The 72,089-nt window shown below is 34.0% G+C and overlaps 2 protein-coding genes across 3 annotated transcripts; one reads left to right on the forward strand and one right to left on the reverse strand.

Annotated features, from left to right (window-relative positions):
- Positions 1-6,624: 6,624 nt before the first annotated feature.
- On the forward strand, positions 6,625-12,001 carry LOC131165254 (uncharacterized protein At2g27730, mitochondrial). Of its 2 annotated transcripts, none has more exons than XM_058122876.1 (3): positions 6,625-7,017; positions 7,434-7,517; positions 11,769-12,001. In XM_058122876.1, exons 1-3 carry the CDS (start codon positions 6,877-6,879, stop codon positions 11,796-11,798), a joined length of 255 nt encoding a protein of 84 aa, XP_057978859.1. In that variant the 5' UTR covers positions 6,625-6,876; the 3' UTR covers positions 11,799-12,001. The 2 variants fall into 2 exon arrangements, with proteins under 2 accessions (XP_057978859.1, XP_057978860.1); XM_058122877.1 differs by lacking the exon at positions 11,769-12,001 and adding an exon at positions 11,260-11,538 and having other exon boundaries at positions 6,786-7,017.
- A 1,309-nt stretch (positions 12,002-13,310) lies between these two features.
- On the reverse strand, positions 13,311-15,020 carry LOC131165253 (transcription factor SRM1). The gene is made up of 2 exons (XM_058122875.1): positions 14,324-15,020; positions 13,311-13,925 (listed from the first exon to the last, which is right to left on the reverse strand). Exons 1-2 carry the CDS (start codon positions 14,692-14,694, stop codon positions 13,640-13,642), a joined length of 657 nt encoding a protein of 218 aa, XP_057978858.1. The 5' UTR covers positions 14,695-15,020; the 3' UTR covers positions 13,311-13,639.
- Between the last annotated feature and the right edge of the window lie 57,069 nt (positions 15,021-72,089).

The following is a 72,089-nucleotide window of genomic DNA, read 5'->3' on the forward strand; positions in this document are numbered from 1 at the left end:
TGATTGTCCTTGAGCATGCAGACAAAAAAAAGACCTGAACCAAGGTTCAGATCGTTCGAAGAAGGGCAGTCGCAAATTAGAAGAGGAGCTGAAGATTGAGACATTAGGGTTGCATATTTGACTTTAGGCAAGAAAACCCTGGGGTTTCATTTTCTTAACTTTCTACAACATCTTGAAGCATTTCAATTGGGGGTCGGATGAGAGAGTTATGCCCAGATTACGAAACTGTCCATAATCGCCCAATTAGCTTCGTTTTATACTCAACGCCTCCATTTGCATCATTTATTTCTTTATCCTCCATGAATCCCACATACGCAACTCTTTCAATGAAAAGCTACGACCCTCAAGTGCACAGTTCACTTTACATGCATGACTCGGTTTCTCTCACATATGACCCGCGTACATTTTAATTTCAACTTTAATGTCCAAATATCATCCTGCAATAATAAGATACCAAAAATCCATAAATTATCGAATAAAAACCCATTATAAATTGAGCTCACTGTTACAATATTGAACATAATTTGGTATTTAATTAAAATTATAATATTTAATGCATGAATTTAAACGCCTAATTACGTAACTTTGACGCGTAATCAATAAGCTAACTTCTATTTATAGGCAAGCTAGCCCGCATGAAACCGTCGACGGTTTGGTCCTGTGATCCCTTTATAAAAGCTCAGTTGTTGTAACCATTGACGATTTTCCTGGGATTTCTGAAATTGTCGACGGTTTGGCCTTACCAAACTGTACCTTACTGAAACCATCGACGGCTTTCCTGAGCTTCTTGAAACCATCGATGGTTTGACCTTTACCAAATCCATTTCCTTATTTTCTTTTCCTTTTTATTTATTTTCTTTTTATTTTATTTATTTATTTATTTATTTGGGTTTGAGTCCCTATAATATCACTGTTTATGAAAATATAATGATGAATTTTTGAATAATATTATGAGAAAACAAATAATTTTACGCTTCTTTATTCCATATTCAAAATAGAGTATGACTTGAATAATGGAGGAGTCAATGACTAGACCTAGCAAAACAAATTGAGTCAGAAAATCCGTGGCGGGATTAGGCGAATTATCAAATGATGATACCACAATTCATATCCGACTCAATTAAGTTGCGAATTTATAACGGTTCGGATCGAATAATTTGTGGCGGATGACACATAATCCATCATTTCTGTTGACTTAACTGGACTTTTCAATCCTGTTTTGATGATAAAAAAATGAAGAGCACTTTAACATATAATGTTAAGTGATGCGTTTTAGGTAAAAGAACTCTCAAGGTTGATAAATTGAAGCTCAATGTTAATCTAGTGAAAGCGCCTCAGAATATTGAAGGCAATGAATAACAAATGAAGAAGCTTAAGGGCAAACAAACTCAAAGTCAAAAGTGAACCTCAAAAGACTGAAGGAGGCTGAAGGATTTAAGAAGACCATAATTAGAAGAACTGTTGTAAGTACTTCAAAACCAAATGTCATTTAGATATGTGAAGCTCTTATAAAAACAAAAGAAATTAAGAAACACTTTGTTTTAAAGAGCTTAAGACATGTTTTTGAAATTAAAGTAACAAAGGTCTTAAAGGAAGGAAAGTGTTCAAAATAAAAATTGAATTTCTGATAAGCAGTGCACCTGACAGATGACTGTCTGTCTATGGACAGACGACTGGCAAGTTAAAGGGTTCAATAAAAGTATTTTGGGTTTAAATTTTAACTATGACAGATGACTGCCATGTCAATAAAAGTATTTTGGGTTTAAATTTTAACTATGACAGATGACTGCCATGTCATGGCAGACGACTGCCACGTGGAGCAAATTTTAAATCTCAAAGGAAAGCTTCTTTTAAAATTTTGAATTTCAAAATTTAATCAACAATTTAATGTTTTTTCAAAGTTTACCTAATTTGATATGGACAACATCTTTTAAAATTTTGAATTTCAAAATTTAATCAACAATTTAATGTTTTTTCAAAGTTTACCTAATTTGATATGGACAACATCTTTCAAAGTTTTGAATTTCAAAATTTAATCAATAATTTAATGTTTTTTCAAAGTTTACCTAATTTGATATGGACAACATCTTTCAAAATTTTGAAGTTCAAAATTTAGTCAACAATTTTAATGTTTTTTCAAAGTTTACCTAATTTGATGTGAATGTTAATCTTTCAAAATTTTGAAATTCAAAATTAAATGTTTTTTCAAAGTTTACCTAATTTGATATGGAAGTTGATCTTTTAAATTGCCTATAAATACCTCTTTGGGTAATGAAAAAATACAATACTAGAAAACACAAGAAAAGAGAGAAATCAGACAAAATTTGAAATTCATCTTGTGCTGAAATTCTTCTGAAGCTCTTCTTTGCTCACATCTTTTGCTGGAGAGGAATTCTACAACTTTGGTAGATTGAAAAAATCAAAGTTCGGTTCCGGGTTGCAATTCCATTTCTCTTTTAAACGAACCATTGGTGACTTCTAAAAACTTTAGAGCTTCATATATTCTATTTTGCTTTGGTTTTTTGAAGTACAATTTACATTTCAATTTGTACAGCCTACTCTAAATTTTGGAAGTATTTTTTGTACGCAGAATTTATATTATATTCTTGTAGATTGTGACGATTCTAGGTTTGCTGGATCGTTGGCTAGGCGAGGGATTATCGCTTAGAGAGGTGCTGCTCTAGCCTTCTGAAGGAGTGTATAAAGGTATTGTTCCACCCGGTAAAGGAACAGGTTTAGTGTATCCTTTGGTGGTTTTGCCAAAGGCGAGGACGTAGGCTGTGTTGAAGCCGAACCTCGTAAAATCCTGTGTCTCACTCTCTCTTTCCCTTACTCTTTATTTTCAGCATATTTATATTGCGTGGATGGTTTAAATTTGAAATCATATGCACTACGTTTATTTGGAAATCAAACAAACTTAAAGTTTAATTTTGATTTGGGTTGCGGAAACCGAAAGGGAGTACATTGGTTAAACCATACTTTGTGGAAACCATACGGGAGTACGTTACTTGGTTAAAACACCTAAAGAAAATTAACTAAGAGTTTATTTGAATTCTGAATTTTGGGAAGAGTGTGAATGTGTGGTTGTAAATCATATGAAAGAAGCAAATTTATTTTAACAAGCATATCATTCAACTACAAGGCTTGATTCATATTTAGAAGGCATACATAAACAAACAACCATCCTAATTTCTTACTACTGTATATCTTAATTTTGGTTTGATTGTTTGCCTTCAAATTGTGTTTGGTTAGTTTGGATAGTGTGATTAATTAAAAGGTTGATTGGTGATTTAGTTGTTTAAGTGCTTGTGTTGTTGAATGTATAAAAGAAACCAAGTTATTGTGTGTTTGACAAATTAAACAAACAAGTAAAAGAATTAGATAAATAATAAAAGAAGTTAAGTATTTTTAAAAGGGATTAAAAAGAAAGTTTTTAAATTCCCAATTCACCCCCCTCTTGGGAAGCTATCCTAATTTCAATTTCCATCTCCCAATCTGTTTTTTTTTTTTAATGATGCGATGAACAATTTATTTTGTAACATAATAACTAAAATTATTTTTAAAAACATATTTTGATAATGGTTAAACATTTAATAACCATTCACAAAATTATAAGTTTTTATTGGCTTTTGTTTTAATCACGGAAAAATTAAGAAATTTGGTTTAAGTTTGAATGTGAACATAAGACAGGTCCAAAGACTTATACAATAATGTAAAAGTTAGAAGTTGTAAAACTAGGCCTTGAAGTTTTTTACGAATGTATCATCACAAGAGATAACACGAACATATCCCTACTTATCAATAATAACTATGTAAATGGCTAAGAGGTCATTCCTCGTTATTTCTCAAAATATACTTTATAAAATTAATATTTTCAGCATTTTGTAAAGAAATTTTTTTTTTTTTCTAAAAATGTCTAACACCACTTTTTGTGCTTGATAAATGGTATAAGTGCTTCTACTTGATAAAAAAAAAAAAAAAAATAGTTAACATGCATGCAAGTACGTGTTGTTTTATAAATCATTTGTGTCATTTATATTTTCAACATAATATTTTTTTAAACTCAAATTGACTAATTGGTAATTTTTGGGTTTTTTTAGGTCAGTAAATTTTCAATGAATCAAAGATAAAAAAAGTATTAATAGTAATTAACACAAACTTTAGGAATATGAATTAGAATGGTTGATTCCCATTTATAATGTTTGTTTTACGATAATCTCATTCCGATTCTCATTCCATGCAGGATTAGAATTCCCCCATTTACCCATATTTTGATTCCTGACTTTTACTCTAAAATCAAATTTTAATTTTAAAAAACATAGTATTTATTATAATATGGCAAATTATAATAATATAATGCAGTATATATTACATAGATTTTAAAAATAATATTAGTATTATGATATCATTATTAATATTCAAAATATTATAACATATTTTAACATAAATATTAAATCATCATTATTCATATTATTTTATTATTTATAATAATGTTATAACATATAATAGAACAATATTAAATGTTAAATATTATGGTGTACTTGTAATATGATTATTGATTTATTATATTATTATTTTTAATCTCAAAGATAAATAAAATAAATTATTTATTATCATCGATTGTAATGAATATAATAATAAAATATAATAATGATATAGTATAGAAAAATATTTAATACTTTCACATATATATATATAATATGATATTATATATAATATAATCAGATTCATACTACATAAATATAAAAAATAATATTTATATAATACTATATATAATATAATAAAATATATTACATAAATCTTAAAAATAATATTAATGTTATAACATCATTGAATATAAAATACAAAATAATATTTTCAATATAAAATATTTTTATAATTATTCTTAGTATTTATATCATATATAATAATGTTATAGCGTGTAAAAAGTAATAGAATAGTATTAAATTATAGAATACTATGATAAAATTGCGGTTATCATTATGTATAACCTTAAAACAAAATAAAATATTATTTATTAATATCATTAATAAAAATATATAATAATAAATTTTAATAATGATATAATATATAAAAAATAAAATGCTACTATGTAATAAAATATAATGCTATGGTGGTTCATTTTATTATATTATTATTTTTTATTAAATAATAAATTATGTTATAGTGTTATTATACATGAGATTTTTATTTACATTTAATAAATTACATATTAAAAAAAACACTTATAAAATATAAGGTAAAATCTAATATTAATAATATAGTTAAAACAAAATAATAATAATAATAATAATAAAACATGCAAATTATAATCGAGTATATAATTATTAAAATAATTTTATTGCAAAAAAATATTTATTATATAGCTTAATAAAATAATAGTATGTAATAATTACATATTTACAATGTTATTATTTTTTATTAAAATAATTACATATATTTTTTATACTATAATAACATAATTGATAAATCAAACTCCACTTTGATTCCTATATTTATGTATACCAAACCCTACAATATAATTTCGATTCCAAATCCTTAACCAAATATGAGAGATGAATTTGATATTCCATTTTTTATTCTAGTAAATTTCGATTTCAATTCCACTTGTGAAGTAAACATTACCTAAAAGTTATCACATACCGTACAAGACTTTTGCAAAAGTAAATATTTTAAGAGCATGCTTTGTACATTTGTTTATTTATTCTTTATAATTGTAAAGTCAATACATGAAAAATTGAAAGAAGGTCGATAGGATGGACCTTTTCTTAACGAAAAATACAACTTTTTTATTTAGCATTTCTTCTAATGAAAATAATTTAATGAAATAAAAGTCAATGTTATGTGAAAATAAATTAATAAAAAAATATACTCCACCATATTAAAATGGTTGGGTACAAAAAAAGTATATCATATTTTATTATATCATCTAATCTAAATAATTTGTAAAAATAATTTATATGATCCACACGTAATCTAAAGAGACCTACTATTTAGAGTTATTTCATTAGCTATAAAGGACTAGTTGGAGGATGGGCCTTCAAAAAGATCATAATTTTTTTCTATTTTAAGTAATATATTTTTTATCTAAACTATTTGTGAGAGAGTAATCGCTTTTGCACTCGAACTCGAACCCAAATCACCCTTTATCATGTTTTTATAGTAAACTTTGGTCTTATATTTAATTTGTAAAATGTCTATTTTTTTTTGGATTACGTACCGAGTATCCACGTGTCCGTTTTACGGTTCACGTGACTAATTCTGCGCCCCTTGAAGTTGACCGCACAACTCCAAAGGGAGGGTAAATTCAGGAGTTCAGGGACAGAAATGAGCCAAAGAGGATTTGAATACCTGATCTGATCTCATGAGAGGTACTCCTGCAACCCATACTATCACCTGAACTACACCCTGGGGGTGTAAAATGTCTATTCTTAAAAGTAGGTGACTTAAACTTCATTGTCCAAGAAAATGTTATTGTATCGTGAATTGAATAAGAAAGTGAGCTTTTTATAATTTTATAAATAAATAATAAATAATTATTGGAAGAAATAATATGCGACAAAATAGCTGTTATCGGCATTATCAGAATTTTTATTATATTCTATATTTTCCAAAAAAATAGTTATGCCGGTTTCCTAAAGTGCCTAATATTTTTCCATTTTAAGCGACCTATTTCCGACCCGAGCCGTTTACGAGACTACCGCTTTTGCACCCGAACCCGAACCCGAACCCGACCCGGACCCACCCGTTGTCGCATTCTAAAAGGAAACTTCTAGGTTGATTACTGATTAGCATCGTCTCTATCCGAATTAGGATCATCATCGGCAGTGACCGAGTCTTGCTTGGATCTTGAAGCCTCAGTTTATCTGCGCGATCATGGCTACGAGATCGGTGGTGTGCAGAGCTTCTCTGAGCCGCTTCATGGACGGCACTCGCGGGTCTTCTCGCTACTTCAGCGACAGCAAGGGTCGTGTTCTCAGCGAGGAGGAGCGTGCCGCCGAGAACGTCTACATCCAGGTCCTTTTTTCCTCGTTTTCTGTTCTCTTCTTTTCGCTCGCTTGAAATGATCCGTTTGGTTGCCGAGAAAGTGCCAGGAATGCGACGGAAATGGTTTTATTTTATTGCATTTGTTCAAACATTTTCTGTATCTTTATGTTTGGCTTTATTTTCTTTGTGATCCTCTTGTTGTTGAGAGTGTGGAGAACGCTGGTTTTTTCTTACTCTGAGAGAGCTTCGTTCGGTTGTTTGTTTTATTTTTTCCATTTCGGAGCCAAGAATGAGTGGATTGGGAGGATCGTATTTTCCCTTTACGCGTTTCCTTCAGTTTCTTAACGACAAACAGGAAGTTTTGTTAAATTTAATTTTTTTTTTTTAAATTCAGTTAGAACTTGATTATTGAGCTTTGTATGGTTATGTTGCGTATTTGTGTGCAGAAAAAGGAAAGGGAGAAGATGGAGAAAATGAAACGGCAGCTGGAGAAAGAGAAAGCTGCTGCAGAAAAAGGGAAAGCTGAGAATGTAAGGATCCTTGGCAATTTCTTATTTTGATAACATCTGTCTTATTTATTTATTTATTTTTTTCAGAATGTGTTCGGTCACTGGGAAAATATTGGAAATGAAAAGATTTTGAAATTTTGATTCTCTGATATTGATTGTTTGAGAGCCTAGAAAACTAAAACTTAATACTTAATATAACCCGTCGAAATTACTTGGCTAAGTTTTCCGGAGCTTTCCTAATTATATTTGTGTTGCAAAAGATTACATCAAAAGAGCTTGAATTTCTTATATCTTTCTTCACTTTTGATACCAAAAATGGCGCCCGAATTTTGTGTCCATGTAACTTTCGCAATCACTTGCAGCTAAGGAAAAAGGGAAAGGGTTTGGGAGACCTTAGAAGTCTTCAGGGGCCTTTTCCGATGTTCAAATTTGGACTGAGTAATAGGTAATTGTAGTTATAGTGCTGCTGAGAGTCCCTTACGTCCCTTACCGTTACCTTGCTGCCTCTTAGCTTGAAGACCCCTCTTTAAGATTTTATTGCTGAACAAATTCATCAATTCCCTCTCTTAATATCCTTGGAGTTGCGCACACCCAATTTAATCCAAGGACCCCTTTGCTATGGATGGATATATTTTTGCCCCCATTACTTACTTTTCTCTGCAATCAAAAGCAAATTAGACATTATTTTACGCAATCATTTGTTTGGTCATCATTGATTTTTTATTATTTTTTAAAAAAATTTAAATCTGATATAAGGTGAGTCAGTCATGAATTCTGTGTGTGATTACTGATACTAAATCACTGAAGAAAAAGTTGGGTTGATGATGATTGGCTTGCTGTTTTCTTTTTCATTTTTTTATAAACAAAATATTTTATTAGAGTGAGAAGGGAAGAATACAACAAGAAAAATAAAAAGGAAAACAGGGAGGATAAAATATTCTCTCAATAAAACAGAAAAAATGACAAACTAGAGAACCAGAGAACAAATATTACTAAACAGCTCTACATGAGCAAAGAAACCCAGTCCCACTGTAGGTCTGATTAATATGACCTTGTAACTGATAAATTCTGTTTTTGGGGCTGCATGTGTTTCGATATCTCTGTCTATACGCATTTTGCCGTTTATACAGTCAGGGATGGTAGCTGTTGTTGTGGTTCTATAGTATAACCCGTTAAACTGGTCCAACCTATTGTTTCTTTGTATCTGATGACATGATTAGTTGCTCTTTTGATTTGGTTATGTTTGATTATATTCAGCCACAACATTTATGGGGGGGATTTCCTTAGTTCCGTGATCAAATCCAGCGTTATTGTTATTATCTTCCAATTATGTGATGACAATTGTTGGATTATACTATGACACCTCTACAGCCTCTGCTGCAACTTGTATGACACAGCTTTTTGAATTGCCTATTATATGTTTCAGTAGCTTTTTCATTATGATAACTTCTGTATTACAAAATCTATAATTCTTTACCTTGTTGCGATCCATGATGTCTTAAATTTATCAATTGTATGTGCTTCAAGTTGTATTGACGTGTGAATATCTATAGTACACATCGTAATGTTTTATATGTTAAATATCTATGTCATAATGTGTTTGGTCTCTCAACTTGTTATCTCCTGTTATATCTGTTTGCAAAAATATTACATTCAATATCACTCTCTAAATTAATTACTAGAAATAACAACTTTAAGGTAGTGTTTGGTTCATAGTTGAAATTGGAATCTATAGGAATCGGAAACTGAATATCAGATTCCTCTTTCATATTTGGTTCTACGCAGAATCGAAATTGAAATTATATTATAGTGTTTGGTATATATACATAGGAATCGGTATCAATTATGACATTATAATATAAAATATATTCAATTAATATAATATAGGATAATAATATTATAAAAGTATAATTATTATGCATATTATTTTATTAAATTATACAATAATTTTTTTTTTGCAATAAAATCATCTTGATAATCATATACTTGATTATACTTTGCATACTATATTTTATCATATATTTTTTGTTATTAGTATTTTGTTTAACTATATTATTAATATTAAATTTTATCTTATATTTTATAATTATCATATTTTAATATTTAGTTTATTATATGTAAATAAAAATGTCATATGTTATAACATTATAACATAATATATTATTTAATATAAAACAATAATATAATAAAACAAGAACCATAACATTATGTTTTATTACACAATAGTATTTTTACTATTATATATTTGCGTTCATGATATTGATTTGATCTTATTTTAAGATCATATCATAATTATATCATAGTATTTTATAATTTAATACAATTTTATTATTTTTTATGTGTTATAATTTTATTATATATAATATAAGAATTAATAATAATGGTTATAATATTTTATTGAAACTACTATTATATATTTATATTTAAATATGTCATAATATTAATATTATTTTTTAGATTTATGTAATATGTATTACATTATTTATTAAACTAATATTATTTTTAAATTTATGTGATATATATATAATACGTTATTATATTATAATAAGTATGCACTCATGTATATTTATTATGTAATAGTATTATATTCTTTTGTATACTACATCATTATTAAATTTATTATTATATATTTATAATTGATGATAATAATAAATATTTTATTTTATATTTTTTAAGGTTATAAATAATAATATAGTAAATCAATAATCATACCACATTTATATCATAATATTTTAATATTTACTACTATATGTTATAATATTATTATATAATAAAATATTAATAATGATGGTTTGGTATTTTTTATGTTGAAATATATTTAATGATATCATAATATTAATATTATATTTAAATTTTATCTAATATATATATAATGTTATACTATATTATATAAAACATCATAATATCATATTATGATACGTAGGGGGAAGCGCATGTATGTGTTTATGTATTTATGTATATATATACATTATACACATTATAGTGAGTAGGATAAAAAATATTGTATTTTCAAAAATTAGGATTTGATTTAGGAGTAAGAGATAGGAATCAAAAAGTAGGCAAAAGGAGGAACCTCTATCTTGCATAGATAGAAATCAGAATGAGATTATCGCAGAACAAACGCTACGAATGGGAATCAACCATTGCAGTTCTGATTCCTAGAGTTGATTTCCATTTACCAAACACCATCTTAACTACTTTATAGGGTTAAACAGTTAATACATCTCTTAACAGCTTAAAACAACCACAGCACTATGTGCCTATTTCTTCCCCAGTTTGCTTGAGATTGTTTAGTGCGTGATGCATCCACATGCATGCCAAGTTTGAAAAATGTAAAGAAGTTGATGGATGAACTGATATAGGTTTCCTAAATGAGTTATAAACCTACAATTCAAGGATTCAGACATGGTCATTTCGTATGACATTTGAATTACTTAGCTTTGAATGGTCATCTTGTGTTTAGCATGATGAGAGGTTATCTTGATGTTCCTGGCCTAAGCTTTTGATTCAAGATCCAATATACATTTTCCAATTTGATTTCAACAAAGAACTGAGCTACCTAGGGATAATTTTAGTTGTACAAGTCTGTTGATGGATTGTCCTTGGATGTCTTGGCCTCGAGCTTTTTATCCAAGATCCAATATATATTTTCCAATTGATTTCAACAAAAAACTGAGCTGCCTAGAAATACTTAAAGTTGGAGAATCTACATATAGGATCCTTTACATTTTGTTTTTGCTGATGCATTTGTATCTGATGACAGTGATGGCGTCAACAACCATGTAATAGACCATCAGCTCATTTAGTTTGGTTTGGTGGTTGATGGCTGACTTCTCTCTTAAACACAAACACTCTTAAAGCTGTTTTTTTCTGTTGAAGGTCTCCCATTTGGGTTTTGTTTTGTTTTGTTTGTGTTTAATCTAACGGTACAGCCTATTGTTGTAGATCTTATTCTTGGTTAGGATGATTAATTAGCTGGTTTATGTGATTTGTCTGTAAGGATCCTGCAATCTTTCTCTTAAATCATTATTCTGTTATGTAATTTCTTATTTCATTGGATCTGTGGGCGTGTACTCTCTAAAAACCTCCTCAAAGTGGATGGGTTTGTGAATTTGAACTCAAACCCTCGTGTCTAGACTACAAGATTGCATCATTTGGACATAAAATCGAGAGGTGCCAATTAGCAATTCACCACACTATTCTGCTCCTCATTTTTTAACTGTTTACCAATGTCATGTTTTTTTTTTTTCTTCTCTCCTAAAATACTTGCAGAAAACGGGGGAAGAAACTGGTAAGAGCTGAAATGATAAAACCTGCATTGATTGATGAGACTCTTGCTTTTGAGCTACGTGGGAGGAATAAATGTACATGACTCTTGGTCAGTCTGACTTTGTACAGAGAGCTATGGCACTTGTTAAATGTCATGTTCTTAAACAGTGGTACCCCTAAACGCGTGCAGTACTACTTTGACTAATCAAGGTAATAGTTTGGCTTTTCTGGCAAAACTATCTTGCTCTGATGATGATGATTTTTTCTGTTGCCCTCTTTATGCTTATTACCCTTCTGGGGAAAAATGTTGAACAGAGGTGGTGGTTTTTGCCATGGCATGAACTGTTTCAAGTAGAATGCGGAAAAAAATTAATTCTTTTATTTGGTCATTAAAATTGAGAGCTGTGTTCATGCATGCCATGGAGAGTACGCATTAACATGGGGGCATCAATTGTTCTATTATGGTGAAAATGCTCAAATGCCCCGCATTTTACTAAAAAATACAGTCCTGTGCATGTGCTTGTTTATGTTGAGGGGCAGCTTGTAGATGCGTGCGGCGATGACATAGGGATTTTGGGTGAAAGTAGAGAGTTCATATATGGCTTGGAGCCTCGACTTGGTGCATGAATTTAAAATTTAGCACATGAAATCATAGTGCTTGAAAGGCGTCACTGTCAAGGTTGAGTGAAGTGAAACCAAATAAGTGGGAAAGTAAAAAGGATCAAGGATAAAAAATTCTGTGTACTTAAAATTCAACTGAAAAGGGTAATACAAAGAAAAAATTATCTTGGGGAAGAAGCAGCGAGGTGTATTTGGGAAAGTAGTAGGATCTAGGGTACAAATTTTTGAATACTTAAAATTCAAATAAAAAGGGCAATTAAAAAGAAAACAATTACCCCTTTTGGAAGAAGCAGCGACGACTAATGTTTAACGCATGATGGTTAGTGGCATTGTTGTATTACAAAAGGCGATGGCAAAATGTTTAATAGCATAGTCGAAGTACAAAAGGCAATGGTAGCTGCAATTCATATTCTACACGAAGTCTTTTTTTCTCTCTTCTAGAAACTTGATATAGCTCATAAAATTTCATAAGCTCCAAAAATTAACAAGAACAAAGTGAATGGCATCTTCTGCCCATACATACACCATTTCCATTTCCATACTTTTAGCTTTTTGTTGATCATAGAACTAAAAGCCCAGCAAGATTAGCTAAGGAGGATTTTTGACTCTGATGACCTCAAGTCAGGCGGGTTCTATTTTCCCTTTAAAATTTATTCCGATGAATTAAACTCTTACCATCGCGATGTAGCTGGAATTTTTGAGTTATTAAAAAAAAAAAAAATTAACAGAGAGAGAGAGAGTGCCAAAAAGGAAAATTGACCAGAGTCCACGATTTGCTTATAGAAATCAGATACAAATACAATGAACTGAGCAAAAGAGAAACTAAAAAGTGTAAAGACTGATATATGCCTAACACCCGTGAGTGCATTGGTAAATGTAATCGACAAAAAAAGGCAAGTTGGCGAAGATGAAGCACAATCCCTGTGACCCCATAAATTCCAACATTTATTTATTACGGGAGAAGAAGAGCTACCTACAGAGACAGAGAGAAAGAGATCCAAAGCAGCCCAGATGCATCCTCCCCTCCTCCTGGATAAACATCATACTCCATCTAATTAATATTCACAATCCCCAAAAAAAGCAAACAAACAAAACTATTTACTGAAAAATATGACCACATGAATGAATGATATTAACAAATTGGATTCCATCGGATTTTGATTCTGTATATAATATGTACGGATAACTGGCTGATAATTTCATCATCTTCATCATCATCGCCATTAGAGGAGAGGCTATGAGGTTGTATTTGGTCAGGGGAAGGGGCTCAGGGCGCCAAAGAACGCAGATGAGCCGCCGCCGGCGGATGCTGACAGAGGAGTCCAGCTCCGGTCGACGGCCCTGGCCATGGTATCGGCGTCCACGGTGGTGATGTCGTGGATGCTCGACCTCTTCCGCTCCTTCTTCACTGCGTTCTGGCGGAGATAGTATTTTTGGGCGTGGCTGGCCACTTGGGTTGGGGTTCTCGTCACCACCACGTTCCTTGAAATGCTCCTCCAGTCCCCCTTCCCGTATCTGTCAAGCCCGATCAAGAATAACCTGCACCCAAGTACAAATATCGAAATTATTAAGTTTTCTCGGTAACCAAGCAGAAAATAAGTGAATTCTCTCGCTACCCAAATGCAAAATGAGCGGAAAGAAAAAATGCACAGTTGAATCTAACATCTATTCCCCAGCGGGGTAAGGACGACAAGAATAAGAATAACTGTGCTTCCATTAACAGTACGCAGTAAACGGAAATTTTCCGGCGGGAAAAGGAAAAAAGAAGACGAGTTTTTCCGCTACTGGTAATATCAAGTTGAAATTTATTTCTCAAGAAACCCAAGAGTAAAGAAAAATAACGGGATTCTTTTGTAGTTTGTGGACAATATACACACGTTTCAAGAATTACTTTGGAAAAAAGTTTACAGAAATTAAAAAGAAACCTTTTTAAATACCTGTGTTCTTCTTCCGTCCAGGGAGTCCCTTTCTTCCTCTCGACGTCCGCGTGCTTCGGCTTCGCCCCGAACGAAATCTGAGTGGCCCCCGCCGGCGAGTCCCAAACGGGCGACAACTCGTCCGAGTAACGCGGCAGCTCGACTCTGCCAGCTTCGATCTCGTTCACGTCGTGAAGCAATGCCTCGTAGTGTTCCTTCACCTCCGCCGGCGACTTCCCCGGGAGATTAGCGGCGATTCTCACCCACCGGTCCGGCGATTCCTCGGGAAACAGCACGAGGGCTCGCTCAAAGAGCTTGTCCTCCGACCGAGTCCACAAAGACTGCGTCGGCGCCGACTCTCCGGCTGCCGCCCACAGATTCCCCTGAAACATAGCCAAGATCGATCTATGCTTCTGTCTCTCTCTGTGTACTCCGTAGTCTTTCTTGCTTCCTCTCTCTCTCTCTCTTGGAACACAGTTTCTTCGAGGTTTCGTAAAGGGTTTGGTGGGAGATTTTTAGGGTTTTGCTGTATTTTTTGAAATTCTCAAAACTGAGTTGTATTTATGTGTGCGCGAGAGAGAGAGAGAGGTGTTTCTATTTTTGGAATTTTGTTTGTTTTTGGTAACACCAACTCACTCCTTCGTTCGAACACGTATCTTCGATTTCCTTTCTCTCTCTCTCTCTCTCTCTCGTTAATTATCATAAATATAAAATCTATTTGTAATTTTTATGTTTTAAGAACAATTTACTATAATTAATTCATGAATTATTGCGTGAGACTTGAAATGAGTTTTTTCGGATTTCTATTTTTAATAAAAGAGTTATATAATTTGTGCAAAGAAATATTTAACAGAGAGAATTTATTTTTACGTAATTAATCATTAATCAATTATAAGATATCCTCTGAACATATTAAAGTGTAGTGAAATCTAAAATATTGGCACTTATAGAAAAGTGTATTTTTAACTAATATAAATATTATTGCAGGTTTTTTATTTTCTTTTCTATGTGAAAAGTGTGTTGTAATTTTTTAAATTTGTAATCTTTTTGTGTTTTAATTATTCATGTCATGTTCTAAATTTTTATTTAATTCAAGAAAAAATGAATATTTATTCCATCAAAGTTTTAATTTGGTCTAGTTTTAGTACTAACAAACAAGTTGTAATTTTTGATTTTTAATTTTTGTTTCTCGTTTAGTTTTCCTTTATGGTTTCGTGCTTTCATTATTTTAAACACAGGTATCAAATGACGTCTAAATAAACTCAATTATACTTTTCAATATGATACTACATACGGTTTGAGGTTAGCTTTAAGTGGTTCATGCAAAATCAAATATTGCATCACATCTTTCTAGAAATAACTTTACCCTTTAAAACTATCAACAAAAATTTTAAAAAAGGTTTTGGATCCATGAATAGAGTTGGAATACTCGAGATTTAGTGGTCGAAAGATTAGCGTTGTGGGTCGTATACCATGATATGCAAACTTAGTGTTGTTTAAGAGTTTAAAAGACTTGGGGCTTCTTATTTCGAGAAAAAAGTATACCTTGTGGATTTATTGATTGAACTTTTCTAGTCACCTTGTACATATGTAACAGTCACAACGGTATTTGGATTCCATTAGTAATGAGAATTCAGAGTATCACACATCAATTAATCAAAGAGAGATTTAACAACTGAAAGAAAGATCGATTCTTTTGAATTCTTCATTTCTTTAAATGGAACGAACAGAGATAGAATCAGGATCCAATCCATTTGAAGGGGGAGCGGACCAGTAGACAGACAAATGAAATCTACTCGTGTAGTTTAAAGATTTGAATTTGATCATTCTCTTCTTCACTAGCAAAAAGAAAAAAAAACATAGAAGTAAGTTTCATCTTATATTATAATTAGCCGTTGGTGCATTGTGGGCCCGTGCAATGCTTTCTCTACACGCACTAAAAATTTTATTTAAAAGTAAAAACTAGCTTTATGATCAAGTAAAAATAAAATTTAAAAATTGTCACATCATAAAAAAAAATTCAGAAAATATGTCATTAGTAGAAAAATTAAAAGATTGGGCCAAACTATTATATATTATTTTACAATAAATAAAAATTTTTAATCAAAGTAGCTCAAATTTAACAAACGAGTTTTAAAATTTTTATTTAAGAATTTAATAACAATTGTATTATTGATTTTACAATTACGTCTTTTTATTTCAATAGAAAAACAATTACAAGAGTACATTAATAAGTTTTAATTTTTAAGAAATTAAAAGATAAGGCGAAATTAGCTTTCTTAACTAATATCAATATCATAAATTAATTGACAGCAAGCATTAAAAGCAATGAACTTCAAATTTAACAAAAACATTTTTAAAAAATAAATTTACACTTTCCACACATTGAAAATGAATAAAAAAATAAATAAGAACATGGGCGGTGCCGGAGTCCGGAGACAACTTTGAGAATTGAGAAGTGACTGTCGCCGGCGGGAAGTGCATTAAAAGCCTGAAGCTGCCTATGAAATCGATGACGCCTCAAATATGATTGGCTTTGGCTCCACCATTAAAGGCGATCCACTTTTTAGAACTCTATTTCTTGCTTTAATGCTTTATGAGGGGAAACCTCTTTTCACATTAATCCTATTCTTCTCATTTCCATCCACTTTTAAATGACATCTTTGTACATGAACGCGTCCCTCTTATTAAAAATATTTTTGAAAAAAATATAAAATACAAACATCTTTTGAAAATTTTACAAATTTATTGCAAGATCGGTCAAAAAGACATGAACTTTTTTTTATATTTTGTAAAAAAAGATTTTCTTTTTTTAAGAATGTAAGAATTTTAAAAATTAAATATCACGGGGAGGTTGAGTTGTAAACTTTTTGAAGCTTTATTAGAGGTTCATAAAATTTTTGAAGCATTGGGGAGGTTCGTGTTGATCTTGTCAAAATTTTAATAGGGTAAAAGACGTTGATCTTTGTAAGAATAGGTAAAAAGACACTAGTCTTCTTTGAATTTTCAAAAAACACAAAAATCTCCATTAAGGTTTAGGAAAAAGACACATACCCTTATGAAGTTTTAAAAATTTTACAAACATCCTTCTCCGAGATTTGTTAAAATATACTCAAATCTTCACTTACAATTAGTGAAAAAACAAAACCAAGAAGCGGTGAACTATATAGGGGCCCCAAAAATTAAGTGTCAAGCAATTACAGGAGGTTTATACAATTTGTGAAATCTTAAGAGAGACAAGTGTCTTTTACCAAATCTAAAAGAGGTTCGTGGAATTTTTTATGACACAAGAGTGGTCTTTTTCCAAACCTTAGGGAAGATTGATGTCTTTTGTTATTTTAATGTTATACTTAAGGGCATTTGACCCGTAACAACAAATATATTCATGGAATGCCGTTTTTAAGTAATCTTACGAATCCGCTAAGATGCCAATGTTAGTATGTTGTTTAAGTGCTCAAGGTGGGAATCTTAAAAGACATTTTAAGAAGATGACTATAATATCCTTGCCTAGTGTCACGGTCCGACTATTTCACACCCTTGTGAAGGGCCGACCTTGCGTATACGCAATTTATGAAAAATAAACATGCTTTTAATAATAAGTATTGTAATTAATTAATTCCACCTCATAAAATTTTCAACAATCATAAACTTTAAAAATTTAACACTTAATAATTCAATTAAAAAAAACAACTAGAAGCAATATGGTGTTCAAATTTTAGCCATTATATTTAATTTACTATTACATAATAATAGTTTCATTTTTATCAATAATTTTTTATAAATATAATCATAATTTATAACAATGTTTTTGTGGAGCATTTAGAATTTCCATGAAATTTAGAGTGGAAATTGGATACCCATATTTTATTTAGAAGCATGGGTTTCAAACCACGGATTTGAATTTGGGTGGATTTGGATAAATTTTAAGATAATTTTATATATCATCTTATCTAAATACAATATCGTTGCAATTGTGAGCTTGGATTTTAGACCTTGAATTTGAACAAATTTTAATACAATTTTATATTACATTTTATCCAAATCAAATACAGCTCTAAATCCAAAGTTTATCCAAACATAAGATATAACTCCAAATTCAATGCCTCTCTAAACTTGGGGCGATGATATTTCATTTACAAGAATATTAAAAAAACTTGTTATGTTAGACTATGATGCCAAAATAAATGTGGACAAGATGCAATGATCATTATCACATTATTCAGAATAATTTTTTAAGATTTTGCAGACCAAATGTCCATCGAGATGTTTAATTTTTAAAAAATTACTATTATGCGCTTAAATTGTTATTTATATTGACAGGAATGGTGTATTTCCAAGAGGGGGGGGTAAATTGGGTATTTTAAAAATCCTAGGTCAAGTATGTCATGATTTTATGATTCACAAGCATTATTACACAACTTAGGGTTTTTTTTAAGCCATCATAAATTCCCAAATATACACGTATGCTCATATTTAAAATAAATGCAACAATCATGCACCACAAATTAAATATAGCATACAAGTGCGGAAAGTAAAGAGTATAGGGAAGAGAGAGTAGACACAATATTTTATCGAGGTTCGACCAAACCAGCCTACATTCCCACTTCAAGCCAACCCACTTGAGGATTCACTATATGCTCACTTAACCAGGCGGAGTGACGCCGTTTACAAATCTCCTTACAGGGCGGAGTCTCCCTAGCTCACTTGCCGGGCGAAGTCAAACTGTTTTTCCATATAGGGCGGAGTCTCCCTAGGTCATTTAACCGGATGAAGCCAAACCGGTTCTCCTTACAGGGCAGAGTTTCCCTAACTCACTTACTGGGCTGAGCTAAACCGATTCTCCTTACTGGGCAGAGTCTCCCTAACTCACTTATCGGGCTAAGCCAAATTGGTTCACAGATGTTAAAGTTTGCGTACAAATAAATGCTTTTCAAATAAGCAAAGATGTACAAGTTAAAGCTCTATACGCACTCTCTAATGATATGAAATGAAAACCCAGTAGAGTATGAGTATTTTTCTCAATAATGTTTTCGAAATCTTAGAACAAGATATATATGATAAATACTTCAAAGATTCAATCCCAATAAATATTTCTCTAAAAATATTTTTCAATAAAAATGTAGGAGACCTAAAGTTTTGCTTTCAAATGATTATTGCCCAAAGAAATGTATATGATCTTTGATAAAAATGAATGCACGATAAAAACCTCTAACTATCTTAAAATCCCAAGTGCTTTCTTTAAAAAACAATATTCAAAAATATTGTTTCAAGAAAGTTAAGGTTTTTGCTCAAAAATAATTTTACAATTAAAAACAAGATGAGCTTTCGAATCTTGCAATGAATGTACAAAGATTCTCAAGTTACAAAAGTTTGCCCAAAAATATTTATCAATAAAATATATGGGAGATACTTTAAGCTTACTCTTAAAAATGATTTTCAAAAATAAAAGTTTGAGTGAGAGTAAGTGCTTTCAAATAATATGAAGAATGCCCATAATAATGATTCTATAACAATCTTCAAGAGCAATGAGATTTGCAAATAAAGAAAGTGAGAATATAATCAACACTCTCTTTCAAAAATATTTTTCAAAAGAATAATGAAAAGTGAGTGAAAATCTTGCTTGAATGTAAAGATATAAGAATATGAAGCACCAATAATTTTAGAGGATTGGCAAGATAATCAATTGTGTAATTATGCTTATGAGTGGACTAATGAACCGACAGACCGGCTCTTGAGACCAGCCGATCGAATTATCGAAGAGTTAGAAAATTGCCTGAGGTCAGCCGACCAGGACCTTCCCCAGTCAACCAAACCTCTTGGGTTAGCCACTTTTTTAGACTTCCCAAAAAATATGACTGTTAGGGACACATAGGGCATTTTCAATTTGTTTAATTACAAATTAATAACCATTTTTTGGGCCGGTCGGCTGGGCTTTCTTAAAGCACGTTAAAATCACAGGTCGGTCGACTAGGGCATTTAAAACGTAAAAAGGTCGATTGACCGAGGTCAATTAAAATCAAAGTTTTAGCCCTATTTTTTACCCTATGATTTTGAATTTTATGAAAAAGGTTTTTGATGAAAGGTTAGGCGCTCTAATGTAGTGACCCGAAGAATAATAGTATTTAAATAATAAAGAGGAAGAGAAATGGAAACAGTAACAGAAAGAGGCAGCCGACTTCGTCGATGAGAAAATATCGAGAGAAGAATTTGGGCTACTCTGAATTTCGTCGACGAAGGGTAAGGTTCATCGACGAAATTACTTAAGGACTCGTCGAAGAAGCCCGCAGTATAAATAGCCCTAAACTCATTTTAATCACAGAAAATCAGCGCCGCTCTCTTCTCTCTCTCTCTTCTACGGCCTCTCCTTCTTCTCTCTTCGATTCTGGCCTCATCAGTCGTCGGATTGACGATCTGAGGCCACCATGATGTTCCTGGCGGAGTTCTCTTCAAGTCTGCCGGAGCGGATCGTTGGTGGAATGAAGTTGGAATTCATCTCAAATCCAGGGTAAGGTCTTTCATTCGGAATTTGGCTTTCTAGCAGTTGTAAAAAAATGCTATAGACGTAGAAATAGTGACATTTTGTTTTGGGAGATTTGATTTTCAGGGTGTTGAGTGAAGAACCTTGCGGGTGTAGGACCCATTGCAGAAGGGGGATTTTAGCAGAAAACAAGTAAGGGAAATATGCTATACTAGGCAATCTTAGTATGCTTTCAGTATGTGTCACGCCCCGAACCTGGAAATGGGACCCGAGGGTGAATTTGAGTAACCTAACCTGTCTCTGTATCAATTTAAATGTACATGATACAATACAATAGAGGGTCCGACCCCGTGGGGTGAACGAATGCCCACATACATACATACAACCATCCATACTCGTCCATAATACGCAGCGAAATACAGTCTTTTATACATAAATAATATCATACCAGAGTCTATACAAACTAGGATATACATTCCCATAATTACAAAACATACTCCAGGTGTCCACAAAACCATCCCGACTACCTGGATACCAAACTCGTACCTAGTAGGTACTAGCAGTAGCTACGACACCCTTGCTCCCAGATGCTAGGATGCTACTTATGGCTACTTGAGGGACCTGAAAAATATTTGTATATGTTCGAGGTGAGACACCTCTCAGTAAGGGAGAAAGCAGGTTATATCAGTGTGTGGCATACCGGTGTTATTTTACATACTTCATAACACTATAAAAGATATGATACAGTTGAAACATTTCCATACAGTTTCATACATATACATACAGTTTCATACAGTTCCAGTATTTTCACAAAAATCATTCCAGTACATACGATACCCAAAACATACGGTCAGTGTCGTCACACTAGTTCGCAACTACACAAGGTCACCTCGTCTCACAGCAATTACATTGCTACATATGCAACTACGCTGTGACGACCGAGGCCCAATAGTGATTACATTGCTCCATACACAACTACACAAGGTCACCTGGTCTCACATCGATTACATTGTTACATACGCAACTACGATGCGACGACTCAGACCCAATAGTGATTACATTGCTACATACACAACTGCACAAGGTCACCTAATCTCAAAGCGACTACATTGCTACACACGCAACTACGAAGCGACAACCTAGGCCCAATAAAGATTACATTTCCACATACGCAACTACACAAGGTCACCTAGTCTCACCATGATTACATTGCCACATGCACAACTATGTTGCGACGACTTAGGCCCACAGTGATTACACTGCTACATACGGTGTAGAACACACCCTTCGGTGACTAGCCGAAAAATACTGGTGATATTTCACACCCCAGATATAGAGCCGGCCACTCTCGCCCATGGTAGTTAACCGATACATGGATGTTTTACAAATCCCTGGAATCATTTTGGAACTCACATCCCTATACATTTTAGCGTACGGTAATTAACTGCCACATAGCTGTTTTACAAATACCTGGAACAAATACATACATCCATACATACCACACTTATTTGGTTTAAGGAAAATCATATCATTTACAATTTCAAGTATACAGTTTATGCAAATATGGATTACGGTCACCTCAATAATACAGTTTTAGCATAACCAACAGTTTTCCAAACAAAGTAGAGATGATACCCGAAATCCCCAATTTTTCTCGAAAACTGTAATCCGAAAATCCCGCATTTTTACCTGATAGATTTCCCCAAATAAGTAGCCAAAACATACATATGATCGTAGCCTATAAGCTTACCGATCCTGATTTTGAAAATGGACTGATATAAACTAAATCCTCTCACCTTAACCCGAAATCCAACTACGAACTCTATAGTCCTCAAAACTACGAATCGAGACTCCAAAACCTACAAACCACCTTACAGTAATGCTTACAATCCATACCACTACACATATACCGAATTAGAAATGAAAACCGAGCCTTACCTCGATTTTAGCCCAAAACCCGAAATCCTCCGAAACGAGATTCCGATCTGCTGAAAACGTAGAGAATCCTTCACTGATCCTCACAGTAACTTTGGATTTGCTATTTCGACGACAAACGGTGAGGCAATCGAGGAGAGAGAGAGCTTTGAATCTGAGAGAGAGAGAGAGAGAGAGAGAGAGAGAGAGAGAGAGAGAGGATTTCCAAACTTAGCAACTAAGCAGCCCCCAAAAGATCTATTATAGGCCTTTGACCCAGGGGGATTCGTTGACGAATTGAGGTCCTCATCGACGAATTCTTCACTAGCCTCGTCGATGAATCGGCAGCCTCATCGACGAGCCAGATATTTCGATTTTTCTAAACCTCTTGGCATTCACTCGTTGACGAGCTTCTGAATTTCTTCGACGAGAAGCCTTCTACCTTCGTCGACGAATTATGACCTCGTCAACGAATTCTAAAGGATTCCATTTTTACCCCTCTTTTACATAATAAACCCACATCTCACGGTTCGAATTCTTACAGTATGAATTATACGTTACTACCAGATTATTATTCATAGCAGAAATTTAAACAGTTTATCAAGTTTGTTTAATATGTTTTAAAATTACTGTGTGGCTTGAGAATATAGATATAGTACAGAAACATGTTCCACAGTATTTTTCAGTGTTATGTTTTCAGAATATATAGACAGTGAATATAGTTTACAACAATTACAGAAATACCATGATTATACAGTTTTACAGTACCATGACATACATATTTACAGTTAATTATAGAAACACAATTGATATAGGTACAGTTTTCTACAGCGTCATGGTTTATACAGTTATTACAGAATCATGGTAAAACAGATAGTTGTATATATAGAGATGTATTATATGGTATCAAACCCTGTTGGACCATACAGTTTATAGAGTACGATACCGTAGCTATATACAGTTTATAGAGTGCAACCACCTATTCTGATAATACGTGGTATAAAGGTCGATCGCATAGAGCCTATGAGTGGACAGGCTCCCCATCAGACATAGGTAGAGGAGGGCTGATCAGACCTATGGAGTATAGTGATCTATTCCTAGTTGGCCAGCCAGAGTAGATCCTGCCTACGGGCCGCACAACCCTGTCATGAGAGGTTAAATCATGACACACAGTTATCCACAGGGAAGATTTCAGTTATTACTATGTTTATATAGATTTACAGAGACAGAAAAATATATATATTTATTAGAAGTATTTTGAGTAGAAGCGTAAAGTATAGAAATGTTAAACAATAAATAAAAGATGATGATTAATATTACTGGTATTGTACTTTACATATTCAGTGATATATGATTATATAATAATAGATTTTCACAGTATTGTAACTCATTTGCCACACACTAGCAATAGCATATTTCATCTTACTGAGCGTTGGCTCATCCTAATTACTTTAACATTTTTCAGGTGATCTAGGTAGGCGAGCAGATTAGGTGTAAAAACCCCCAAAAGATATATAAAAGATTAGTGTATTAATTTCCAAAAAAATAAAAAAAAATAAAAAAAATAAAAAATATTATTATTAATTAATTAATCAGATTTTAAAAGAAAAAAAATAATTAATTAAAATTGATTTTTATTTTATTAATAAAATATATTATTATGAATATTAATTAAATATATTATTATTATTATTATTATTATTATTATTAGTATTATTATAACTATTACCTGAAGCTTAAAGAAGCTTCAGGAGACCTTTTTATAAAAAAAGGTTCACTCATTCATCTTCTTCTTCTTCTTCTTCTTCTTCCTCTGTACTTCTCATTTCTTTTCTTTATTTGCTGCAACGCAGCTCTCTCTCTCCTCACATTCTCTCTCCCTCTCTCCTCGATTTCGTGACGGATTTTTGCCCGATCGAAAATCCGAAAATACCACTAGACTCCATTCGCCGCTGCCGTCATTTCTACCGGAGCGGATCGGTGGTAGGAGCAGCGTAAGCGTATTCCCTGGGGTAAGTCATTTCCCCATTTTTCTTTAATTTCTTGCAAAATATAAGCCCAATTGACGAACGGACACCACCATGAGAATCTAGAGATGATTCTCTACAAGTCTAGTGAGACGGAATTCTCGTGGGGGTGTCGGGCCAAAACCCCAAATTTGGGGTGCGGCGATTATTAAGGGGCTTATTTTCAATTAATTAGCATTAATTTAGAAATGCTAAAATATTAAGCATTTGGGACTGAAGTAGGATTTCTGGAATTTAGGGCCCGGGTGAGCGTCGCGGGTCTAATTTTGGGACCCGCAGGTAAAACTTGAAAAATTAAGTGGGGATGTTAAATAATAGTTTAAATTTCGGGAGCCAAGGGCGTGAAATTTTGGGTCCTAAGGAATTTCTCAGTAGACAGGTAAGGGAATAAACTAAAGCAGTAATTTTCCATACAAATTATTATTGATTATGAGTAAATTTATTTTCAAAAAAGCATCTGTTATATTGTGTATTACGAATGAAATGTACGATTGGGAAAATACTGTTATGATGATTAAAATGTATATGTATGTATGAGATGTAAGTAATTCACGATTTTAGAATATGAAGTATGACTTTTAACAGCATATGTGTGGCATGAATATTATTTTATGTGAAATGTATTATGATGTGAAAGATTTTACGAACAAAGCATGATTTCAGGTATTATGAAAATATGAGTTATGTTGTGATGGTTTTAACGATTATGTGATAAATGATGTATTTTCATTATATATATACCTGAAACAATTTTGGCGCGAGGCCATATATTTATGTTATCGGCATGAGGCCGTATTTATGTTTTTGGCGCGAGGCCATATATTTATATTATCAGCACGAGGCCGTATTTATGTTATTGGCGTGAGGCCATGTATTTATGTTATCGGCACGAGGCCGTATTTATACTATCGACACGAGGCCGTATTTATATTATTGGCGCGAGGCCATATTTACTATGATTTTGGCGTGAGGCCATATGTATGATTTCGGCGCGAGGCCGTATCTATGTTTTCGGCACGAGACCGTAATGATGTTACTTATGACCATGTATTATATGTTTTCACAACCAGGATGTTAGTTTAGTTTAGACCAGGAGCTCGGTACTGTAGGTATGAGTTAATTTTGGCACGAGGCCTTATTAGTGCTACCGTCCCACGAGGGGATGGGAGATGGATAGTCGATGTGACTTTCAGTAGAGTGTGGACGTCCACCTGGTAGTCCGGACCAGGGTGTGGCGGGCTCATTGTACTTACAGACATATTTGATTCGGCAGTGGTCGGCCAACCATTGTCGGGTCCCGCTTTCGGGCTGCACAAACCGTCACGGGGGGTAATACATGACGCCAGCCAGCTAGTTATCCTGGGTTTGTTTTCAGTACTACAGTTATAAGAGATGATTTTATGTATGTTATGATTTATTAACAGATGTGAAAATATATGTTTACCCAGTACGATATGATGATGTTTATAGAATTATGAAATGTACTGTATACGTACAAATGCATTAAATATTCATGTTGCCACACAGCTGTATTTAGTTTATTTTCCCTTACTGAGAAGTGTCTCACCCCCAAACTTAATTAATTTTTCAGGAGCTCCTGAGAGACTGGCGGGTCAGGGCCGCCGTTGAGCTAGTGAGATTACCCTGTGAGAAGGGTAAGATTTTGTAATAACGTCAAAGTTATTTTGTGTTTGACCTTAGAGATTTTTGGATGTATATGAGGATGTATAGAATGCTCTGGTATTATGTTTTATGATTGGATGTTTGAGATTTTATGTTTATTGCTGCTAGGTTTTCCGCTGTGTTTGACAAGTGTCCCCGCTACCCTCGGGTTCGGGTTGACCATTTTATTTATTATGTGATATTTTATGTTAAGAAATTTAGGGACGTTACATTTGGTATCAGAGCCTAGGATACTAGGTTCTGTAGACTCTAGAGTGCAGCAGTAATAATACCAGAGTATAGGATAAAAGGATTTGAGGTCTGGTTTTGTCGTCTAGATGCAGGACTTCCGTGGTGGTTTGTATGATTTTCCTTGGGTAACGATTTCATAAAATTCATTGTAAACTATCGTCGGGTTGGGTATCTAGGTTGCAGGATTGAACCTTGAATTAAGATTAGGAGTGATAAGTTAATTAGGAGAATATACTATATGGGTTGGGGGATACACATAGGAAAATAGGTTTTGAGTTAAGTTATTTCTTCTTTCAGGATGGACCACGGTGGAAATAGTGCCCACGTCAGTGGGAGTGAGGGTGCTGGACCCTCAAGCGCTGCGGGTAGTGATTCAGATGCAGTCTTACGCAGCGTAGCACAGTAGGTTATGGCAGAAATTGCCAGGAGTTCGAGAGAACAGGGTGGTCCGTCTGTAGGCCACGGTTGTACGATCGAGAAGTTCATAAAGATGAATCCTCCAGCTTTCTCAGGGGGAACGGTTCCTGCAGTCGCTGAGAATTGGGTGCAGGAGATGGAGAAAATATTTGCAGTGCTGTAGTGTTCAGAGGAGCAGAAGGTGCTGTTTGCCACCTACAGACTGACTGGAGAGGCCGAGAGGTGGTGGTCGGCGATGAGAGTATTAGAGCAGCAGAGGACTATACCCGTAGAGATGACTTGGGAGCGATTTAGAGAGATATTCTTCGACAGGTATTTTCCAACCTCTTTCAGGGAGGCTAAGATTACGGAGTTCCTGAATCTGAAGCAGGGACAGCTGTCAGTACAGCAGTACGTGGCGAGGTTCATCGAGCTATCTCACTTCGCCCCGTACATTATTCCAGATGAGACGAAGAAGGTACGACAGTTTGAAAGAGGCTTGAGGAGAGAAATTTACAAGCAGGTATCGATATTAAAGTTGCAGGACTTCACCGAGTTGGTTGACCGAGCCACTATAGCAGAGATTGGTGAGCGATTGGAGGCTGAGGAGCAGAGGCAGAAGAAGAGATCCATACCTTCTGATTTCCAGTAGGGAGTCGACCGTGCTGCGTGGAAGAGAGGTGGCTATTATAGGGACCGGAGACAGAAGATCGGGAATCGCGGTTTCCAGGATGCACAACCATCTCCCGCTTGCCCATCTTGCGGGAAGAGACACCTGGGAGAGTGTCGTGTTGGGCGAGGTGTCTGCTAAGGGTGCGGGGAGCCAGGACATATGATGAGGGAGTGTCCGACACAGATTGGTACTGTTCCTAGACCTGCACGAGGAGGTTACCATGCACCACGAGGAGGCCAGCAGAGGAATACGGCCCCAGCTAATTGGAAATCAGCTGATGTATTCTTTAAGTCCCTTATGGCTTCTATTTTTCCTTTACCATATGTGCATTTTAAGATATAGACCTGTTAAAATACTAAATGCACACATGAGATACTTGTGCTTTATCAGCATCAAAATAGGGATTAAACTTAAAAAGACAGCAATCTCTCCCTATTTGATAATGACAAACACACACGAGCAAAATGAGTTCAATCTGAAAAGGCTTCCCTTTACAATATGCATACTTTAAAAATAAATAATATAGGTCAAGCATATTTATGAAAGAAGACATTTCAGGTTAATTATGCATTTAGTTTTAACCATAAAGTTCATGTGCTTGATGCTTGTAGCTCAGATACAAATGCAGGGACTATAAACAGATTTTAGCATTTTGCTCATAGATTTCTCCCCCTTTGGGCATCAACAAAAGGGTTAAGCTAAGTGTAAAATAATTTTAACTTCACACTTAAGCAACACTCGCCCTCTCTCTCTCTCCCCTTCGGTTCTCCCTCTCTCTCTCTCTCTTCATTTTTGGGCCAGATTTATGCCGATTTGACTATCTAAAGTCACCACGACACTCCTGGGAAAGTTCTCTCAAAATTTGCCGGAGCGGATCATTGGTGAAAGCAAGTTGGAAATCATCCCTGAGTTGAGGTAAGACTTTTTAAGACAAATTTGATCTTATGGTAGTTTTAGAAAATGATGTACACATGAAAATACTGAAATTTAATACTAGGAGTTTTTAGTTTCAGGGTATTGATCAGGAAATCCTACGGGGGTTAGACTAGGATATTTTAGGGGCTTTCTTAGTAGTCAGGTAAGGGAATAAACTAAAGCAGTTATTTTTCTACACGTATTATTATTATTATTATTATTATTATTATTATTATTATTATTATTATTATTATTATTATTATTATCAGCAAAGGAATGTTCAGTAAATATGTATGATTTTGAATATTATTGAGAAAATGTGTGTTACTAGAAAAATACTGTTGTTGTATGAGAATTGTGATTTTTGAATGAAATACATAATTTACCCAACTTCGTGTGACATGAGTATTATTTTTCATGAAAAGTATTATGTTACGGCAATTTTACGAATAAGCATGGTTTCAGGGATTACGTAATAATGCAGTAAAATGATGATTTTGAAATACATGATAAATGATTTATTTTCAAAATGATATGTATGATATGTTCGGCACAAGGCCGTAATTATGATATATTCGGTATGAGGCCATAATTATGATATGTTCAGCACAAGGTCGTAGTTATGAAATGTTCGGCACGAGACCGTAACTATGATATGTTCGGCACGAGGCCGTAGTTATGAAATGTTCGGCGCGAGGCCGTAATTATGAAATTATGAAAGATGTGATACTATCATGTACTATATGTTATCAGAATCCAAATGTTAGTTTAGTTTAGTTTAGGAGCTCGGTACTGTAGCTATATAGATCAGTTATCTATGTTCAAACTTGTACTAACCACCCCACGAGGGGATGAGAGATGGATAGTCGATGTGGCTTTTAGTGTAGAGTTGTAGACGTCCACCTGGTAGTCCAGACCAGGGTGTGGCGAGCCCATCATACTTATAGACACTTTTTGACTCGGCAGTGGTCGGCTAGCCATTGTCGAGTCCCGCCTTCGAACTGCACAACCCATCATGGGGAGGTAATACATGACATCAGCTAACTATTCATCTTGAGTATGCTTTTAGTATTATTAGATATAACATATGATTTATGAATGATATGAGTTACTAGAAAAAATATGAAAGTATATGATGATTCAATATGTTATGATGTATGTTCACATATATATGAAATGTATTGTATATGTATAACTGCACTATATATATGTATATATATATATACTCATGTTGTCACATAACTGTATTTAGTTTATTTTCCCTTACTGAGAAGTGTTTCACCCTCGAACTTAATATATTTTTCAGGAGACCCTGAGAGACCAGCGGGTCGTGGCCCCGTTGAGTTAGTTGAGCTTCCCTACTAGTAGGGTAAGTAGTGAACTAGGATCAAGAGATTTTTGTTGTATGATCCTAGTGTTATTTTGACTTTTTGGGGATTGTAAACATATACAGTATATTGATGATGTAGTAAACTCTGATATTATGTTTTATGGTTGGATGTATGAGATTTTATACTTGCTGCTGCTTAGGTTTCTGCTGTAAATGACAATTGTCCCCGTTACCCACGGGTCCGAGTTGACCATTTATTTATTATGTTTCATTTTATATTAAGGAAATTGAGGTCGTTACACCTAAGGGGTTTGCTTTCTTGATTACCCATATCAATTTCTTATTCTTGCCTCTGGCACCTCTATATGGACAATTATATTGAAGGCGCCTTTTCATTTTACAATACAAGCAAGTTTTGTTTATTCATGAAAGACTATGCTTGCTAATCCTATGTTTGCTCGATGAGGCATGACTATGAGATTTATAAGGTGAACATGAACCCTTTTTGAAAAGATTTTTCTTTTTAACTCCTAAGGGTTTATCATGCATGATTATTCTTTTCATTCTTGACTTTGGATGATATTCTAGAATGATCATTCATTTCATCCTCCAAGCAGGTAATTTTCAAAATTTTCTCAATCTTTTTCTTCTCAAGGATAGCATGATATTCTTTTAGATCTTCTAATTATTTTGCTAACCTTTTATTTTCATTTTTCAAGAAAGTTTTCTTCTTAGATATCCTAACTAGAAACCTATAAGCATTAATGAATTTCTTTCGCGATTTCTCATAAGATGCCATGCTTTCAATATCAGATGCACATGATTCAACACAAGAATTAATACAAAAATTATTACAAGAATCATTACATGCATCATCAATAGTATTATTACTAGATTCAGCAAAATTTTCATAGGAGGCATTAGATAATTCATTACATGATATAACATAAGAATCAGCATAGGAATCATCACATAAAACATGTACCTCCTCATTGACTAGAGTAATAAGTTCACAATTTCCCACCACAATACCATTTGAACTTGAAGCTTCTCGAGTGGTGGTCTCCTTCTCTTTGGCTCCTCCATATCTATTTTCTAACACCTCCCAAATATTCCTCACACATTTACATGCCATAATCTCAAGAAAGATATCAAAATCTAAAACAAGATATAGCATATCCATGGCATTTGAATTTGCATGCATTAAACTAGTATCATTTTCATCCATTTACATGCAAATTTGTTTATCAATCACTTGCTAGGCCCTCCAATCCATTGATTTTATAAAGACGCTCATTTTTATTTTCACAAGGTGTAATCAACACCACAAAACATAGGAGGCCAAGTACATGATTGTCCCTCACGGAATGGGGATACACCAACGTGAGCTATTGCAATCTTCAACACAAGCTGTTAAACTTTTTGCAACGAGGTTCTGATACCAATTGACAGGAATGGTGTATTCCCAAGAGGGAGAGGGTAAATTGGGCATTTTAAAATTCTTAGGTCAAGTATGTCCTGATTTTATGATCCCCAAGCAGTATTACACAACCTAGGGCTTTTCTAAGCAATTATAAATTCCCAAATATACACGTATGCTAATATTTAAAATAAATGCAACAATTATGCACCACAAATTAAATATAACATACAAGTGCGGAAAATAAAGAGTATAGCGAAGAGAGAGCACACACAATATTTTATCAAGGTTTGGTCAAACTAGCCTACGTCCTTGCCTCAAGCCAACTCACTTGAGGATTCATTATATGCATTCTTTAATGATATGAAATGAAAGCTCAGTAGAGTATGAGTATTTTTTTCAATAATGTTTTTGAAATCTTTGAACAAGATATATATGATAAATACTTCAAAGATTCAACCCCAATAAATATTTCTCCAAAAATATTTTTCAATAAAAATGTAAGAGAACCTAGGGTTTTGCTTTCAAATGATTTTTGCACAAAGAAATGTATGTGATCTTTGATAAAAATGAATGCACGATAAAAAGCTCTAAAGATCTTAAATTCCTAAGTGCTTTCTTCAAAAAATTATATTAAAAAATATTGTTTCAAGAAAGTTAGAGATTTTGCTCAAAAATATTTTTGTAATAAAAAACAAGATGAGCTTTTGAATCTTGCAATGAATGTGCAAAGATCCATAAGCTACAAAAGTTTTCCCAAAGATATTTATCAAGAAAATATATGGGAGATACTTTAAGCTCACTCTCAAAAATGATTTTCAAAAATAAAAGTTTGAGTGAGAGTAAGTGCTTTCAAATAATATGATGAATGCCCACAATAATGATTCTACAACAATCTTCAAGAGCAATGAGATTTGCAAATGAAGAAAGTGAGAATATAATCAATGCTCTCTTTCAAAAAGATTTTTCAAAAGAATAATAAAAAAAGAGTGAAAATCTTGTTTGAATGTAAAGATATAAGAATATGAAGCACAAATAATTTTAGAGGATTTGTAAGATAATCAATTGTATAATTATGCTTATGAATGGGCTATATATAGACTTCCCAAAAAATATGACCATTAGGGACACGGAAGACATTTTTAATTTGTTTAATTACAGATTAATGACCGTTTTTTGGCTAAAAAAGTGGCCAACTCGAGAGGGTTGGTCAACTGGGGAAGGTCCCAGTCGGCTGACCTTTGGCAATTTTCCAACTCTTCGATAGTTCGGTTGGCTAGCCTCAAGAGCAAGTCTACTGGTTCATTAGGCCGGTCGGCTGAGGCTTTTGTGTTTTAAAAATGGTCGGTCAGTCGGGCTTCAAAAACTTGGCCAAATACAAAGGCTAGTTGGCTTGGGGCTTACAATGTATTTTAGGCCGACCTACTGGGCTTTCTCAAAGCACGTTAAAATCACGGGCAGGTCGATTAGGGCATTTAAAACGTAAGAAGGTCGGTCGATTGAGGTCTTTTAAAATCAAAGTTTTAGCCTTGTTTTTGACCTTAAAGTTATTCCAAAATTTTTGTATGATTTTGACTTTTATGAAAATGATTTTTTATGAAAGGTTAGGCGCCCTAAGGTTTGCCTATGGTCGGTTATTGAGCTTAGCATCATATCATGCAAGACATGCGTTATTACAGACAAAATCTAAATACATTATATATAAAATAAACATGTATTCTTCTTCTTTTGCTTTACACTTCTCCATGGAATACGCCAAATGATGTATTCTTTAAGTCCCTTCCGGCTTCCATTTTTCCTTTACCACATGTGCATGTTAAGATATAAACTTATTCAAACACTAAATGTACATATGAGATACTTGTAATTTGCCAACATCAAAATAGGGATCGGACTCAAAAAATCAACATATATATATATATATATATATATATATATATATATTTCTAACCAAACAACTGCGAAGAATATGCATCAAATTAACTACATCTTAAAATTTTCAACCATTATAAAAAAAAAAATTCAACATAGTAATCTAACACAATGATATTTTTTTTCATTTTTTATCAAATTTATTTTTATTATTTATAATTTTCTTAGCTAGTATTGAGAATTTAAGGTTTGAATTTTTTTTTCTTTTATTAAATTTCTATATGAATAAGACACAAAACAAAATAATATATGATGAAGACATTAAAGTCCAACCAACTAAAATAGGTGGAGATAATTTAGTCATAAGATCAAATATGTAACATTTTCAATCATTCATATATTAAATTTCAACTCTGAAGCAAATGTAGAGATAAACATTCTTGTAAATATTGAAAATATTTAATCTAACAAACGTGAGATTGTGGTTGACACTAATTAACGAGAATTAGTTGATTCGTGTTGAGATTATATTCTAACTTAATTTTTAATTTTTCAAAATTTGTATTAAAAAAAGTTAAAAATAAAGAGAATTTGTTTAGTTGTTTGAAACAAATTTTTATTTTTGTTTTTACATTTCAAAATTGATAATTTATTTTCAAATATTTCAAAAAATATATAAGGCAGCCGGTAGTTTTTGGAATCATGAATTTTGGAACTTTGATTTTAATATGTATTACTGAGAAAGAAATTTAACACATATTTAGATATTAGATTCTAAAGAATCTAAACAACTATTCATAATTGCTCCAATGAAGATTTAAAATTAGTGTTCATGAGACTTAGTACTTATTTCATTAAATGCCCCTTTAATTATTGTGGTGCCTTCTCTAATTAAATATATTTATCAAAAACATGCTTAAACTAAACATGAAAATCAAGTATTTCATATTTTACAATTATTGAAAATTATATGCTGAAAGACATAAGATATTACAAATCAAATGCCACATAAAAACTTTCAAACTATTAAATCAAACACACAATTCAACGTAATGCATTTCACCATTAGAAGAAAACTGTATCACACATGATTGTTCGATGTTTCCAAAATTGGACTAGACCAAACAATAAGATCACCATCCCCAAATTTTGACATTTGATGAATAATAAAATACATGGATTAGCATACCAAACAATGTGGTCGCCGTCCCTAAAATTTTGACATTTGATGAGTAATGAATTAGCATACCAAACAATATGGTCCCCATTAGAAGAAAACTGTATCATCACATGATTGTCAGATGTTTCCAAAATTGGATTAGACCAAACAATATGGTCACCAACCCCGAATTTTGACATTTGATGAATAATAAAATGGATGGACTAGCTGACCAAACAATAACGTGATGATCTGCAGGGTAAAATCTATACTATATATAAAAGTATGAGCAAATTATTTTGTAAACAAAAAATATACTTATGTTTTAAAAGAAAAATAAAATAAAAGAAATTAAAAATATGATTTTAAATTGATTTATGAATAGAAATATTCTTATTTTTACATTTAACATGCCTAAAAAAGTAAATTTCTATACTAAAAAGATATGTAAATCATCTTATTTATATAGATATTCTCGTATTACTAAATATTTTAAAAAGAAGTAGGTTTCTAATATATATAGAAAGTAATTTTAAAAAATTAGATAACATAATTTTTTGTATAACTAATTATAACAAACCTATTAAAATTAATTTATTCATAAAATAGACATTCGATTAGCAAACCAAACATAACCTTAAGGTTTTAAACATCCAACAAACCTCTCTTGAAATTTGATTTTTAGGATATTTAATTTAATTATATCTTTTAAAATATTTGTCTATGTACCAAATATAAAGGAAGCCCTGTGTCTTTTTGAAAAACTTTAAGGTCTTATTTAAAACTCAAAAAATATTTGGAAAAGGAAAGAAAAATATCGAGGAATCATCATTTTCATGTTTAGTTATCAAGAAAAATGAGAAAGAAAATAAAAACATACACCCAATAAATAAATAAATAAAAACTAATTTTATACATCATTAATATTTATAATTTTTCCTAATTTTTAAGTTGTATTAAAATAAAATTTCATTTTTGATATTATATTAGAGAGGCAAAAAATATAAGCTAAACTAAATTTTCTCTGTATTTTATTTTCATTTTCTTTCACAACATAAAATCCTCGATCCAAACCAACCCTAGGAGAAACTTAAAAAAAATTTGAAAACTCCTTTACATGATTTTAAATCCTATGTGAAAACCTCTCTCTCTCTCTCTCTCTCCACCCCGACTATACACCAATTACATAATGTCAACTTTAGTATTATGTTTTGGTATGGGTGTCACATTGTTTAATACTGATTATAATAAATCTTACGTGAACAAATCATCAACTATTTTCTTAAAATATTTTTCAAATTTATTTATATTTTTTCTAATTTAAAAAATTTTCAACTATAATTACATGAATTATCGTAAGTAATAAATACCTACCAAATTTTTTATGTGAATGACATATTAACAAGAAGTTATTAAAATAGATAACAAATGGAAAGAAAATATTTATATGAATATTAGTAGATTCTAAAATTTTAATATATTTCTATTTTAGATGAATAATTTTTAATCACATTTTTTTTATTAAAAATTAAACTTTCCTTAGTGATTTACCATAATAAACTTAGAAAAGAAAAAACATTAAATCTTTGAAAAATATTGACAGAGTAGAGTCTAGACCCCACTCCCATAATTAATTGCTTCTTATTAAATCTTTGAAAATTTATTCCTATTAAATTTTCCTTTGAATTTTTATTATTTATTCAAAAACAATCCAAAGATTATAATAACTTTAAAATTTAATTACTCTAATAGAAGAAAAAATGGGATCAAAATTTAATCCCCATAATTTGGATGAACGGGTCACACGCTGGGCCGAAGTGGGGCCCATTCCCAATACCGGCTACAAACGCGTTTACCGGCTACCGGTACTTCCCGGTTCATATCCATTACCGGTGACGTCAAGCGGTGTCGGCAACCGCCTGTCGGGCTGGCGTCACGGCTGTCAAATTGACAGCTGCCCCCACTAATCATTTTTCCGAGGACAGTTGCTCAAACAGTCAATTAGTCAAATGCTCGAGCGAGTTCCATTTTTCATCCACGTGGCTAGCATTAAAGCTTACACGTGCCCAAGACATACAGATAAAATCTTTGGCATTCCAATGTCGGTTTTGGATAGAGTTTGTTTTGCCACGTCGTGCACTTTTTCGCGTAATTATTGTATATTTTGATTGAGTCATTATTTTTATTTGCAAAAATTATTTTTGGCAAGTGATTAATTATTTAGCCAAAAAAAAAAAATGAGCATTAACAACAAACTCCTTTTGAATTTATTACGCAAAATTTAAAAATTCAGGTGCCTCTTAAGATTTTCTTAAATTCTAATTTTTATTTCCTTTGGAGTAATGATTGTAAATTAATTATTTCTTAAATTTTTAAATAATTGTAAAAATGTACGAATAATTTTTCCCCCTTTTTTTTTTGGTTATAAAGGAATGTGATAATGACTATATGCTAAATTTATAAATTAATTTTTTATTAAATTAATTATAAGGCTAGTCATATTTTTATAGATATAGTAATTAAGAAATAATATGCTAAATTAATAAATTAATTTTTTTATTAAATTAATTATAAGGCTAGTCATTATTTTATAGATCTGGATGTTGAATCTAATATTAAATTTGTAACACCCCGAACCCGCCACATGGGGCTCGGAGGGTTATTTAAGAAAAAAGACTCTGATACCTCATAAATGCACAATGGAAGATCTCCATAATAAATTACCAAAGTACTAAAAAAAATATCCTTTATTACAATAAGTATCCCAGTATCACAATAATAGATCCCAACTCATTAAATCATAAATAAAATATCAACAATATCTTCAATATCAATTTAATATATCCTTAGGAAGTTCAAGATAACCAGAATAACACAATAACATTTAATCTATATCTCGCTATCTAGTCCCACCCATGCTTCCATTGCGCACTCTGATTTTTTTTTTTTTTTTTGGATTACTCACCGGGTATCCACGCGTCCGTTTTACGGTCCACGTGACTAATCCTGCGCCCCTTGAAGTTAACCCCACAACTCCAACCAAAGGGAGGGTAAATTCAGGAGTCCAGGGGCGGAAACGAGCCTGGAAGGGTTTGAACACCTGACCTCGTGAGAGACACTCTCGTAGCCCGCACTACCACCTGAACCACACCCTGGGGGTGCACTCTGATTATTGATATACTCCTCAAAGGACGTCTGAAAAATATTAAGTAATGATGGGTTGAAACACTTTTCAGTAAGACAGAATAAATTATTATCAACGTGTGACAGATAAGTTTTTCGTGTATCCTAAGTACATTCATTAAATAATTAACTTTATCTGACAAATCATGTAACTCATTCCTATATAATCAAGAGTATACATTTTCCTAGTTCAACAGAGCACCATAGCATATTCAGTATCGTGGTTCAACAGAGCACCATAAATATAATCACTATTGCGGCTCAACAGAACATCATAAACATAATCAGTATCGTGGCTCAACAAAGCTTCACAAACATATTCAGTATTGCGGCTTAACAGAGCACCATAAACATATTCAGTATCGCAACTCAACAGAGCTCCATAAACATATTCAGTATCGCGGCTCAATAGAACACCATAAACATAATTAGTATCGCGGCTCAACAGAGCACCATAAACATATTCAGTATCGCAATTCAACAGAGCTCCATAAACATATTCAGTATCACGACTCAACAGAGCACCATAAACATATTCAGTATCTTGGCTCAATAGAGCTCCATAAACATATTCAGTATCGCGATTCAACAGAGCACCATAAATATATTCAGTATTCCGGCTCAACAGAGCTCCATAAACATATTTAGTATCGTGGCTCAACAAAACACCATAAACATAATTAGTATCGCGGCTCAACAGAGCACCATAAACATATTCAGTAGCACGATTCAACAGAACTCCATAAACATATTCAGTATCGCGGCTCAACAGAGCACCATAAACATATTCAGTATCGCGGCTCAACAGAGCTCCATAAACATATTCAGTATCGCGGCATAACAAAGCACCACAAACATAATCAGTATCGCGGCTCAACAGAGCTCCATAAACATATTTAGTATCGTGACTCAACAAAACTTCATAAAATATAATCAGTATCACGGCTCAATAGAGCACCATAAACATATTTCGTATTGCGGTTCAACAGAGCTCCATAAACATATTTAGTATCGCGGCTCAACCGAGCACCTTAAACATATTTAGTATCACGACTCAATAGAATACTATAAACATAATCAGTATTGCGGCTCAACAGCACCATAAACATATTCAGTATCGTATCTCAACAGAGCTCCATAAACATATTTAGTATCGCGACTCAACAGAGCACCATAAATATATTCAGTATCGCGGCTCAACAGAACACTATAAACATAATCAATATCACGGCTCAACTGTTAAGAATTCAATAATAGAGAAATAGAAAATGGAAAAGAACTGAAATTGCAAGAATTCAATAACAGAAGAAATCAACTAGTAGCAGAATACAACTGAGAAAAATGCACTTGATAGATGGAGAGAGAGAGAGAGAGCATTATGAGAGAGTCAGTCAAATACAGAGCAGCCTTCTTCATATATATAATACATTGAAGAGATAAAACTAATAAAATTGAAGATCTAATTGAAAGTTAATTATGGTAGTTAATATTTGGAAGAATCAGTTGAGTCTTCTTGAGCTCCTTGAGCTGCCTTGAGTTTTTCTTCCTTGAACTTTAATTCCAATTTATCAATATGAGATGCTATAGTCCAACACCCCCCCCCCCCTTCAAGATGAGCATGAATGTTGATAATGTTCATCTTGCGCAAATTATGGTGGAAAGGCAACGAACCAAAAGGTTTTGTAAGGATGTTTGCAAGTTGTAATCGTGAAGGAATATAGAAAATTTTGATAATATGCTGCTGTAATTTTTCCCTTACAAGATGACAATCAATTTGAATATGTTTTGTTCTCTCATGTTGTACTAGGCTAGTGGCAATTGACAAAGCTGATTTACTATCGGTATATAATAATAATGGTTGAGGATGAGCAACATTAAGGTCTTGAAGAGCAAAGAGTAACTATTGTACTTCACATGTTGTGGCTGCAAGAGCTCTATATTATGCTTTAGCAGATGATCTGCTAACTGTGGGCTGCTTCTTAGATTTCCAAGAGATCAATGAATCTCCTAGAAAAGTAGCAAAACCAGTGACACTTCTTATGGTATCTAGACAACCTACCCAATCACTGTCAAAGAAGGCCTTCAATTGTAAATTAGAAGATGAAGGAAAAAATAATCCTTGGCCTGGTGTTGCTTTTAAATACCGAAGAACATGAATTGCAGCTTGATGATGAGATATTGCAGGTTTAGCAAGAAACTGACTAAGAACTTTAACAGAATAAGCTAGGTCAGGTTGTGTAATAGTCAAGTATAAAAGTCTGCCAACTAATCTTCTGTAACTTGATGCATCTTCATAGACATTGGGATCAGCTCTACTGAGTTTGGTATTTGATTCCATTGGAAAAGCAACTAGTTTGGATCCTAAAAAACCAGTATCTTGAAGTATGTCTAAAGCATATTTCCTTTGACAAAGAGAAATTCCAGACCTTGATCTTGCTACCTCCAATCCCAGAAAATATTTGAGTTGTCCCAAGTCTTTGATTGTAAATTTATCATGTAGAAATGATTTGAGCTGTTGAATTTCAGTAAGACTATCACCTGCTAGAATAACATCATCTACATAGACAAGTAGAGCTATAAAAGAAGTAGTTGTTTTCTTAATAAAAAGAGAGCAATCAGATTGACCTTGAGTGAAACCATAATTAATAAGGGCTTGAGAAAGTTTTGTAAACCATTGTCAAGAGGCTTGCTTTAGTCCATATATACTTTTGAGTAGTTTGCAAACCAAATTGGGCTGCTGAATATCTAAACTAAGAGGTACTACCATATATACTTCTTCATGTAAAAAGGCATTATTGACATCTAATTGATGGATGTGCCAACACTTGACAGTAGCAACAACTAATAGTAATCAAATGGAAGTGGTTATTGCTACTGGAGAAAAAGTATCAAAGAAATCTAATCCTTCTTGCTGGTTGTAACCTTTAGCTACCAGCCTTGCTTTATATCACTCAATGGTTCCATCAACCTTGTATTTTACTCGAAATACCCATTTACAACCAATGATCTGTTTATTTTGAGGAAGAGTAACAAGTACCCAAGTTTTGTTTAACTCTAAAGCATTTAATTCATTTCTCATAGCAATTTGCCATTCAGGTGATTTGGTAGCCTATTTATATGACTTTGGTTCTGGGGTAACAGAAATTGAAGTTAAAAAAGCTTTATGGGAATTTAAAAGTCTATCAAAAAAAAGAAAAGAAGAAATAGGATAAGGAATACCTGTGTTGAAAGAGCAATCAATTGAAGGAGATGAGGTGTTTGCATAGGGAAATAAGGATACATTACCACAATGATAATCTTGTAGATATTTTGGCGGATGTTTAACTTTGGAAGATTTTTTGACGTATGTATTAGGAGAAATGGGAACTATTGATTCAGAAGGATCATGATGAGAGGGATAATAGTTTGATGTAGAAGGAGATAATGAAAAATTATTAAATGAATCAGAAGGAATAGAAGTTGCTGATTCAGTGTAATTTATGGCAATATGAGATGAGTCTGAAATAGGAACAGTAGATGATGTAGTATTTGGAATAGAAGAAATAGGGATAGAAGAGTCATATTGAAATTCTGAAGGAGGAAACCAAAAGTTTGAAATGACAGAGTTGAGTGGAAGAACTTTGAAAGGAAAAGTGGTTTCATGAAATAACATTTCTGGAAACAATTATTTTTTTAGTGGTTAAGTCTATAAGTTTATAACCTTTGACATTAGGAGGATAACCTAAGAATAGAAATTTTGTTGCTTTCGGATCAAACTTTTGCCTGTGATGAACAATTGAAGATGCAAAACATAAGCAACCAAAAACTATTAGATGAGAAAATTTTGGAGGTTTATGAAATAACATTTCAAAAGGTGATTTGTTTTTAAGAAGAGGAGTTGGAATTCGATTGATGATATAAGCAACAGTCAATTTACATTCACTCCAAAAAATTAAAGGTAGGTTTGCTTGAAACATCAATGCTCGAGCTGTATTTAATAAGTGCTGATGTTTTCTTACAACGACTCCATTTTGTTGTGGAGTTTCAACACAACTTCTTTGATGCAAAATACCAAATGTTTTATAAAAGTTGGTAAGTATAAACTCTGAACCGTTGTCTGTTCTTATTGTTTTGACAGAGGTATTGAATTGAGTCAAAACCATTTTACAAAAATCTGGCAACAGAGATGATACTTTAGATTTGTTTTTATGTAGATAAACCCAAGTACACCGTGTGAAATCATCTACAATAGTTAAGAAAAATTTAAAACCAAAATATGAAATAGTAGCAAATGGACCCCATACATCACAATGAATCAAGTCAAACATCTTATTAGAAGTGTGCTGAGATACAGGAAAGGAAAGCCTTTTTTGTTTTGCAAGTGGGCAAATGTCACAGACATTTGTACAATCAAAAGCAACTGAACTATCTATCTGTTGAATAAAAGGAATCCTAGAATTTGAAATGTGGCCTAATTTGTAGTGCCAAAGGTTTGACTAAATTTTTGTGGTAGCTGACACAAAGGATGGTATAGAATGGAAAGAAGAAGTTGATAGAAAATGCTGGCAAAGATTTGTTGTCGAAGAGGCTTGAGAAAAATGATAAAATCCTTGTTTCTCAAAGGCAATCCCAATCATCTTCTTCATTGAATGGTCCTGTAAAAGACAATAAAAGGCAAAAAAAGATATACAAAGATTAGAATCTTTGGTTAGTTTAGAAACAGACAAGAAGTTAAAAGAAAAGCTAGGAACACACAACACATTATACAAAAAATAATGTGTTAGAAAGTTTCATGGTTCCAGTATATAATACTGGAACAATATGGCCATTGGGAAGATTAATTGAAATTGAAATTGATTTAGGGGTAGAATAACAAAGTTGAATTGAACAAATCATATGATTTGTTGCTCCAGTATCCAAGATCCAAGAAAATTCAGAATTTAATTTTGCAGATACTGAATTACGGTTATTGAAAAGATTACCAGAAGAATGGGGTGTAGTGACTAAATTTACTGTTGTTGTAGATGAATCAGTAGGCTGAGCATATGAACCTGAATTGGCAAGAGCTAAGAGTTTATTAAATTCGCAGTTAAACTTATCCTTTGATCCTCAATACTTTGTTGATCAAGAATTTCTTCAGTTGTGATAGCAGCATGTGCAGAAGAAGAATCTCTTTTTCCTTTAGGTCCAGTCCAACCAAGAGGATAACCATGTAATTGAAAACATTTATCAATCGTATGACCATTGTATCCACAGTGAGTACAATGCAATGAAGATTTCTTGGACTTGTCTTTAGAAAACTTGAACTGAGTAGGCTGAGTATACTGAGTAGGCTTGGCTAGCAATGCATGTGTTTCAGGAGTTGAATAATTTGTTAGTTGTCTCTGGCTTTCTTCTGCAGCAATAAAGAAAATACCTTGACCATGCTGAGCAATGGAATAGTAAGCAACAACTGACTTCGTATTGAAGCAAAGGAATCATTCAATCCAACAAGAAATTTTAATACGTAATCTGATTGTTGTCGAAAAATCAAGAAATTGAAGAAATCGCAGGTGCAAGAAGCCATTTTGCCACATGTGCAGGTTGGAAATGGTCTGTAGCTGATATACTCATCCCAAAGAGTTTTAAAAGCACTAAAATACTCAGTAATCGAAGATGAACCCTGATTTATATAGCTTAAAGATTTTTCGAGATGAAAAACTCTTGGACCATCACTTCTCAAATATTGTGTCTTTAGTTCATTCCACAGATCAACAGCAGAAGTAACATACAACGAACTGTTTCTTATATCTTTAGAAATGGAATTCATGAGCCAAGAAAGCACCAGATTATTTACACGAAGCCAAGCAGTGTGTAAAATACGATGAGTAGTAGGAGGAATAGAGATTTAGCCATCAATGAAGGTCACCTTGTTCTTGACAGTGAGAGCAATGGTGATCGAACGGCTCCAGGCAATATAGTTATCTCCTGCAAAAATCTTAAAAACCAGTAAAGACCCTGGATTATCACTAGGATGAAGGAAAAATGGGCTTGAAGAATCATTGGAAGGATTGATAGAAGAATCATCTGATAGATGTGAAGAATTTGAAGAATTAAGAGGATTAGCATAAGACATGTTGGTGAAGAAGATGCAAGAAACGACTAAATTAAATTCCAGAGCAAAATTTTCAGTTTAGATTAAAAACGTATGCGTAAGCAAGAAATTTCTCTAATACCATGTTAAGAATTCAATAACAGAGAAATAGAAAATGGAAAAGAACTGAAATTGCAAGAATTCAATAATAGAAGAAATAAACCAGTAGCAGAATACAACTGAGAAAAATGGACTCGATCGATGGAGAGAGAGAGAGCATTCTGAGAGATTTAGTCAAATACAGATCAGCCTTCTTCATATATATAATACATTGAAGAGATAAAACTAATAAAATTGAAGATCTAACTAAAAGTTAATTATGGTAATTAATATTTGGAAGAATTAGATGAGTCTTCTTGAGCTCCTTGAGCTGCCTTGAGTTTTTCTTCCTTGGACTTTAATTCCAATTTATCAATATGAGATTCTATATTCTAACATCAACAGAGCACCATAAACATATTCAGTATCGTGGCTCAATAGAGCTCCATAAACATATTCAGTATTGCAGCTGAACAGAGCACCATAAACATATTCTGTTGGGTTTTTGTGGAGCTTAGTTGCGTTAAATTTGGATGATGACCCGACCTTTCTTTAATGAGAGATTTCTATCCTAAGGCTTAGTCCATTTGGAACCCTATGCACAGCATATAAAATGATCGTTTTTGGGGTGATTAGGTTATGTGGACACACTTCGCGAGAGAGCGAGAGGGAGAACATTGTATCGCCACACCCTCTATATTTTCTTCCTGATAATAGTGAAATCCCTGCAACTCCGTGGATGTAGGCAAAATTGCTGAATCACGTAAATACTGTCTTATGCGTGTGATTGATTTTTCTTTGGCGTGTATTTTTTCTCTATTTTGTTTCTCACAGGTGTCGGGAATTTGTTCTTAATTCCCAACATATTCAGTATCGTGGCTCAACAGAGCTTCTTAAACATATTCAGTATCGCGGCTCAACAGAGCTTCATAAACATATTTAGTATCGCGGCTCAATAGAGCACCATAAACATAATCCAGACTGCGGCTCAACTGAGTACCATATACACTATTATGCATTCATTTTTTAGCAATTCCAGAAAATAATATAATACCATAGCATTTCAATATCACTCCATTAAAAGTTCCCCTCCCCCCCCGATTGTAACTATATAAAAGATGAATTATTCCCAGTATTTCAAGAACTCAGTATAAACTGTCATATCGTATCTCGGAAAAAAAAAAAACCCACCATTTCATAAATCCACAATATTCTTAACAATTCCTGAGATCAGTATAAAACTATATCTTTTACTGTATAATACCTTAAAAACCAACGGATTTAGTTATGCAATAATAGTCATTCTTATGCCACACGATTTATATAATAATCATAAAAATCCCAACATGCTTATTTGTGCTTTAACCAAATTAAACTCATGTCACACATATTATATAATAATTATAAATTCATAAATTACCTGAGAAATTCCTTCAAATATATACTCACTAAATTCTAAACAAAACGCGGATGTGATCCACTCCCCATATTTAAATTTAATTCCCAACATATTACCAAAAACCTGATCTAATCAAATCCTGACAGTTTAATTTAACTCCAAAAATACTCCCAAAAATCTGTTATAATTAAATCCCTACAGTATAATTTAATTTCAAAAGTATTCCCAAAAATATAATTTAATCCAATCCTTACTATAATAACCCCAAAAAGGGTTATAAAAGATTAGTGGAGTGATTCCAATATATATATATATATATATAAATTAAATTTATAAAAAATAATAATAATTAAAAAAAATTATTTTTATTAATAAAATATATTAATATTAATATTAATAATAATAATAATAATTATTATTATTATTATATTAATATATATATATATATATATATATAAATCCAACCATCCCGAAGCTTGAAGCATCAGACTGAGAACAAACTTGCCCCCCCAGTTCTCTTTAAACACACACTCTCTCTCTCTCTCTCTCTCTCTCTCTCTCTCTCTCTCTCCTCTCATTCTCTCTCCCTCTTTCCTCAGTTACGTGGCGGATTCTCGCCCGATCGAAAATCAGAAGATACCGTTGAGCCTTATTCTCCGCTGCCATCATTTCTACCGGAGTAGATCGGTGGTATGAGCGGCGTAGACGTATCTCTTGGGGTAAACTAATTTTCCCTTTTTCTTTAATTTCTTGCATATTATAAGCCCAATTGACGAACGGACACCACCACGAGAATCTAGGGATGATTTTCTACGAGTCTAGCGGGACGAAATTCTCGTGGGGTCGTCGTGGGAAAAACCCTAAATTTGGGGTACGAGGGTTATTAAAGGGCTTATTTTTAATTAATTAGGATTAATTTATAAATACTAAAATGTTAAGCATCTGGAGTTGAAATAGAATTTTTGAAATTTAGGGCCTGGATGAGCGTCGCAGGTGTAATTTTGGGACCCGTAGACAAAATTCAGAAAATTAAATAGGAGGTGTCAAATATTGGTTTAAATGTTAATTTGGAGTACATAGGACCTAGGGAAGGCTAGATGGGTAGTATTTTGGGGAAATGAAATAATTAATCTAGGAAAAATACAAATTGCAGAAGTTGAATTTCGGGCGCCAAGGGCGTAGGTAAGGGTGGCAAAACGGGTCATAACCCGTTGGGTCACCCGGACCCGTCCGTTTTAAATGGGTTTGGGTTTAAGAAAGTCAACCCATTTAATAAATGGGCAGGTCACGGGTTTACCCGTTTATAAATGAATCAACCAGGTTTAGGCCGGGTCACCCAACGGGTGACCCGTTTATTTGGCTCCAATTCCTATATATATATTACACATTAACCTTAAACCCTAAATTTCCTTGTGGCCGCGGTTGCCTCCTGCTGGCTTTCACTACCCTCGTCCCTGACTCCTTTCTGCTTCGTCGCGTGGGAGATGGGCGGCCATCTTCATCAATCATCATCCGGTTGCAGACTTGCAGAGTTACAATATCCTTCCCCCTCCCACAAAATCCCAATCCCGACTCCACGGCTTCGCCTCTCTCTCGCAAATAGTCTCCTCTCCTACGGCATATCCTCTCGCCTCTCAAGCCCTCGACTCTCGCTCTTTACTCTCGCAATCGCAACCTCACAACCTTGCAGGTGACAGGTCAGTTCGAACTTCGACTTCGCAGTTCTCCACTCATGTCTGGTCTGATCTGCCATAACAGATCTGCTCATTCTCCTGACTCGCCGTCGTCTCCATCCCAATTTTCGTCTCCGTCTCCAGCTGACTCGTGGTCATTCAAGCTTTACTGGCTTAGTGGTTTACTAATTTTGTTTGAATCTGATAAGTGAGGAAGCCGAGAGAGAGAGAGATTTGTTTGAATCTGATAAGTGAAGTGAGGAAGCCGAGAGAGAGAGAGAGAGAGAGAGAGAGAGAGAGAGAGAGAGAGAGAGACTTTGAGAGAGAGTGAGTGAGGAAGCTTGATACCCCTTCTGGGCCCTTCAACCATGAGCTGTAATTTGGGACTTTAATTTTTTAAATAAATAAGAGAGAGATATGCTGTAATTTGGGGTTTTAAAATTTTAAAATAATATATTTTTTTAAATGGGTAACCCGAGACCCGCCCGTTTAATATGATTGGCACCTGTTTAAGTGGAATAAATTATAGCATTATTTTTAGAGTTACCGTTTGAATTAATATATGAAAATGAGCATATTGTATTTTGCTTGAAAATTATTATGATATAAATATCAGATAAATTGTGTGGCATTTGAGTAATATTACTTTGTGATGCTTTAGAGTCTGAAATTAATATATTATGAATATTAGATGAAAATTGTGTGGCACATGACATGTGTTGAAAAATGTGAAATATAACGATGGGTATTTTCTGAGAAAATATTGAAATGAGAATGATTGATGTGATTAGTGGAAAATAATGAAATGTGGTATTTATATGTGAGTGAAAATTATTTGCATGAAAAATGAGTTTGTATAAATTACTGATATGAGTATTTTGGGAAATGTGGAAATACGTGAAATATGATATATATTATTATGAGATGATAAAAGTGCACATAAAATGATGAGAATATATATATTGAACTGAATTGAGATATACTGAAATATGATTGATGATATGCCAATACCGCACAATAATTGCGGGTGGATGGTATTCCTTTTTTACTGATGCCGTTAGGAAGGTATGCTTAGTATGGAAATTGTGTTATGAGGTTCCTACTGATGCCGTTGGGGAAGTATGCTCAGTATGAAAATCGTGAATGTGTTGAGAATTGAAATTATGTGATCTATTGTATTATGAAAAGTACATAAATGTGAATTTATGTATACATAGATATGTAATGAGTTAGAATGAGAAATTATTATGAGAAATGAAAGAGTGTGCGTTTTATAAAATAAATAATTGAGGCGAAGTGAAACTTTTCGCCTGGGGGCTTACTGAGTAAGGTGAGTGCCCTGATAAGTATCTGATGTGGCCATTCCTGGCAGCATAACGTGTTAGGTCAGAGAGAAGCTACCTGTATGGGCGGGCAATCTTCCCTATTCTCAGGAACTTTGTGGGTAATTATGTGTTGGAAATGAATAAACTTGAGAAATGGTTTTAAAGCTTATAAAAACTTGTGTTGTATATCTATATGATTATGAGAATGTGAATATTAGTGTATTTTCTCAGATGAAATGTTGTTTTGAAAAAAATAAAGCATGTTATAACTGAACTCATATGGTCACACACTGTAAATAATTTATTCCTTCTTACTAAGACGTGTCTCACCCAAATTATCTAAATTTTTCAGGAAATAGGGATAGGCCAGGTGATAGAGTTTCGTGATCATAGGGAGCTAGAACCCTAATATACAGGGTGAGCTTGGACTAGGGAGGTGTGATTCCCTGAGGTTGTATTGTTTTTGGGTACGAGATAGTCTTGTGTAAATATGTATGTTAATACTCTGGATATTGTATTCTGGATGATATAAATATATTGTCTTCCGTTGTTAGGTTGTATAAATAAAATGACTTTTTACCCAATACCCAATGCGGGTCGGGTTGTATGAATGGTAATAGGATTGTTGACGTGGCCGATTCGTGGATGTTTTCGATGACGTGTAAATTATTTATTTATTATTGAAGAAAAAATTATACGAAAATCGGGGCGTTACAGTTTGGTATCAGAGCCTAGGTTGCTAGGTTCTATAGACTTTAGTAGACAGCGGAAACAATACCAAAGTATAGAAGTGAATTTTGAGGAATAAAATATGGGTAGATTGAAATGTGAGTTAGTGATTGTTAGAGGATGAGGTGAGAATTTAGGATTCTATCGTGCGGCCTAGAGACAGGAGCACCAGGGTTGTTTTTGTGTTTTTCATGGGGTGACGATTTCAGGAAAACCATGGATACTATTGCTGGGCCTTGTTTCTGAGTGGTAGGACTGAATCTTAAATGAGGATTAAGGATGTGGGCAGAAGAGTAATTCATGAGTTATAGTGGTGTATTGGTTGTATGATAGTAATTGTATGCTGAGATTAGTTGTATCCTTTGCGGGATGGATTCGAGGTATAGTAACATGAGTGCACATCGGAGGTAATGGAGTAGGACCTTCCAGTATGAGTGGTGGAGACCCTGACATAGTGTTGCGTAGCGTCACTCAGCAAGTGATGTCTGAGATGGCCAGGAGCTCGGGGGAGCGGAGATGCACGATTGAGTAGTTCACGCGTATGTGACCCCCATCTTTTGTTGGAGGAGCGGACCCACTGGTAGTAGAGAATTGGGTTCAGGATATAGAGGATATACTGGCAGTCCTCTCATGTATAGATGAGCAGAGGGTGTTATTTGCCACATTTAAATTGACCGGGGAAGCAAAGCGCTAGTGGAGGTTAGTGATATTACTTGAGGAGTAAAGGCCTGACCCTGTAGCGATGACTTGGAGTCGCTTTAGGGAGATTTTCTTCGAGCGGTACTCTTCCGCTCGGTCAGGAGTGCGAAGGCATCAGGATTTCTGTATCTGACACAGGGGTCTATGATAGTGTAGTGGTATGCAGCGAGGTTTGTTGAGTTGTCTCGGTTCACCCCGTATATGGTGCCATATGAGGAGAGGAAGGCGAGGAAGTTTGAGGAGTGCCTGAGGCAGAACTTGTATGAGCAGGTGGTAGGTTTCCGAGCTCAGACCTTCTCAGAGATAGTGGACAAGGCTGCGGTGATTCAGAGCAGCATACAGTGAGGCGCAGTAGCACAGAGCTAGAGGAAGAGGCCCACGCCTTCTGATTTTCAGGAAGGGTCCAGTCGAGGGCCATGGAGGAGATATGATAGCAGAGGAGGATGACGACAGAGAGGAGGAGAGTGAGTAGTACAGGGTAGACAAATGCTCCCTCCTTGTCCTAGATGTTTTAGGAGGCATCAATGAGAGTGCCGAGCGAGAGAGGTTGTTTGCTATTAGTGCCACCAGCCTGGCCATACCACGAGGAACTGTCAGGCACCGCCAGTGGTAGCGGCTGCTCCTCAACAATATAGAGGAGGCTACTAGGCACCTCGAGGTGGACAATAGAGGAATACTGCTCCGACGCGAGTTTATGCACTGATGCCGGGAGATGCTGAGGCGGCGGGAGATGTGGTGACAGGTACGGTTTCAATACTGTCATTTAAAGCTACTGTTTTATTTGATTCTGGGGCAATTCATTCTTTTATCGCCCAAGAATATGTTAAGTTGTGTGGGTTTGAGCCTCAGCAGTTAGATATTAGTTTGTCTGTTGCTACGTCGACTGGGGCTGTAGGGATATGTAGAAAGGTACTTAGAGACTGTCCAATGGATATTCAGGGGAGGATTTTGTTAGCTACTCTGGTGGTTCTAGATATGCATGGGTTTGAGGTAATCTTGGGAATGAACTAGCTAACTGCCCACTATGCCAGCATTGATTGCCATTAGAGGGAGGTAGTGTTCAGACCTCAAGAGGGATAAGAATACAGATTCGTGGGATCACGTGTTCGCACCCCACCTCGGTTACTATCTGCTATTCAGGCACGTAGGTTGTTATCAGAAGGCTATCAAGGATATTTAGCCTGTGTGAAGGTGGTATCAGAAAGGGAGCTGAGGGTGGAGGATATCCCAGTGGTAAGGGATTTTCCTGATGTATTCCTTGAGGATTTGCCAGGACTACCTCCTGATCATGAGGTAGAGTTTGTTATTGATTTGGTTCTGGGGACAACACCAATTTCGAAGGCGCCGTATAGAATGGCATCGGCAGAGCTGAAATAATTGAAAAAATAGTTGCAGGAACTATTGGATAAGGGGTTTATCCGGCCCAGTGTGTCACCTTGGGGAGCACCGATTTTATTTGTGAGGAAGAAGGATGGGCTGATGAGGTTATGCATCGACTACAGGGAAATAAACAAAGTAACTATCAAGAATAAATATTCGCTCCTACGTATCGATGATTTGTTTGACCAGTTACAGGGGACACCAATCTTTTCGAAGGTAGACTTACTGTAACGACCCGAAAAATAATGATATTTAAATATTAAGAGAGAGGGAAATGGAAAAAGAAACAGAAGGAGGCAGCAGGCTTCGTCGACGAGTGCATAAGGGAACTCGTCGACGAGAAAATGCCGAGAAGGATTTTTGGGACAGTCTGAAATTCGTCGACGAGGGAGGAAGTTCGTCGACGAAATTATTGAAGGACTCGTCAATGAGGTGACGTGTCTTGTCGACGAATTTGGCCCTATAAATAGTGAAAAACTCATATTTTAGACAAATTTTCAGCGCAAAATTCTTCTCTTTCTCTCTCCTACGACTCCCTCCCCTTCTCTCTTCGATTCCGGGCCCGTTTCTTGCCGGATCGAAGATCTAAGGCCACCACGACACTCTTGGCGAAGTTCTCTACAAGTCTGTCGGAACTGATCATTGGAAAATTTGATTTGTATTTCGTCCTAATCTCAGGGTAAGACATTTTATTCAATATTTGTTTTTCCCTTAGTTATAGGAAATGCAATACACGAAGAAATACTAATGTTTTGTTATGGGGGATGTGGTTTTCAGGGTATTGAGTGAAGAGCCCTGCATGTATCGGGCTAGAGTATAGTAGGGGCTTTTTAGAGATAAGGTAAGAGAAATATGCTATGCTAGGAAATTTACTTATGTTATCAGAAATATTATATATGTATGCATGTATACCAGATATTATACAGGATATGAATTTTTAAAGCATGTATGGCCTGAGTATATGATATTGACATGGAGTTTTAGGTAGTTTTTTAGTATTTCAAATTATACAGATATAGTGAGATAATTGTAGATTTTACACAAACATAGTTTGCATATATATATATATATATATATATATATATATAGTTTGTTTCAGATGATTATATAGACAGTTATATATATATATATATATATATATATATATATATTAGCATATGGATATTTATTCAGAACAATGTATACAGTGAATATAGAAAGTTATGTTTTTCCCAAAATGCCATAACACTTAGATTATACAGAAAGAAAGTACAGACAAATTATATAGAAAGAAAGTATAAACAGATTACACAGTTATAGCATCAAGATGCTATGGATATTATAGTATTTACAGTACAGTAATATAGTGTTATGGTTATTTTGGAAATATAATGAAAACAGTATAAAGAGTATAGTACGTATATATATAGTATTAGATCCCTGTGGAAAGATTACAGACAGAAACATGACAGTCACAGAATATAGAGCATGGTACCATTGCTAGATATAGATAGAGTGCAACCACATATCTCAGATAGTGTGTGGGTACCGTCAGCCGTGCTCGGAGAGTATGCAGCTCCCTAGTTCATTGGGTTGAGGGGGCCGATTTGACGAGGTAGGAGCTAGTCCCGAGCTTAGGAGTGTATGTAGTTTGGCTGGGCTGGAGTAGTGTAAAGTATATTAACTTATCTGGAGGGCCGACCAGATTAAGTCTCGCCCCATACAACCTTGTCATGAGGGGTCAAATCATGACATACAGAGTCCCAGGGAAAGAACACAGTTATGTATATGTATACAACTTTACAACTTTTATTGTATATAGTATGATATAACACTATGAATGATAGAAAGTTCAGATGATACAAATGTTTTAAGTTATTATACATGTGTTGTACAAAATTGCCAGATTATAAAGTTTTTAAATATTATTATTATAATTTTATGACTTGGTCGCCACACACTAGTAATAGTATATTTCCACTTACTGAGCGTTGACTCAGCCTATTACATTACCATTTTTTCAGGTGAGATAGCTGGGCGAGCAGATCAGGCTCGCGGGTAGAGAATATATATTGATTACCTTGGTTCAAAGGGTAAGTTTTGTGTAGGGTTTTGTATTTTTGGGTAGTTGACATTGGAGAGAGAGATATATTATGTAGCTATGGTTGAAAATACTGAATTCTGGTATTGCATATACATGTACATGTGGTTATGTGATGTATGTTTTTCCGCTGCATAGGGATGCCCATTACATGCAAGTATTAGAGTAATTTATTATTATAAAAAAAATGGTGAAAATTTTGAGGATGTTACACTTACACTCTGGGTACCATCAGGCGAAAGTTAGGGCGGAAGATGTTTCAAAGACAGCATTTAGAACACGGTATGGACACTATGAATTTCTAGTTATGCCGTTCAGTTTGACCAATGCTCCTGCGGTGTTTATGGATTTGATGAATCGGGTTTTTCACCAGTATTTGGATCGGTTTGTGGTAGTATTTAGTGATGATATACTGGTGTATTTGAAGAGCTCAGAGGAGCATCTGAGTATAGTGTTTCAGGTATTGCGAAAGAAGAAGATTTATGCGAAGCTCAAGAAGTGTGAGTTCTGACTGAACAGGTTACCTTCCTTGGACACATTTTATCCAGGGGGGGTATTTCTGTTGATCCGAGTAAGATTGAGGTGGTAGTAAACTGGGTACGACCAAAGAACGTGCACGAGATCAAGAGTTTCTTGGGATTGGCTGGGTATTCGCACAGGTTTGTTGAGGGTTTATCTAGATTGTCAGGCCCATTGACCAGATTGACCAGGAAGGGAGTGAAGTTTGAGTGGTCTGATGAATGTGAACAGAGTTTCCAGGAGTTGAAGCAACGACTCATCACTACGCCTGTGTTGACGATTCCTTCAGGAGAAGAGGGGTTCGTAATTTACAGTGATGCATCCCATAAAGGGCTCGGATGCGTGTTGATGCAGCGAGGGAGAGTGATAGCCTATGCCTCACAACAGTTGAAGGAATATGAGAAGAACTACCCTACCCACAATCTAGAATTGGCAGCGGTTGTTCATGCACTGAAGATTTGGAGGCACTATCTATATGGGGGTAGGTGTGAGATATTTACTGACCATAAGAGCTTAAAGTATTTCTTCACGTAGTTGAATATGAGGCAGATGAGATGGTTGGAGCTAATAAAGAATTACGACTGCACTATCAGCTACCACCTAGAAAAGGCTAACGTGGTTGCTGATGCTTTAAGCCAAAAATTAACGGGTCATCTGCGTCTGCAGTGGAGATTCAGCATCCGATCCAGATAGATCTAGAGAGGCTCGGTGTGGAGCTGGTAGAGGGCGATTACTAGACATTTATTGTTGACTTGGTTTTGCAGCCAACTCTACAAAAGAGGATTAAAGTAGCCTAGAAAAATGATGCAGAACTAGTAGAGCTTATGGGGAAGGTATAGGATGGTTAGGAAACAGAGTTTAGCATCTCAGATGAAGGAGCCTTGTGGTTCCGTACTAGGTTATGCGTTTCTGCCGATCTTGAGATCAAGAAGGTCATTCTGGAGGAAGCACATCAGTCCCTATATACTGTACATCCAGGTAGCACTAAAATGTATAGGGGATCTTTGAGAGTCCTTCTGGTGGAGCAACATGAAGAGGGAAATAGCTCAGTTTGTGGATCAATGTTTGACGTGCCAGCAAGTGAAGGCTGAACATCAGAGACCGGCGGGATCATTGTAGCCATTCCACATTCCTGAGTGGAGTGGGAGCATATAGCGATGGATTTCGTCACAAGATTCCCGCCGGTATTGCATAGACAAGACGTTATTTGGATAGTGGTGGATCGATTGACAAAGACTGCCCACTTTGTGCCGATCAGAGTTAACTACTCCATGGATAGATTAGTTGAGTTATATATCTATGAAATAGTTAGGCTCCACGACATCCCAGTGTCCATAGTTTCAGATAGAGACCCACGATTCACATCTCATTTTTGGAAGAGTCTGCAAGGGGCCATGGGTTCTTAGTTGTTGTTCAGCACAACTTTTCACCCTTAGACAGATGGGCAGACGGAGAGGATGATACAGATTCTGGAGGATATGCTGCGAGTATGTGTGCTGGACTTTGGAGGTCGTTGGATGCAGTATTTGCCACTAGTCGAGTTTGCATATAACAACAGCTACCAGGCCAGCATTGGGATGGCACTATATGAGGTGTTGTATGGCTGGAGGTGCTGATCCCCATTGTATTGGGATGAGATTGGGGAGAGACAGATATTGGGGCTAGAGCTGGTATAATAGACTTAAGATAAAATCAGACTCATCAGAGACAGGATTAGGACAGCACAGAGCCGGTAGAAGAGTTACACATATACTCGTCGGTGAGAATTGGAGTTTGACGTAGGAGATTATGTGTTCTTGAAGGTGGCACCGATGAAAATTGTTATTAGGTTCGGGAGGAAGGGTAAGTTGAGCCCTAGGTTAATTGGACCATTCGAGATTCTTGAAAGAGTGGGTCTAGTTGCGTATCGATTGGCATTACCACCGGTCCTATCTAGGATCCATGACGTATTCCACGTTTTTATGCTGAGGAGCTATGTCCTAGACCCTTCCCATGTGATCAGCTATGAAACACTGGAGTTGGGAGATACTTTAACTTATGAGGAAGTGCCAGTGCAGATTCTTGACTGGAAGGAACAGGAGTTACGCACGAAGAAGATTCCACTAGTAAAAGTTTTGCGGCGCAATCATGTCATTGAGGAGGCTTCTTGGGAACTAGAGGATTAGATGCGCCAGAAATATCCACACTTATTCAGTGGAATTTAGAGTTGAGCCAATCAGAGTAAAGGAAATAAGACTGTGTATTTTTATTTGTATAGTGCAACATAGAATAGATGGAGTTTTTAGTTTTGAAATATGAATGGCTTTAGGAGAATTTTGGAATAGCTGTAATCTCCCAGAACCCTCATTGTAACCACAGTATTCTTCCGCCATAAGTGAGGGTAGTTAATAAAATTGGGGTGTTTTCTCTTTAAGAATGAAAAGTGATAAAGAGCAAATTTCGAGGACGAAATTTTTATAAGGAGAGGAGAATGTAATAACCCAAAAAAGGGCTATAGAAGATTAGTAGAGTGATTCCAAAAAAAAAAAAATTAATTAATTAAATTTATAAAAAAATAATAATAAATAAAATTTATTTTATTTTTATTAATAAAATATATTACTATTAATATTAATTAAAATAATATATATATATATATATATATAAATCCAACCATCCTGAAGCTTGAAGCTTTAGGATGTGTGTAGAATTGGCGACCCCCCCAGTTCTCTCTCTCTCTCTCTCTCTCTCTCTCTCCTCTCATTCTCTCTCACTCTCTCCTTAGTTACGTGGCAGATTCTCGCCCAATCGAGAATCAGAATATACCGTTGAGCCTCATTCTCCGCTGCTGTCATTTCTACAGGAGCGGATCGGTGGTAGGAGCGGCGTAGACGTATCTCCTGGGGTAAGCTAATTTTCCTTTTTTTTTTAATATCTTACAAATTATAAGCCCGATTGACGAACGGACACCACCACGAGAATCTAGGGATGATTCTCTACAAGTCTAGATAGACGGAATTCTCGTGGGGTCGTCGTGGGCAAAACCCTAAATTTGGGGTACGAGGGTTATTAAGGGGCCTATTTTTAATTAATTAGAATTAATTTAGAAATGCTAAAATGTTGAGCATCTGGAGTTGAAGTAGAGTTTTTAAAATTTAAGGCCCGGATGAGAGCCGCGGGTGTAATTTTGGGACCCGCCGATAAAATTCAAAAAATTAAGTGGGGGGTGTCAAATATTGGTTTAAATATTAATTTAGAGTACATGGGACCTAAGGAAGGTTAGATGAGTAGTATTTTGGGGAAATGAATTAATTAATCTGGGAAAAATGCAAATTGAAGGAGTTGAATTTCGGGCACCAAGGGCGTAGGATTTGGATCCTAATGAGACTCTCAATAAATCAAGTAAGTGGAATAAATTATAGCATTATTTTTAGAATTACTGTTTGAATTAATAGATGGAAATGAGCATATTGTATTTTGCTTGAAAATTATTATGATATAAATATCAGATAAATTGTGTGGCATTTGAGTAATATTAATTTGTGATGCTTTGGAGTCTGAAATTAGTGTATTATGAATATTAGATAAAAATTGTGTGGCACATGACATGTGTTGAAAAATGTGAAATATAACGATGAGTATTTTCTGAGAAAATATTGAAATGAGAATGATTGATGTGATTAGTAAAAAATAATGAAATGTGGTATTTATATGTGAGTGAAAATTATTTGCATGAAAAATGAGTTTGTACAAATTACTGATATGAGTATTTTGGGAAATATGGAAATATGTGAAATATGATATATATTATTATGAGATGATGAAAGTGCACAGAAAATGATGAGAATATATATATTGAACTGAATTGAGATATACTGAAATATGATTGATGATATGCCAATACCGCGCAATAATTGCGGGTGGGTGGTATTCCTTTCTTACTAATGCTGTTGGGGAGGTATGCTCACTATGGAAATCGTGAATGTGTTGAGAATTGGAATTATGTGATCTATTATATTATGTAAAGTACAAAAATGTGAATTTATGTATACATAGATATGTAATGAGTTAGAATGAGAAATGATTATGAGAAATGAAAGAGTGTGTGTTTTATAAAATAAATAATTGAGGAGAAGTGAAACTCTCCGCCTGAGGGCTTACTAAGTAAGGTGAGTGCTCTGATAAGTATCTGATGTGGCCATTCCTGGCAGCATAACGTGTTAGGTCAGAGGGAAGCTACCTGTATGGGCGGGCAATCTTCCCTATTCTCAGGAACTTTGCTGATAATTGTGTGTGTTGGAAATGAATAAACTTGAGAAATGGTTTTAAAGCTTATAAAAATTTGTGTTGTATATTTATATGATTATGAGAATGTGAATATTAGTGTATTTTCTCATATGAAATGTTGTTTTGAAAAAAATAAAGCATGTTATAACTGAACTCATATGGTCACACACTGTAAATAATTTATTCCTTCTTACTGAGACGTGTCTCACCCAAATTATCTAAATTTTTCAGGGAATAGGGATAGGCCAGGTGATAGAGTTTCGTGATCACAGGGAGCTAGAACCCTAATATACAGGGTGAGCTTGGACTAGGGAGGTGTGATTCCCTAAGGTTGTATTGTTTTTGGGTACGAGATAGTCTTGTGTAAATATGTATGTTAATACTCTTGATATTGTATTTTGGATGATATAAATATATTGTCTTCCGTTGTTAGGTTGTATAAATAAAATGACTTTTTACCCAATACCCAATGCTGGTTGGGTTGTATGAATGGTAATAGGATTGTTGACGTGACCCATTTGTGGATGTTGTCGATGACGTGTAAATTATTTATTTGTTATTGAAAAAAAATTTGTATGAAAATCGGTGCCTCACACATACAGTTTAACTTAATTCCAAAATATTCCTAAAAATCTAATTTAATCAAATCCCTGCTGTAGACACCCCATTTTTACCCAGGCCCAATATATGTATTACTATTATTATTATTATTGTTATTTTATTATTATTATTATTATTAATATTTTATTTATTTATTATTATTATTATTATTATTATTATTGATTTTCACTAATCTTATTATTATTATTATTATTATTATTATTATTATTTTCTTTATTATCATTATTATTTTTCATTAGTATTATTAATATTACTTTTATTTTTATTTTTTACGTCTATTTTATTATTATTATTTATTATTTTCATTATTATTTTTATTATCATTATTATCAGTGTTTTTTATTACTATTATTACTATTATTTTATTTGTTATTATTACTATTATTATTTTTCGCTAATCTTATTATTATTATTATTATTATTATTTTTCATTAGTATTATTATTATTACTTATTTTTACTTCTATTATTATTATTATTTATTATTTTCATTATTATTTTTATTATCATTATTATCAGTGTTTTTATTACTATTATTACTATTATTTTATTTATTATTATTATTATTTTTATTTATTATTATTATTACCTTATTATTATTATTATTATTTTTGTTTCCTTATAACCATAGTGGTAGTATATCTTATTTCCAAAAAAGAGAAAATACCAAAAGTTGAAAAAGGAAATATTGCTAGGGTTTTTTTTTTTTCAAAAAAATTTTATAAGAAGGGGGATCCGGCGCTGCACAGAGGACACACGGCCGGGGCTGCGGGAACAAAAAAAAAAACTTCTCCGGCTCCTTCTTCATCTTCTACCTCTTCTTCTCCTTCGGTTTCTTCTTCACAACCGCCGCCACCCTCTCCCAACAGCACTCTCTCTGTTCTAGCCACACCCCCGGCGAACCTCCCAACCTCCAACGAGACACCAGCCGAGCATCTCTGCTCCGCTGCACAGGAGTTCTCGCCGCCACTCCCTGCTCACTGCCAAGCCTCCGGCCACCCTCCCACTCGACGGCACAGCAACCCAGCCGCCTCAGGCTCCTGCTCTTGATCCCCTGCCGCACCAAACCTCAGCCCCGTCGCTCACTCACGTCGTCTCCGGCCACCAGCAGAAAAACGCAGCAGTCGCCCAATCCTCCAGCCACCGCACCATTCCCAGATCCAGTCCGGCGGCCCCTTGTGTCCCTGCAACTCCGACGAACCTGCAATTCCGGTCACCTTCTCCAGCAACAGCCACTCCTCCGGTATCCCCCTCTGCAACTGCTGCTGCTGCTGCTCCTTCCACACTGAACTCCAGCTCCCAGCACCGCCAGCCCTGCAGACCCGAGAAGCCACCACCGAGCCAAGCCATCATCTCCGGCAACCCCTCGGTGACTCTCTCAAACACACACACCTTGTAAACACCCACCCACACGCACAGAACACACACACACAGAACACGCACACACTCACACCCTGCACGCACACACTCTGTTGCTCACTGTAATACAGCACACACAACACTCACACACACACACACACACATATATATATATATATATATATATATTTATTGTTAGTGTTAATATATATATACATGTATATACCTATATACTTTTACATTTATTGCTATTCCTATATTATTAGCAGTATTAATATTATTATTTACATATTATCATTAGTAATATTGTTACATTACTTGTATCTTATTATTAACAACATTATTATAATATTTTTATATTATTCCGTTCGTATTTCATTATTAGTAAAATTACTATATATATATATATATATATTTTTTTTTTGGATATTATTATTAGTATTGTTATTATGTTGATTATCATATTGATTTTATTTGTATTGATATTCTATTGTTGTATTATTATCGCCATGATTATTGTTGTATATTATTGTTAAAACATTTGTTATCATCATATTTATATGTATATGAATTTTTTATGTTTTCATTGTCATTATTAATTTTAATGTATGCATGTCTATATTTAGGGTTTATATTGTTTATATCGTTACGAATAATTGTTGATTATGTTAAGCAGTTTATATATGTATTTAGCTATGCGTGTTTCATGATTTAACATTATTATTCCAGGCTACATATCCTTGTCGTGGTAATCGTTTAATTTCTTTGGTGAATATTAATTGATTTGTTCCCATTGTTGTAGGGTTCGTAAAATTTGTTAGTTGATGTTCTTGTTGGTATTTTGGTGGTGCATATTATTTAATGAACATTATTATTGTTGTAAGTGTTACAATTAAAATTTGTTTTAACCTTCAAGCTTATACTTTTGTTGTATTTAGGGTATGTATTAAATTTCATATTCATTTTTAGGGTTTCCTTATTTGGATTTGCAGAGTTTCCATTTTATCACGTATTGATTTCCATAGTTTGACTATTTCTAGATTATCATATATATGTATTTATTGTTTCCATATTGTTACACATTGATTTCCTTTTTAGGGTTTGATTTTTTTTTCTATTATTGGATATTATTGTTTATGATCAAATTAAAGTTATATAGAGCCTATATTGTTATTAATAGTATCATGTATGCACCCTTTTATTCTAGTAGCATTTATCATTGGTAATTATGTGCTATGATATATATACATATATACATATTGGTTGTGTTATTTTTATAGTAGTATTATGGGTACAAGTAGTGTATTATTATTATAATATATTAGGGCTTCGGTTACTTCATGTTAATATGGTATGTTTTGAACTATTATTATGATTTTGTTAATATGGTATCTTTTGGATTATTAGTATTGTTGCATTACTACCGTATACCTTGGGTTCTTCCCTATTGCTATGTTAATTACGTATATATCTTAGGGTTTTGATTAATTCATACTGTTTATGGTGTTTTTAGAATTTTTAGGATCTAAGCATATATGATATATATATATATATATATATATATATATATTTTTAGTATTTTGATATATATAGTGATAGTATTATAGTATTGCTATTATGTTTGCATGTGATGAGATGTATTTATGGTATCTAATTACTTATTTTGACATTCATGATATTTTAGTAAGTGTGAGTTGCTTATGACTCTATCACCATATATTAAAACCTCCCATACTAGTATTTTTCCTATAAAAATTTTATATACAATTTCAAAATTTGGGAGCGTATTTTTTTTTTTATAGATATTTTATTGATTTTTATTATCCCTATGATTTAATTGCAAGGGGTATTAGCCTTTGGGCATCACGTACCCTAAGCTCTGAGGGAATATATGTATATATTTATTTATTTTCCTATGTATTTATAAATTCATAAAAAGGAGTAAGGTAAAGATTTATTAGATTAACTTAGGGATAATTTTAAATTAATTAGGTGCCGTTCTTAAGAACGGGCGCGTAGGGGGTGCTCGTACCTTCCCCTCGCGTAACCGAACTCCCGACCCCAACTCTGGTAATGTAGACCGATTCTACCCCTAACGGGGTAGTGATCATGTGTTCTAACCGCACTAAAGGTTAGTGGCGACTCCTACACCATATTTTTCCTGAAAATATTAAAATGATTTTAATTTCGCCGCCCGGGGCACACGCGCTCCCGGGATAGACACCCCATTTTTACCCAGGCCCAATATATGTATTACTATTATTATTATTATTGTTATTTTATTATTATTATTATTATTATTTTATTTATTCTTATTATTATTATTATTATTAATTTTCACTAATCTTATTATTATTATTATTATTTTTATTATTATTATTTTCTTTATTATTATTATTATTTTTCATTAGTATTATTAATATTACTTTCATCTTTATTTTTTTTACGTCTATTTTATTATTATTATTATTTATTATTTTCATTATTATTTTTAATTTTTATTATCATTATTATTAGTATTTTTATCTTTAGTATTACTATTATTACTATTATTTTATTTATTATTATTATTATTATTATTAATTTTCATTAGTATTATTATTATTACTTTTATTTTTATTTTTACTTCTATTTATATTGTTTATTATTATTATTATTATTATTTATTATTTTCATTATTATTAATATTATTTTTAATTATTATTATTATTATTATTATTATTATTATTAGTATTTTTATCTTTATTATTACTATTATTATTATTATTATTTATTTCTATTATTATTATTATTATTATTAATAAGCTAGGGTTTTGGGGAGTTTTTGTTATAAAAGGCCAAGAGAGGCGCTGCACTGCGGAGGGGGGCTGCACACGCACAGCAGCGCACGGAGCCAGCCATTGAAAAATTTTTCCCTCTGCTCTCTGTCTCTCCCACACCACCAAGCCAGCCCCTCCATCCTCTCTTCTCCCCCTCTGCTCTCTGTTTCTCCCGCTGCCCCTTCAGTTCCCACAGATTTGCAGCACCAGCGGACTCCTACAGCACCATCTTCCCCGGCCGCCGCTACAACACTAATCACCGCTGCAACTCCGGCGACCACGAGCAGCCCCTCCAGTCCATGCCGTGAACCTCCACCTCGTTAGCAACCACCTGAGCCTGAATCACGGCTAGCCTCCAGCAGTCACCCAGCCCCCAGCAGTCCGACTCCACACCAGCAGCAAACCACAGCTCCGGCCACGACCCAGTTCCTGCCGAACCCCTGTCTTCCTCAGTCCCGGCGATACCCCCCCGTATGCAGGTTTTTATGGTTTTTATTGATTACTTTAATATTTAGTATTCATGTTCATGGTAGGTCTTGATTGTATTATTTATATACATTAATTTTCTTTATTGTGAAATTTTTATAGTTGGAATTTGTTTGGATATTTAAAGTTTAATATCGTTTTATTCATTGAAATGTTAATATTATTATTGCATGTTTAATACGTAATTAGAATAACTATTGTAATTATTTACTTAAAGGCATCTTTGTTTGATATCCTTATGTTTAGGACTATTTAGGATTTTTGTTATAATTAATATTCACATATATGGTTAGTGTTTATTTCATGTGTAGCATATTATTTTTATTTTAGGGTTCTACACCAATTTTCAATTCGATAATTTTCCGTTTAGTGGTTATATTAAATATTCATATATTAGTATTAGCTTTAGATTATTTCCATAACTTCACCTGTTTGCTTACCATTGTACAATGACCCATTGATTTTAGGATTACTTAGTTTCCATAATCTGATTATAAGTTTGTATCCTTAGCTTTAACAATTTTGGTTCTATATATGCTGTGAATATCTTTGATTGTGTGTTCATGTTTATTATTGTTAGTGTTACCATTTAAAGGCATTACTAGTATTATAACCATTAGTGTATATATATTTATGTATATATATATATATATATATAAATGTAGGTAGAAGCATTATCAATGTTAGTGCTATCCAATAAAAGTATTATTATTACCCTTGATGTATATATTTACATATGTAAAAAAAGTGTATCTTTGTGATTATTTGGTAACATTATTATTATTGGTACTATTATCTATTGTTATTATTTATTTATTACTATTAATATTATCATTATTCATTATTATTATTACTATCATCATCGTGGTGTTTATTATCTTTAATGCTATTATTATTGCTTATATTATTATTATTATTTTAATTACTATTATTATTATTGTTATTATTATTATTATTATTATTATTATTATTGCCATTATTATTTTCTTTATTATTGCTTTTTTTTTTGTCACTATTGTATATTATCTTTGGTGTATTTATTATTATTAATGTTATTTATCATTATCATTATTATTACTATCATTATTCTATTGTGAATTATCCGTATGTTTAATCGTGTTATTTTTAATATGTAATAACTTGTTATCATTTTGTTATTTTCGTTATTAATTATTTTTTATTTTTTATTTATCCCTATGATTTAATTGCAAGGGGTATTAGCCTTTGGGCATCACGTACCCTAAGCTCTGAGGGAATATATGTATATATTTATTTATTTTCCTATGTATTTATAAATTCATAAAAAGGAGTAATGTAAAGATTTATTAGATTAACTTAGGGATAATTTTAAATTAATTAGGTACCGTTCTTAAGAACGGGCGCGTAGGGGGTGCTCGTACCTTCCCCTCGCGTAACCGAACTCCCGACCCCAGCTCTGGTAATGTAGACCGATTCTACCCCTAACGGGGTAGTAATCATGTGTTCTAACCGCACTAAAGGTTAGTGGCGACTCCTACACCATATTTTTCCTTGAAAATATTAAAATGATTTTTAGTTCGCCGCCCGGGGCACACGCGCTCCCGGGACGTCGCGACACCTGCAATTTAACCTAATTTCAAAATATTTCAAAAAATATAATTTAATCAAATCCTTGCAGTTTAACCTAATTCCAAAAATATTCCCAAAAATATAATTTAATCAAATACTACAATTTAATAAATAAACCATGATTTTCATACCCATAAAATTACTCAGAAAACCATATATAATAATTCAGTAATCACATTTTATAATTTAACCGGTTGAATTTGTAAAATAATTGACATAATTTATTCCCCTTATCTTGCCACAGTAGTGGTGCCTAAGAAGTCCAAACCTAAATTTTGCTCCGATTAACTTGTTATGGATCGAAGTCGGGACCTTGTGGTGGTGTTCGTTTTTCGATTCGGCTTACGGACGGAGAGAAATTGAAGAGAGAGAGAGTGAGAGTTTGAGGAGAGAGAGGGGAGAGAGACTGTGAGAGAGAGAGAAGAGCACACATGGGGTTGATTGAATTGAAATCAATTTCAGTCTTCCTAAAGCCAGAATCTTATATATATTAATATATTAATACATTATATTATATTATATTATATTATTTAATTAATAATAATTAATTAAATTAATTAATTATTTTAATTTTTTAAATTTTAATTTTTTTTACACTTCCATACCTATAATTTTTGCAGTCGTTACATTCTCCCCTTCTTATAAAATTTCATCATCGAAATTTGCTGACTGCTATTCTGAATAAAATTTATTGTGAACTCAATGAATTTAAGTTAACCTTGTGAACAATCCTACCAAAACTGGCAACTAACCCAAACCGACGGAGTGGACATCCTACGCCAATACCCCTTGCTACATAACCATCACTCAACAATGTTAATTCCCACTTCTAGTTCCCCGAAATCTAACGTGGACTTAACCTTTATCTCTCAGTAGAGTATATGTTTTGGATATTCCTTTAAAAAAATTCCTAGCATAGAATTCCATTAGAAAGTCCCCAACAACAACCTTATCCCATAATAGCCAAGATGGATTCAAATTTTGAAAATAAATCCCTGAATTATTTGTGAAGACTATAGGGAATCATCATAGTAATCATCACCCAAAAATTGATTTGTATATATCAAAATTTTTTACTCCCACATGCACTCTACATATAAATCCAATTATAAATTAAATATAATTCAATCCACAACAAAACATGGATGTTCCCATTTACTTCCATGCACGTGCATCTTTGACCTTATTTCCCACGGACATATATTACTAAATTCTCATTACCAAGTAAGTAATACATACTACCCTAGTTCGTTCAACCCTTTCTTAACCAACTGTCTCAAAATGCCAAGAAAGTAATGCAACGTACCCCAGTCCTTGATTCTACTCAATGTAACTGTGGCAAAACCAAATAAGGGGTCACCCTACCAAAACTGTCAAGCCAAGTTAAACCTTAAATAGTACAATGTAACCTACATAGCTTACCACCCATCCTTTGAGCAACACACCCACGAGGTTGCTCTTTATATTTCTATTCTTGCAAACATTCATTCAAGAAAGCCTACAAGGCATTTCCACATTTATTTGATATAAGCCCTAGTCGAAATTAAATTTGGGTAAACTCCTTGGCAACCAATCTATCTGTTCTTTGATTTATAGAGAATTGTTGGAAGGATATGTGATGGTGTAGACTCAATGACCTTAACAATCTCCTTGTAAGGAAACAAATTCAGTTACATTGAAATAGATCTCTGGAATAAAAAATCATAACAGCAAAGGGAAAAAGAAAAACAAGGCAGCATTGATGGCAGTGCTGTCTGTGCCTACTCCTTGTCGTTCATACACCCTCAATTGTTTCTCTCTATTGGTAACTTATGAATTTGGAATAAAAGCGAAAACTTCTTCTAAAGGGATAAAGGCAAAAACTCAAAGATCAACACACATGGGGGGTTTCAAAATTCGTCAATTACTATATTAGAGTACTAGGTTTCTACAAAAATACACAAGTACATCCCAACATCATGGTTACATTACCTAGTTATAAAATATATATACATCACTAAGTTACGCAAGCACTCACTTGCAACTATACTATCTAAGTTCCATCCCGAAGTGCTAAGCCCGATCCTATGAAGGTCCTAAAATGTGAAAATATTTATTGGGGCCCTGGTTAGCTCTCCGGAATCGACTAGGAGTGAGTGCTTTATTCGTTGGTCCACGATAGAGTTATGCGATGTGACCGGGTCTACCGCACCGATAACAGGTATTTGTTCCTTTTCAGCATTCCCCCTCATGCCTCTTGTTACATGTAAGACAAGTAGGGTATAATTGGTTACCTTGATACAGTTGACTTCCCATCTCTTGTCTCTTGATGCCACTATTTCGGTCTCTCCTCCATGGGTCCCAACTGGTACCTGCTTGGAATTCAGGAGGTGTGGGCCTCTTTCTCTGACTCTGTCCTCCTGTACCCCTCTGCCGACTGATCTCTACTACGGTGGATTTATGCACCGGCTCTGAAAAATCCTGCACCTGCAAAACTACCACCTACTCATATATTTCCTGTCTCGGCCCTCTCTCGAACCTCTGCACCTTTCTGATTATAAATGGGGCAAAACAAGACAACTCCACGAACTTAGCAGCATATCGTGGCACTGTCAGATAACCCTGAGTTAGATTCAGAAACTTCTCCACCTTAACATCCCTAATGGAGGCGGGGAAGAAAAGAGCACGCTGGGGGATTGATTGAATTGAAATCAATTTCAATCTTCCTAAAGCCTCTCTGGTTTCAGGAAGTAATCTTATATATATATATATATATAATATTATATTCTTTAATTAATTTAATTATTTTACTTTTAATTTTTTAATTTTTTTTACACTTCCATGCCTATAATTTTTGGGGTCGTTACAAAATTATTTTAACTATTTGATATATAATATTGGATATGTGTTATTTTTCTATTTAACGTTCTCAACTGTTAAGTGGATAACAATTTCGTAAAATTAACAAATAATAATTATACAAATGAATGTTTAAATTTAGTATAAATAATTTTTCTCATATATTTACTAATAACTATACATAAAACAATATACTTTATTGTTAGACAAAAATAAAATTCATTATTTTAATTTAAATCACTTTTGTCTTTGATTTTTTGTCATTTTCATTTTTTTTTTTTTGTAAGGTATAAAACTAAAAATTAGATTTTAGAATTTTCCATTTAAGGTATGAGATGTGTTTTTTACCTCATTATTTTAATGAATGTGGTTTCTCTCTTTTTGCCAAACCTTAGGAGAGGTGAGTGTCTTTTACCTTATATAGTAATTATATCTTTTGGATAAGTAAAATCAAACTTTTTATAATTAATATTATTGTTAGTGTACAAGAAATATTCTTTAATTATTTATAATAATTTAAGTTAGAAAATGAAATTTTACAACTTGTATTATTAATCATTATTTATATATAATCAATTTTTCGTAAGGTTACTGAAAATTTCCTGAATTAGATTTGATTTATGCATAATTATATTCATTTTTAAAATAAAGTATTCGCTGCTACTACATGATTTAGTGCCCGAGTATTACTTACCCACATATTTTCATCTAGATAATCTCTAACATTATTTATGAGAGCATGCGTTGAATTTAAGTTCACTTGGATTCAGTCAAATTTTATTATAATGTGACAGTATTTTTTTTTAAATTAAAAAAAAAATTAACTTTAAATTCCGAACTTTACTCCACACTCCAAAATAATGTAAGACAAGCTAAATTATTTTCGTTACGACCCGATTTTTCATATCATTTTTTTTCTATAAATAATAAATAATCATCATCATTGTCATATCAAAACCCTGATACCATATATCATCAAGACTCGACCCGAAGTAGGATACCGGTCAATTAGTTCATCATACAAAAAAAAAACATACCTAACGGCGGAAGTCCACATTTGCATATCATTCAGAATACAAATAACCAGAGTACTAGACATCCATAAACATCTCCAAAAATCCATAAACTAACCCAGGGAATTACATAAACACATTCCTCCACATAAAATGCTTACGCTGTCTATCAGGGTACTAGCTCCCCTCTATTTCTTGGCTTGTTACGATTTCCTGAAATACTTAAATATTTGGGTGAGACAACTCTCTGTAAGACGGAATGAATTATTCACAGTATGTGGCAGTGTGAGTTCAATTACATTATAACACATTCCATTTTAATAAATATAACAGCTGGGAGAAAATATATAAATGTGTACTCATAATCATATATAGATGTAAAACATATTTTCAAAGCTCTCTTATCATTTTCATATTCATATACATATTTTCTCATTTCTTAAAATCATTTCTCATTTTCTTTCATACACCATTCTTTCTCATATTCGTATTTCAATAACTTTCATAAGTTTTTCTTTCTCATTCTCATTTTCACATTGTCACGCCCCCAACCCGCAAATGGGTCTCAGGAGTGAATTTAGTAACCTAAACTGTCTCTGTACCAATTAAAACATAAATGATACAGTGTAAAAAGAGGGTTCGACCCCATGGGGTGAACGGATGCCCTATATACATACACATAAACATCCATACTAATCAAAATACGCAGCAGAATACGGTCTTTTATACATAATTAGTATCATACCAGAGTCTATAAAAACTAGGATATACGTTCCCATAATACAAAACATACCCCAGGTGTCTACATAAACTATCTCGACAACCTGGATACCAAAACTCGTACATAATAGGTACTAGCAGTAGCTATGACCCCCTTGCTTCCAAACACTAGGTTGCTACTTACGGCTACCTGAGGGACCTGAAAAACATTGTACGTACATTTGGGGTGAGACACATCTCAGTAAGGGAGAAAACATGTTATATCAGTGTGTGGCATACCAATGTTATTTTACATACTCCATAACATTATAAAATACGATACAGTTCGAAACATTTTCATACAGTTTCATACATATACATACAGTTCCAGTATTTTCACAAAAACCATTCCAGTACATATGATACCCAAAACATACGGTTAGTGTCGTCACACTAGTTTGCAACTACACAAGGTCACCTCGTCTCATAGTGATTACATTGCTACATACGCAACTACGCTGCGACGACCGAGACCCAATAGTGATTACATTGTTCCATACGCAACTACACAAGGTCACCTAGTCTCACAACGATTACATTGCTATATACACAACTACGCTGCGACGACTCAGGCCCAATAGTGATTACATTGCTACATACACAACTACACAAGGTCACCTAGTCTCACAATGATTACATTGCTACATACGCAACTACGATGCGACGACTCGGGCCCAATAGTGATTACATTGCTACATACAGTGTAGAACACACCCTTCGGTGACCAGCTGGAACATACTGATGATATTTCACACTCGGGATATAGAGCCGACCACTCTCGCCCACGGTAGTTAACCGATACATGGCTGTTTTAAAAATCCCTGGAATCATTTTGGAACTCACGTTCCTATACATTTCAGTGTATGGTAATTAGCCGCCACATAGTTGTTTTACAAATACCTAGAACAAATACATACAACCATACATACCACACTTATTTGGTTGACAGAAAATCATATCGTTTACAAATTCAAGTATACACTTTATGCAAATATGGATTACGGTCACCTCAATAATATAGTTTTAACGAAACCAACAGTTTTCCAAACAGAGTAGAGATGATAGCCGAAATCCCCAAATTTTCCTGAAAACTGTAACCCAAAAATCCCGTATTTTTAATCGATAGATTTTCCCAAATAAGTTACCAAAGCATACATACGATCGTAGCCTACAAGCTTACCGATCCTGATTTCGAAAATGAACTGATATAAACAGAATCCCCTTACCTTAACCCGAATTCCAACTACGAAGTCCATGGTCCCCAAAACTACAAACCGAGACTCCAAAACCTACAAATTACAGTACAATACATGCTTACAATCTGTACTACTACACATATATTGAATTAGAAATGAAAATCGAGTCTTACCTCGATTTTTAGCCCGACACCTGAAATCGCTCGAAACAAAATTCCGATCCTCTAGAAACGTAGAGAATCCTTCCCTGATCCTCGCAATAACTTTAGATTTGCAAATCAGGCAACAAACGGCGAAGAAATCGAAGAGAGAGAGAGAGAGAGAGAGCTTTGAGTCCTAGAGAGAGAGAGAGAGAGAGAGAGAGAGAAAGAGAGAGAGAGAGAGAGAGAGAGAGAGTGTGTGTGTGTTTAGGAAACTTAGCCCCAAAGCAAGCCCCAAAAAGATCTTTTAAAGGCCTTTGACACGAGGGATTTCCTTGACAAATGGGTATCCTCGTCGATGAGGTCTTTAGGGATTTCGTCGACGAGACAGCGATTTTGTCGATGAACCTTTTGATATTTCAATTTTCCCAACCTCTTGGCTTTTCCTTGTTGACGGGCCTCTGAATTTCGTTGATGAGAAGCCTTCAACCTTTGTCGACGAATTATGGCCTCATCGACGAAGTTTGTACAATTCCATTTTTACCCCTCTTTTACATAATAAACCCATATATCATGGTTCGGGTTCTTACACACATTCTAACCCATGGGTATCCTCATATAAATATCTCAACGTGCCTGTAACCCATGGCTATTCATTATCGCGTCTGTAATGAGCAATCATAATCCAGCACATGAGTATTCGCTAGTAACAAAATCCACAACGTGTCTGTAACTCATGACTACCCTGAGGATATTGTCCATGTCATGCTTACCCCTATGGTCAAGGTTGTGCGGCCCCGAAGGCTGGATCTAAACCACGGTTGGCTGACCCGGTTAGATCTAAACAATGTAATCACGTGTCTATAGTACGATTAGCCTGCCTACTCTTGGTCCAGACGCCGGGTGGCAAAACTACCCTTCTTATTGGCCCAATGGACTACCACGCCACACTCTCCATGAGACCGTGTGGTTGCACTAGCACCTCGCTAGCAATGGTACCGTGCTTTCTATCAACAACAGCCCATCAAGGTTTCTCATTTCCACATTTCCTATTTCACATTTCGTTATTCTCAATTCAGTATTCACAATTCAGTAATTACATTTCGGTATTCACAATTCAGTATTCACAATTCAATATTCACATTTATTTCATCACATCAGTGGTATTCTCAAAATTTTCTATACACATTCCATTCTCATAATAAATATCTCATTTCTTGTATTTCAACATTTCTCAATAAAAACTTATCAATACCACATTTCATTATTTCCCAGTAAATTGCACGCACACACACACACACATATTTTTTTTGTTTTTGTTTTTGTTTTTTGTTTTTTGTTTTTTTTACTAAAAGAGGGCGGCACCTCCATTTATTTATTAATATACCCTCACTTTTGGCGGAGGAATACCGTGGTTACAAGTTAAAACAAACCAACCAAATTAGGA

The sequence above is a fragment of the Malania oleifera genome, chromosome 10 (genome assembly GCF_029873635.1).
Source record: "Malania oleifera isolate guangnan ecotype guangnan chromosome 10, ASM2987363v1, whole genome shotgun sequence".
Taxonomy (NCBI): Eukaryota; Viridiplantae; Streptophyta; class Magnoliopsida; order Santalales; family Ximeniaceae; genus Malania; species Malania oleifera.

Excerpts from the sequence above, each read along its gene's own strand:
- LOC131165254 (XM_058122876.1), top strand. The coding sequence starts at position 6,877 with ATGGCTACGAGATCGGTGGTGTGCAGAGCTTCTCTGAGCCGCTTCATG. Across the intron at positions 7,018-7,433 it reads CCGAGAACGTCTACATCCAG|AAAAAGGAAAGGGAGAAGAT; the intron begins GTCCTTTTTTCC and ends ATTTGTGTGCAG. Across the intron at positions 7,518-11,768 it reads AAAAAGGGAAAGCTGAGAAT|AAAACGGGGGAAGAAACTGG; the intron begins GTAAGGATCCTT and ends AAATACTTGCAG.
- LOC131165253 (XM_058122875.1), bottom strand. The coding sequence starts at position 14,694 with ATGTTTCAGGGGAATCTGTGGGCGGCAGCCGGAGAGTCGGCGCCGACG. Across the intron at positions 13,926-14,323 it reads TGGACGGAAGAAGAACACAG|GTTATTCTTGATCGGGCTTG; the intron begins GTATTTAAAAAG and ends ACTTGGGTGCAG.